General features: G+C 46.9%; 1 protein-coding gene across 1 annotated transcript; it reads left to right on the forward strand.

The window, feature by feature from the left end:
* The first annotated feature begins 4,547 nt into the window (after window positions 1-4,547).
* On the forward strand, window positions 4,548-46,869 carry Efnb2 (ephrin B2). The gene is made up of 5 exons (XM_048456155.3): window positions 4,548-5,304; window positions 26,860-27,143; window positions 41,057-41,149; window positions 41,868-41,981; window positions 43,318-46,869. The coding sequence occupies exons 1-5, from the start codon at window positions 5,180-5,182 to the stop codon at window positions 43,704-43,706; spliced, it is 1,005 nt and encodes a 334-aa protein (XP_048312112.1). The 5' UTR covers window positions 4,548-5,179; the 3' UTR covers window positions 43,707-46,869.
* The last annotated feature ends 24,859 nt before the right edge of the window (window positions 46,870-71,728 follow it).

The following is a 71,728-nucleotide window of genomic DNA, read 5'->3' on the forward strand; positions in this document are numbered from 1 at the left end:
CCAAGGTTTGGAAGTGCTCGTCAAAAGTTGCTTCTGCTCTGCTAGTGTTCTAGGCGCTGTATCTAAAGAGGAGCCTGGGCCTCAAATACTTGATCAGCCTTTCTGTGCCTTTTATTCCGTCATTAAGTTTTGTTCTGCTCCCACAGTTGCTAAATGACACATTTCAGTGTGTGCTGCTGGAGACTCCTAGGTATTGAATTGTTCCTGTGCTTGGTAACTGATTGCTGCTGTCCGCCAGGCTGCAGGAAAGAGGATGTCATTGTTAATGATATGCACCCACCTTTGACTGTGCTACAACAATGTAGTAAATTGTTTTCTTCATTTGTTCCACTGCTTTTGTGTACATATTATAAAAGCTAAGACTTTTTTCACAATCTATTAGCAGTTCAAATGTTCCCTAATTTACTAAATATGCCTTTAATTCCCAGTTTTGTTTTCTTGAGTTATTTGAATTTTTTGATGCATTACAGAATTAACTATTGACTGTTTATTTTTACTATAGTATTTAACATTTGTAGTTAATGCCATTAATATTGTGGAGTTTGCAGAATTCTTGACTGTATAAACTAAACCTTTAAATTAGCCTGGTGTGAGGACTCTTCAATGCTTCAAGTAGGGGATGGGAACCTTAGGCAAGGACTATAGTTTCCCTTAGAATGTAGCAAATGAGCCTGTTGCTGTTCTGAATAACGATTTGGTCACCTAATTATAATAGTGTATGTTCCTAGCGTGTGGATGTGTGTGTGTCTCTGTGTGCATGCACATGTGCTGTCCTGCCTGTGTCTGTGTGGCCACCTTTCCTAGATAAGTAGGATGCTCAGTTTGTCACTTAATGAACGTTTTCCATGCTGCTGATACCTTGAGCTTCCGGTACTCAGTGGTCTCCAGTTGTGTTGTTCTCTACCAGACCCATGTGTGCATTTCGCATTACTGGCCATGAGACACTGATGGAGTCATCACCTGCTCCAGCGGGCATGCAAATACTTGATCAAGTGTTGCTGAGGGGCAAAGACGGAGAGGGGGGGCATAGGTGTTCTCCCGCAGAAGATAACTCATCTTTCCATTTGTTTGGCTGCCGTCCAACTGGTCTTTGTGTCCCTTGCGTCTGGGAGGTGTGTTGATGGTTTAGAGGTGAGTTGTGAGTGACCCTGGCACCCTAATGTTGGCTGCCTTGACTAATGCACAGCACCATGTGTTCTGTAGCTAGTCGCCACTTGCTTGGCATGATTGGGATGCTCTTCCTCTTGTGTGGTGTATAATGAGGTTATGGTTACTAGAGGAGGTGATTTGTGAACCAGCACCAGCTGGGCAGAGAACAGAGGATTCAAGGTATGATGAGAGCACTCCCCCCACCCTGCCCCATTCTTTTTTAAACACCAGTGTGTGTTTTTTGTGTATTAGAGTGCTCTGCAAATTAGAGACATACATTTTATACTCCAGTCATTGTTGGATTGATACAGTTTGAAAAGAGCATTGTTCTTTCCCCGGTCCTCAGATCGGTGATTGGAGGATGTGGGAATGATGGTATTTTTCATACTTAAAAAACTTGAGTGAAACCAGCAAATTAGAGAGCAGTGCATGTTGATGACAAGTTTCACACAGCCAGGTTAAACGTGTTAGTGCCTGCCATGTTAGAACGAGAGTCCTCACTGCACATGTATGAGTGGTCATGGTTCTCATTTCTTAGCCCATTAATGGCCCTTTGCTTTGGTTAATTGACAGGACTGAAGAAGTATGGAACTGGTTTGTCATAGTTTCTCTTATTGGGCCTTTTGTAAGAAGGGCAGAAGGGTTTGTGAGCTCAAAGTAGAGGCTCCCTTTATTTCCTTGCTACTTGCCTCAATGAGTCCAGACTTGTAATTACAAACAGTGACACTTGGCTTCATGTTCTTAACCAAATATAATGATCAGTTCACAAAGTAGAGACCTTGTATAGAGTAAGACCAGCTATGTATTTCTTTGTCCACCATAATACCTGACACAGTTTGATTGATGAACTGTCGATGGGCCTTCAGACCACTCAGTTCACCTTAGGAAACAGGATTCATTTCAGCATCTGCAGGTTGTGTTATTTCCTCTCCAAAAAAAGAGGCAGTGATTAAGAGCCTTCATTGTGGTCAAAACAGTTTAGCATTGGGTGTAAGGCCTAACTAATGTAAGGTGTATTTTTGCTGGCTTATAGATTGGCCTTTCAGAAACTCAGTGTTGCTGCCTCCAAGAAATCATTTATATTCATTTTTATAATAGATTGTCTTAAGAAACTTCCTTAGCTACAGAAATCAGTAACTTCCTCTGCTGAAGTACTTGTCCTTTGGCATAGAGTTGTGTCCTGTTTTCAAAACAAACCCAGAATTTATTTGTAATGAGGTTCCAGGCAGGGGCATTAATTACACGGATTGGTATGGCCATGCTTTACAATTTCTATAATTATCTTTTGTACATAACCCCATCACATTTTTTGTCTGGGATTATGATAGGTGTACCAATAGATAAGAATGGCTTGAGGTTACATTTTAATTTTCAAAGTGACTGGATAAACAGTTGAGGACCAGAATGTTAAGTTTGCGATTACTGCCTTTGTGATCACAGGTGTCTGCTCATTGAAGGTAACGGTGGGAAGTCACACTAGGAATATTTCTCTGCGATTTTTTAAAAGTATATTTACATTGTTCTCAAGGTGAAAAGCTTCTGGGTGTCAATATCTGGCTTACTGAAAATGGTATTTTTGGAAACTGGGATATTTTCAGACATTACAAATTTCCTTTCTTTAGTTTACCAGAGAGGATGTAAGGGGAGCTAAGAGGTCACAACTTAAATTTCATAACACATACTGAACATTCCTTCAAACCATGACTTAAAACGTTAACTTCACATTAGATTTCTATGAATTCCTTAAGTAAAATCTTTTAAAATAGGTGCTTTTTTGTTTTTTTTTTTCCCTGTAAAGTTCAAGTAGCCTTGCTGCCAGTTTTTTGGGAATCATCATGAAGTTAAAAAACAATTATTCCCAGGGCTGGCTGTGTGTGTGTGTGTGTGTGTGTGTGTCCCTTGACAGTGGGAGTGTGTGTGTCTCTCTAGACAGCAGGAGTTGGGGGGGGCGGGTGTGCGCGCGCGATTTGCCTATCTGGAGTCCCTCCGTTCAGACTTCAATACCTCACCCTCAGTCACAACTTTGCAGGCTTACATAAAAATAGTAACTACTAAAAAGGCTTTCTTAAAACTGGGGGAGTGAGCCCATTCCATAGTGAGTGCTCTAGTGTTTTGGTCTTAAGATTTTAGTTTTTTCAAACCAACTCTAGTACACATTAAATTAAGACTTGAAAGTCAGCACCTTTTAAAAAATTCCGAATTTGTTACAAAGAATGATGAAGGGGGGTTGCTAGACAGTAACAAAACCATGTTTACTTTTTTTAATATTTAACTGGGAATTCTGTTAAAATAGGTGTGAAGGCTGCCTGGTTCCGTTTGAACAGACAGCATTTAAGAGCACGCGGTTGATTTTTGTCGAACAGGGGACTGTCCATGGGACTGTGTGCCTTTTGCCCACCTTGCTGTCCCTGTGGTGGGGCGCGTTAAGCAAGTGTTTTTGAGTTGGGACTATCTCATCCATTTCTTAGATTCTGGCCGAGTAGTGGGTAGGCTTGTTCTTAAATACATAGGGGCAAAAGTGAGCGCTAGTGGGCGCTGTGGATCCATGGAAGTCACAGACAGGTTTTTCAAACCGGTCTTGGGCAAGCACGGCTCAAAGAACTGCCACCACTTCTGCTCTGACTGATAGTCATCCGGGTCACCCCTAACTTCCCGGCCACTGTGGGGTCGAGGGGTCTCTCGGGACCTAGTGAAGGAAAACCCACTCAGATGTCAGCAATGGAGCTTTGGGTGGCGGGAAGCGGGGAGCATCCAGGAGAGAGGGCCGGAAATGGGGAGCGGGCCAACGCAGACAGGCGCGGGACGCAAAGAGTGGAGCGCGGGGTCGAGGTGGGCGGCTGACGGCTAGCACTGCCTAACCTAGCCGGTGGGCCGCGAAGGTTCGCGCTGCCTCGCCACAGTCAGTTTGAACTTGTGTCGAGCCGGGCCGATGACTTGGTGCCTGAATCAGAGGAGGCCCTCAATTTGAGGCTGCGAAGGCATCCGCGAAGGGCCTCGGCACCGCACCCGGGGGCAGTGCCGCTCGCAGGACCCTCGCTCTACCTAAGCTAGAGCAGTAAGACTCCCGACGCTCGTCAGCCCCGGCGGCTGCGGGCCAAGGCGACCCCGGGGGCGCGGGCACTAGTGGCTCGGAGGCGGCTGACCCTGCGCCCTGAGCCGCACGGGGCCACTCGTGCGCGGTCCTCGGCGCCCAGCGCGACTCATCCCGGAGGCGGGGCTCACCTGTCAGCGGCGCCCCACCTCGCGGTGCACAGGGTCGGGTGGGCGGCGGACGGACGGGCGTGCTGTCCAATCAGTGCGCGCTCGCGGAGCGGCAGGCCAATGGGTTGCGTGCGACTGGGCGGGGCCCCGCGTTTATAGTGCTCTGACAGCGCGCCCGGCGCGCTGACTCTCCGCGGCGGGGACGGCGGCGCCGGTCGGATCGCGGAGCTGCGCGCATAGCGGGTCCCGGCGCCCTCCCCGCACACAAAGGCCCGCGCGCGTCCGGCGCCCGCGGGGGTCCCAGTGTCCTCCTTGCCTGCTCGGCGGGCCTCGACCTGCGAGGATTCAGGAGGCGCCCTCTCTCTTTCTCCTCTCTCTGCGCTCCGGGATATGGAACCGCGCCGACGCGGCGCCCACTTGCCCGGGCCGCTGCCCGCTGCCCTGGATCTATAGTCAAGCGGCCCCTCTCAGGGAGCAGCACCCGCCACCCAACGCCGACTCGCCTCTCCGCTGCGGGCCTTTGTCCCAGCCCAGCGCCCCCGCCGCGCCCGCTCTCCGCGGCTGGCCCGGCACCCTGGAGCCGCACGGGAGCCGGCCGTCCCAGCTGCGTCCGGCGCGGCGCCCCGGAGCCCCGAGTCCGCCGAGCCGCCGCGCCCCGCGCGTTCGACCCCACCCCGCGCGCTGAGGACCGCGCAGGGCAAGCGCACCTGGCCTCGGCGACCGCTGGAGCGGCGCGGCGCGTCCGCCCCGGAGGATTGGGGGTCGCGGCCCGTGGCCGGTCCCATCGCGACTCGGAGTGCACAGAACTGGGAGCTGTTTGGCCGTGGCCATGGCCCGGTCCCGGAGGGACTCTGTGTGGAAGTACTGTTGGGGACTTTTGATGGTTTTATGCAGAACTGCGATCTCCAGATCGATAGTTTTAGAGCCTATCTACTGGAATTCCTCGAACTCCAAGTAAGTGGCGTCCACAATCCTTTCCTCTTCCCCGACCCCCCGGGCCGGTACCCGGGGGGGACTCCGTATGGTCCGGGTGGGAGGAGGCCTCGGAGCCTGTTTCTAGAACCTGAGGCTCCTGTCCCCCAGCCCCCACCTCTCCACATTTCTCTAGGTAGGGACCGGTTGGACTTGGTGAGCGCCGGCTCCAAGGGCCTCTTCCTGGGGCTCCAACCTCAAGTGCTCGAGGGAGGCCAAAGCCCTGGCGACTCGGGTGGCACGTCGGGAAAGGTGTCTGATGGCGCTACCCGACCCTCCCTTCTTTTTGGAGAACGGAGGACGTCGCCACTCAAAGGGCTACAGACGCGCAGCGACTGGCGGGCTCCGGAGCCAGGCAGAGATGCTGCGCTCTGGAGAAGCGCGGGAGCCACCGGCCGGGGCCTCGCGGGAAGGCGACGGAAATCGGGGTCTGGGGCAGTGGAACGTCCCTTTGGGGAGGGGACCCTGAGCCCACAGCGCCTGGGAGCCGGCGTGGCTCGGAGTCTGCTCGCTAGTACTCGGGTTGCCAGCCCTCCGCACGTCCGCCTCTCCCTTTGCGTCGGAACCGGTGGCATAGCCCCGGCGCGGTCCGGGTAGCTGGCTCAATTTTAACTACGTCTTTTGGAAAAACTCAGGGCCCTACCTAGTCAACGCTGCAGTCTTCGCATTTGGGGAGCCGAGAGTCCCTTGGACTTGGCTTTTAGCAAAGCGCACTGCCGGAGGAAAACCAGGCCTGAGACTAACTTTCAGGTCTGGGCTCCCAGGGTGTGCTCGGGATTTAGAAAATACTAGCCATCCTTTCTTTGGTATGGTCCCGGTAACCGCACCTTAGAGCTGCCTATTACCTCATCTTCCAACTTAGGGCGAGAAAGTGCTGTGAGGGATTCTGGACTCAGCCCTGGAAGAGTGTGGAGACGCTGGCTGGCTCCTGGGAAGCAGACCTTTGAGATTAGAAGCAAAATCAATGGCCTAATTGGAGTTGAGCGTATGGATGGTGGCTGGCTTCAGAGTAGAGATGAACGAATTGATTTAGAAATTACCCCATAAGCAAAGAATTGTATCTGTTCTCTTAGATGCCAGTGGTAAATTTCGAATTCACCAACATAAGTGACCAAACACATTCCCGTTCGAAAGGGCAAAAAAAAAAAAAAAAAATTCTACAGCTGTAAATGACCCGAAGCAGGCATTTTTGCGTGTTGCCAGGAGGCCCTTGTTTTAAAGTTACTGCCGGCCGTCTTTGATGTAGTCTGATCTGGTATAGAAATTTTTGTTTTGTTTTGTTTTTTTTTTTTGAATGTAAGGTGTTGTATTTGCTCTCCTGGCGTGTCATCTTTGTAGCCACACGGGATCTACAGGCACCTACTGGTGCCGGAAGGCGCCTGGCTGGGACCTGAGCGTCGTCGCCGCTCGGGCTGGGGTCCTGGTGGTGGCTGCTGCTGACGCTCGTTCGCAGTGCCTACAGAGGTCACCCTTCCCTGCCGAATGCTCGCTGTGGGCGCGCCCCTCCCCCTCCCCGGGCTGTCTGCCTTGCTCCACTTTGCCCTTTCCACTCACAGTCTCTTGTCTTCTTCTCCCCCCCATCCCACCCCTTCTGGTATGGATTTAATATTTATATTTCAAACTAGCTTAAAGAAATTCCCACGAAATCCTTCTGAGCAACAGAGCGACATAAGTATTTTTTTATGTTCACAGTGACCACTCTGCTTGGGTGTGCAGCAGGGAAGAATTAGAAATGCTGACTTGTTTGGGGTGGCGGGGGAAGCCCGATTACGCGTGCCTAGCATGTGGAGAATCGTGTCTTCTGTTTGCTACGTATTAGGGAAGGAATGATGACTACTTTGATCTTTAATAGTATAGTTTTCCGAGCCACGGATGAAGAGAGGGTTGCTAAGGGCCTGCGTTTCCGAGGAGTAGGCCTCCCCGCCTGGCTGTTGGTGTGACTGCTCCCTGGCCTCCCCAGTAAAATGCCGTACAGTTTTCCCGAGGATGGCTCGAAGCCTTTGGAAAGCATGGGGCCAAAAAAGCTATCTGTGAGATCAGAAAGATCTTTTCCTGAGGACTACAAAAGAGCCTTTTAGATGTTTAGTGCCTGCGACTGCCTCCCTTGTTCACATTTCCAAAGGAAAGTTTCTCTCGGTGAGATGTAGCAGGCAGGTAACCAGAGGCCTGCAAGTTTCACTTCCCTCTGCGGGAAATGTGGGACCAGTTCCTTGTCCTGAAACAGGCATCAGTAATTAGATTTGTTTCATTCAGGGGTCAGCCTTTTTAGCAGGTGGTCCACACAGAGAGCATGCAGCTGCTGTGTGTGCACAGGGCCCAGAAATCCTTTGTAAACTGGGATCTCCATAACTACTTTAATCACATTGCCTGCCATCCCATCCTGAAGAGTTTATGTAATAATCAGAAGTTCTGTGTACTCAGAGATTAGTGGCTGCCCTGTTAGATTAGCCACATTGTATCTGTAGATGCTGGTACTGTTTAGGTCATTTCTCAATTATTTTTAAGTTCTGGAAAGAACAGCAAAGCACATCATTTCTAATTAACACTTCAGTAGAACCCCTCTCTCCAGCATAGAGTTTTTGCCAAAAAAAGTGACGGCTGTTTTTTTTTTTTTTTTGGTTGTGGCCGCTTGTTTTGATGAATAATAGTTTCACTTTAGGATTAACAAAGCTACACTGACATAGTATTCAAGGATAAATTGCACCTTCGAAAATTTCGTTCTAGTATTAATTTATGTCTGGGGGTTTTATTCTGTAAGTATTGCATACTAGTTACTTTACAAAGCATTGTGCTTTTCCCATGTAATTCCCTCCCCCATATAATGCTGAATTCCTGAAATTGATTGGCTTGATACAAAAGAATGGCTGGATAATAAGCAGATAACCTGAAACACACGGGCCTAACCCCCCCCCCCTCCAGGTCAGACCCTGAATAAATACAGGCCTGTCAAATTGATAAACTAAACTACAATGGACAGAACTGTTTAAAAAGCTGTTCAAAAACACATATGCACCAGCCTACCTTCTATTGTGTCTGGGATTCTTATTTTTGTAGATAAACAAATGCCGACCCAACCTTGAATGATTATCACCTTGAACAGTGCCTGCCTACGCTCCACCATTTGCTTGGGTTAATCTTGTCGGTTTTAACAGAGAGAGGAGAAGCAGGGAGCACTGGGGTGGGATGGGTACTGTCTCCGTCCACATTCCTCACATTTTGTCAGGATGATAAACTGTAGGTAGTGGGTTTCCCTGTTCCACAGCTGAGCCAGTCAGGACACAAAGACTAACCTGGCAGCCTCTTCAGATGAGGCTCTGAGTGTCCCAGGACTGCACTTCTTAACCTCAGCAATTACAGCTTCCAGCCCCAGAAAAGAGGGCCAAGGTTAGGATGATTTACTGGGCACTTGGTTCCCAACCCTTCACAAAGCTTAGCTGTTGACACTTGTCCTACCAAGGCAAAGAAATGCAAATGACCCCCAGATTCCACTAAGTCCTGACTCTGTAGCTGGAGTTTGAAGACAGGTGAATTAGCCACCCCTAGGGACTACCTAGAAACCACGTGTTGGAATGGTTTCCCTAGTCTGCTGGAGAACTGGTGGGTTTAATTAGCTTTCCTAGAACCTCTTCACACTTACTCAAATGAATCCTGTTGGTGGATCCACATGATAACCTCCTTCAACCAGCCTGGGCACTAAATCCTTCCTGTCTAACTGTCAGCTAAACAGTCTGGGTTGCTCCCAGGAACTTAATGTGTCACCTAACTTGGATCCAAATTTCAGAGTACTTTCACAGAATGGGAGACTATTTCCCCATCCCTGCCTGACTGCGGGGCAGCGTCACAGACGTGGGAGTGGCAGAGAACTGGAAATAGAGGATGTAGACCCTGGGAAAAGATTCATTTCAAAGAACATTATTTCCTGACATTCCAATGAAAACTTTATTCTTCAACTATCTAATTACAAACTGGACACTAAGACGCCTCCTTCTCTGAATGATGATGAAACTGTCTCTGCCCGCCTTTGCGGCCGCCGACGTGAAGAACCTGTTTTTCAGGTCACTTAAACATCTGCATAGATTTGCTCGTGAGATCACCCTTTGTTAAAGAGAAGTGTTGGGCTATTTGAAATATTTTGATTAAAATATGCAGATTCTGTGGAACTCCCGAGCTTCTAGAGAGGGGGTAGCTCTCTCTAGGTAGGACCCCTCCCCCCATTAAAGGGGAGGATTAGAAGGGGGCCCAGTGAGGAATAAGAACAGCCGAAAAAGAAGGATAGCAAATGAGACGTGTTCCGAACAGCTTGGAAAAACTCCTGTGGCTTCATTGTCTCCATAAAGCCGAAGAATACAAAAGCAAGCAGTCAGCCCTTCCCGTGATGGGAGATGTGAACCGTTGACACGGCTCCCCTGTTTAACTTGTTTAATTCTCATTTTAAATTCAGCACTATACCAGCCGTGTGAACTCTGAGGATTTCTTTAGTAATCCATTTTGTAGTTCGGAATCAAAAACAAAGTGAAAGGGTCTGACACAATTTGCTTTTATTTTTAGGCAAATCAACCCTGGTCATAGTTAATAAGGGGATTACAACCCAGACTACGTCTTTACAGATGTAAAGTAAATCAAGAGTAGAGCATAAAGAAACTGATCCCTTTTGATTGAAGTACGGTAGAAAAGGCATAGAGAAGCTGGCAGCGGTAATCTGATTGTATGGCAATAAAACCACCATTTTCTGTCTTTCAGATAAAAAAAAAATGTGGTAAATCCATGCAGTTCATAAGATGTAAAGGCAGATAAAGGGGAAGCCTTGGCAACGTATAGATTAGCTTGATGTCAGAAATGACACGTCCCTGAAAAGGGTGTGGGGCGAAGGCCTTGCTCCAGGCTGTTGGGTATTATGTGAGAGCCGGGCAGACTTGGGAACTCGGATTAAGACCCATGAAAGCGCTACTTGTGGTCTGGGATGGCTGGAGCCGCGAAGGGAAGCTGTACAGTTCTTGCTCATTGGTGGAAGATAATATGGCCAAGGTAGCTTTCATCGACGGCCTTTTTTATAGACCCGGGATGGAGGCTGATTAAAACCCACAGCTCGCCGCAGTCCTTAGGGCCCTGGAAGCTTTTCCTGCTTAACTCTTGGCCTGACAGAGGCAGCCATTCTGTAGGATTAACTGCCCTACAACCGCCTTCGCCTTCATCTGTTTGGACTTGGGGCAGAGACCTGCTGGGCAGCAAAGGAGACCAGAGGGAGATAGGTAGGGCCTGAATTATCTGAAAAGAAAAGAGGCCTTTTGATTTCAGGCTTACCCCAGCACCCTTTACACCTCCCCTCTGCACGTAGAAGAGGCAAAGGAAAGCTTGGCCCTTACCTGGGGCCTCTAGCTCCTCTGTGAGGTTGGTCTTTCCTTCCTTGGGGAAATCTAAGAAGGAAAAAAAAAGAAAGAAAACAGGTAACAATATTGAAAAGGGAGGAAATTTAGTTTACTTCAAATGATCCATCCAATAATATGTCAATACCGGTGAATCTAGAGACACCTGGCTTCCCAACTACTGTGATTGGCCATCTTCGAGTTAGATGGGTTGGGCTTCCTGGTGAAGTTTTGGGGCTCTAAAATGGTAGTAATGGCACACACTAAAGGCAAACACAAAACTCTTGGCATTGTTGACTGGTACCACCCTCTGCCCCCTACTCCCCTGCCCCCACTCCTGCGTGAGGGAGCTGGGCCTTCCATTTCAGCCATTAAACAAAGTGAACCATTGACTGCTTGCTGGGTTGGGTGCCGACTGATAGCCACAATTGATTTAAGCCACCAGAAAGGAAATATTTGGTTTATTGTCGTCTTTTGGCCTTTAAGGCAAGTCTGACCATTTCTTCAGGACAAGGGGTTTTCTTCTTCATGGAGTGGGACTTGGTTGTGAACTTACACACGGGGTCTGGGAGCTGTTTTATAGGCGCGTTTCCAGACTCTACCACTTCCTCCCTAAACCTTAGGCATTCTCTTTAGACCCCTGTTGTTGACTTTCTTCCCAGTGCTCACGCTGAATCATAGTTTGGGGCTACAGATAAGTTGCTTCAGTGATCTGTGTTTGGTTTTGCTTTCTTCCCCCTCACCACCGTTAGAATGAGGATAGACGTGACGGTTGCACACCCTTCCCGCGCCCAAACACCTGCCACTTTGTGCCTTCCTTCCCATCTCTGTTCTGAATCTATACCAAAATATCCATTTCACTTGTCGAGCTTCATCAAAGAGGAGGGATACTCTCTCATTTACAAGCCGGTCACATCCTGGCACCTTTCATTCTCCATTTGACAATGATTGCTAATGGCCCATTCAGCTAAAGTATTTGCTTGTTAACTGGGAACAGCGAATGATAAATGTCCAGCAAGCTTGCCGCCTCCTTCGGCTTTTCACACACAGACTGGCGCATATTTATGGCAGGCACAACGACAAAAGGAGGAGCCGAATCGCCTTGGCCTCCGGCTTTCCGTTGGGAACAGGGTTAAAGTGATTAAAGAGCTGTAGAGAAAGCCCTGCCTGCGTTTACTGACATCCAGGAGTGAGCTCTTCTTCACTGTTTTTCTGAACCCTCCCTTCTACGGAGCTTATCTGTGGGATGTATTTTAGAAATAACCTCTAAGGATGGAGGGCCAAGAAAAAGGAGTGAGGAGCTGGTAATGGGTTCCCAGTGTTCCTAAGGCAGCAGCATTCCAAGTAGACCTGCTTCTGGGGTTGCCACATGGAATCAGCAGTAGCTCATTCAAACAGTGCCCTTCCGTATACAAATTCCAATACGTCGTTCTAGAGCAGAGCATCCTGGGACTGTGATACATTCTTGCTGACTTCAAGTGTTAAAACCATAGTAGAAAAAGGCTCTCTTAAAGAATGCAGGTTCTTTCTGCCCAGAGGAGTTCTCTAAACAGAACAGGAAGGGCAACTGGGTTCCAGTGAAGAAGGGAGCTTCTTCACTGCTTCATAGCTTCCCTCTTCCACAGTAGGAGTGGGAACTCCCCTGGGGAGCGTTTTCCAAAGTCTGTGGACGGGCCATGGGTGAGCTCTACACTCAGAAGACGTTCTGTTCATTAGGATTGTAAATAGGTTCTATACAGGATCATTAAACAATCCAGATCCTCTGTAAATTCAGTTGTGTCTAATTTTAATTACAGTATTTATAGCTCCTCTCTAGTACCGAAGTCCCTATCACCATCAAGACATTCACCTGTGCTTTTTGTGAATGCTCATCTTTGGTCTCCCTAGAATACATGTGAATGCTCTTCCTAGGTTCAGTGTATCTGTGTTGGAAGGGAGTGATTTTGCTTAGGCCTCGTCTTGACTGAAGTATGCTTCTTCATATGTTCAAATGCCTGGCTGTTTCCTTACCTATGTGTACTTTATGGGGTTTCTGCCCTTCAAAAGCAGAGATGTCTTTGAGATGACCTCTTCCATCCACTGAAGGGGTAGCAGCAGATCAGCCTGAGGCACAGCATGGTTGGTCACACCACCTGACAAAATCCCTTCAGTCCTTGCCTCCCCCTCCCACACCGTGTTACCTTACCGTATCCTTAGAACACTCATCCTCAGTCAGAATTGCCTACAGGAAACAGATCATTGAGAAAGACCCTAGATGCATTCTCTTCTGTATGATGGAGATATCTGTCTAGTTTTCCTTTGCAACCCTACAGGCCTGGCATTTAACCCTAGGTCTCTAGGTGTAGGGCCGCTTCCAGGCATGCCCAGAATCCCTGGTCTCTAGGTGCAGGGCCACTTGCAGGCATTCTCAGGTGTTTGCCTTATGGGCAAAACAAGGCTTGGACACTGCCTTATTTCTCCCAACAGTTCCCTCACTTCTGACTCTTGTGGACATCCAGTATTTGTGGGACATGATGCACAACCCAGATTAATGCTGTTGGCTGCCTGTGTTCTTATCACTTGCTGTCAGAGATCCAAGATCTACCCTACTGATCCAAGGCTCATGAACTGAAGGGTCCCAAAGTCACCTACTGGGATTGTGAAGACTACCAAACCCACCCCAAAGTTTCTGATTTCTGGAGGCTGAGGTGGGGCTGGGAGATACACACTTTTGCAAACTCCCAAGATGTCACCAGCTAGCTGCTGGTGGAAACCATTCTTGGAGAACTGTGACCATGAGTCAGCCTCTTGCGGAATAGAATTTAGCAGTCTAACTACTTTCTAAGGCTGCTTAGGGCCCTGGAGGAAATCTGGCCTTTACCCTGGCCCCTGTTGTTGCTTTTAGAGATCACAAGGGCCTAAGAAAACTGGCTGTTGTAACTTGATTAATTCATTCAATAAGTGTTTAGTAATGGCCAAGTCCATTTCTCTGAGAATAAAGTCAAGGTAGGAAAACCTCTTTCCTTGAGATTTACTTGCCAAATAGAACCTGGAACATTCCGTGCTGGAGTGCCATGGCATTGTATGTAGAGGGAAAAGACAGAAGGTGGCCAGTCCTGGGTGGGCATGTAGTCCAGGTGAGAAGAAACTTGAGTTTTCAAAGAAAGTACTTTCTCTGAGCAAAGTCATGGTAGATTGCTGAAATACAGAAGTACGCAAGCCAGAAGAGTCTTATTTCAGCCTAGGGTGATGTCTATAAAGTGTTCTGTGCCTCTGAATGGCCATGGCACAAAGTCAAATCCTAGAGTGGAACAAGCAGACCCTCTGAGATGGCACCTCATCGATTTCAGCAGCCTTTCTGATGTGGGGATGACCAGTGCCCACTGTTTTGAAAGCGAGTGTCATCGTGGTCAGGTCAGGCCATTGATTTCACAAGGACGGTGGCTCGGTTTGGTCAGGAGCACAGGCTTTGGCGTTCACCTGTGTGAGCCAATCGCTGCGTAGCCATTTGCTCTCTGTGCAATTTGGAACAGCACCCTTTGTCCAGCCTTAAATTACAGACGATCACGTAGTAGTCTCGAGTGAGAAAGTAATAAAACGGGCGGTCAGGATTAAATTCATTTAAAGGCCCAGCTCTGAGCTCGGCACAACAAGCCAGTAAACGTCAGCCGTTAATAAAATTCATTGGCTATCTACCGAATACTGTGCCCATACAAAGAAAAACAATGAAATCACATTGTTAAAGACTAACACTAATATTTCAAGCTCTCTGATGTTATTTTGCTTTGCTTGCTTGTCATTCCTACCGATATAAGACTCTCTGGCCCACGAAGCACCTTTTAATCCGCCCCATCTACCGTCAGCCTAGACCTTCTTCCTCTGCCTACCCGTAGCAGGGCTTTCTTAGAACACAGGTGTGTGAACAAGTTCTGACATTCTTGTTAAATGGTTCAGCTGTGCACTATTGGTAGGTACTTTGGCCAGACCCATTCTGTGTACCCTAGTAAAAGATGTTTGTCCTTGAGTGGATTCGTGAATCCACCTGGGGTTCGGAGACGGGCAGTATGGTGGTTTTTGCATGTGGAACCCTCACTTCCTGTTGGACCCTGTTTTATATAAGGACAGCAGTTGTATACAGCACTTTGCCACATACCAGCTGCTGCTCCAACTGCTGGATACATATTCATTAAACTTTCTTTCTATACTTTATGTATTTTTATCTTATGTGCATCGGTGTTTTGCCTGCGTCTATCTCTGTGTGAGAGCATCAGATCTTGGAGTTACAGACGGTTGTGAGCTGCCATGTAAGTGGTGGGAATTGAACCTGGGTCCTCTAGAAGAGCAGTCAGTGCTCTTAGCTGCTGAGCCATGTCTCCAACCCCCCAGTCCCGCCATCATTCAATCTTTTTGCAGCCACCATGGGAATATTTTTATTATCCTCTTAATACTAGTGGAGAAATTGGGCCAAATTGGTTAACTAAGTTAACCAAGGTCTTGGAAACTTAAATGTAGATGTGAAGTAAGGTGTTATGGTTTCACTGTCTGGCTGTCTGATTCTCTGCCCCATTTTTTGATGCTGTCACAAGCAGCGATTGTCTGTGAGTAAGTTAAGTGTGTATTGGCTCAGAGCAGTCTACACCAGGTAAAGAGAAGTGTTGAATGTTGGCACAATGGAAGATCGTACATTAAGCAACTCTTAAGGTATCCTTTGAACCTCAAATCTGACGAGGTCATACCCACTGGAAGCAGAGTCATCGTTGGGCCGTCTGAAGGATGACTAGGCAGTTTTTTATAGTATGTAATACTAATTCATTTACTGTGTGGGACTCCTTTGACTATCAACATTTTCCTTTTAAGAATTTAAGTGATTGGTCCGTCCCCCCTGGGAGAAAGTCAGGCTCCCAGAGTCACCTCCAGTGTGCTGCTGAGTGTGTGTCAAGCTAAGGAGATAGTATGACATCTTTTTTAGAGTCTAGTCACAATTAAATGCCATTTTATTTTGGATTTTGGGAACTGTGCCAGCCTCTAGCTTGTCAGAGCTGAGAAGACTCAAATCAAGTCCAGGCCTATTTCTACAGCAAACAGGGAGTCTGGCTTCTTGCCTGTGGATTCATTCAGTTCAGCCCATCTGGCTTTTGATGTTCTGCAAGTTTGGAGCAGTTTGCTTAAGGAAGTCCAGGCGGTGAATATTGGTGGGCCTGGGGTTCTCCGGACTGTGGCATCTCTGGATTTGTGTCCTCTCTACTCCCGCATCTGCCTACCTGCAGGACAGACAGACTGCCAGAGAAGGCAGTGGCGTCGTCATCTCCCTTGGAACTGAGGTTTTGAAAGCACCACAGCACGGCATCCTCTCAGCTCCTCCCTGCGTGGCTGTCTCTGGTTCAAGGTCAGCCTGCTGGAGGAGCTATGGGGCCCCCACTCTGAACTGTTCTGTGGTTCAGCCAGGGAAGAGAGACACAGGGCACTGTTCGTTCGTAGTGCCATCTTGTGATGCGGTTCTGGGTGATGCGGATCAATCAGGAGCCAATCTCACTCATTTCTGATCGTGGCAGTTTTGTTACCCACGGGGCTTCTCTGCTACCTCTTCTTCCCTTGCTCCACTGGCTGCCACAGGAGGAAGATAGCTTCTACCACACCCACCACAGGGACCTGTGCCTGACCCCTCCCCTGGAGCCTGGGAAGGAGGAAGTGCTGGGAAGCTGCATTTTAGGGCCTTGTAAAGCCATTGCACACAGCCTTGTAAACTGTTTGCGGGGCTTATTAAGCTTGCCTGTCAAGGAGACTCCCTTCTTGGACCCAGAGAGCTGAGTGTCATGGTCCCTTCTGTCTATTGTGAACTTACTCCTACTTCCATTTCAGAAACCCCCACCCCTGTTTGAGTGCAGATCTGTGCTGGGGGCGGGGTGTCAGGCATGTGGTGGGGGAATGGGGTTCTGTTTGTTAGACACCTCCCCGAAGGGAAAGGCAGAACACTTTGACATGAAGTGAATGGCGGTGGGGATGAAGGGGATGGCGGGCTGAAGGGACTGCTCCTGGATGCCTTGTCTTGGGGTGAGGAGGAGGCAGGACCGCTCACTCACTCCTGGTTAAATTTACATGTGATCTTCATCCCTGCGACTTCACACCTCAGATAAAGGAGCAAATGGCCCTGAAGCAACAGAGAACTAGCTAGAGGCGCCCTTTGGACCCTTTCTCTGTGAGAGCCATCTCTCTCTCTAGGGCCTGAGCCTATAAATAACGTGGGTTCCACCTTCCTTTATAGACTCTTGCTCACAACACGGCTGGGAACATGACCGTACAGGTGCTAACAAATTACAGTTGGGAAAGAAGGCTGCAGTGTCTCTTGTCGCTGGGGTTATGAAACCCGGTTTCCATCAGGGAGCCTGCCTGGTCGACTTGGCAGCAGGGCAGTCTGGCATGCTCCCTCGCTCTTCCTGCTCGTTCACTGCTCACCCCCAGCGCTCCAGCATCATGCTCCGGTCTTTGGATCTTGCCTTGGCTGGCCACAGAATCTGTGTTGACTTTTTTTTCCTTTTTCTAATTGAAGGACAGGGTAGAATGGGCAGAGAATGTTCTTCGGTCAATTACATAAATGAAGACCTAGTTTTGGTCTTAATTCCATAGCAGATTTAAATAGTGCTTGTTAACTTGTGAAAAAATAAAAACAACAACAACTCTGGTGTCTGCGTCACACAGCTGAAGTCTGACTTGGGGGTGGTAAATAGAAAATACATTTTCAACCTTAGCCTGTGACAGGTGTGGGCCCTTTTGTGAAGTGAAGGTGTTGAGACAGTAAAAACAATTACATGGATAGAATTGAAGTAAATACCTGGGCTATTTTCTCTGGAGGAGGAAAAAAGCTGTTTAAACTCTCAGAATACTATTTTTGAGCATTTCAAAATGAAATCTACTTTAGTTACCAGTGGTGTTTTTTTTTTAAAGCATCGTATCTCAAACAAACAAAAAATAAGACTAACGTCAAAAGGCGTCCATTTTCACGCAGCTGTACAGCAATGTAAGGTGTGAAATTTAATGTCCTTTTGAGTCATTGGTGATTGTAGGAAGGCAGAGGAAAATGATAAGTCTGGAGAAATGTATTCCCCATGATGTGACTGTGGAACGCAAGCTGGGCCTTGAGGCCAGAGGCCCTCCACCATCATGGTAGTGCTTGCTGAGCAGAGCGACCTTTAGGCTGGAGATCAGGCCTTTCCTTTGGTGCCCAGGTCAGCTCCTCACCTGGTGGAGTTGCTGAACTGGTTCCTGGGACTGTGTACTCTCCGGGCGCTTGGATTTCTGCTCTTCTCATCTTTCGGCTCTTGAAAAGGTTTGGCTTGTGGTTGGTGTGAAGTTTGAAATGCACACCCCCCCACCCCCTCGCTGTCTCGCATTGAGAATGCTTTAATGGTCCCCAATTGTACAGCCTGCTTTTAGGCCCCTTTTCTTATCCTTGAATAAATCGGGTTCAAGTTGCACAGAGTATTTGTTTTAGAGAAACCCAAAGAAAGGGGCACCTGTGAAAACAGGCCACTGTTCCAACACACATACACACTCGAATTAAAGCCGAACACGTCAGTGAGAGCCTCCAATTACTCCCTACTTCTTGGAGGTTGGAAGCCACCGAGAAGACAGTGATGTGCTTGCTGGAAGTTTCAGGCTAATTACTTGTTACTCTAAGCATGGTATCTGGTAACCTAGTTCTGTGTGAACCTGACACCCTATAGCTACTACACCCCACTGTTTCTCCGGTTTCAAAATAAGTCTGTGTAGAAACTTGTTCTGATGCTCCAGCGCCAAAGGGGGCAGTGCAGCGCTATCCACTAAAAGGGGGGAAAAGTGTTTACCAAGTATTTCTTCTGGAAGCTATTGCCTTATCTGTCCTGGGTGCTACCCCTTTCCTTATTCATTTCCTAACAGACGCTCCTGTGCGGGGCACTCACTCCTAGGGCAGCTAATGAATGAAGCTCCTACAGCACTCTAGCAGTCAACCGAGGTAACCCAAGACTGCGTGTTCTGCCTGTTCATATGAAGTTCACACACCCATAGTGCGAAGCCTTTCCTGGTGGAACATTCCTACTCCCAACTGCATGGAACATTCCAGAAAGGAATCTTCATTGGATGTGTGATGCTAGCTTAGCTGCATATAGACATCAGAGGCACTGCAGACGTGAGGGCCAGAGAGAGACTGGCCTGATCCCTAGGGTCCACACACAGTGGAGGATGAACCAACTCATACACTGCAGTTCCCTCTTCCCAGTGGACTTTACCACTGAGTCAAAGTAGCACTATAAGCACTGGAGGGAAAACTATGTTTCCCAAATGTTGCAAGTTTCAAGTATCCTTGATTTACAATGCTGGCTCAGAAATATTCTAGTGTCTTAATGTCATCCTTCTAGGATGACCCAGTTTGTAAACCTCATTCCTTAAAAATGTCAGCCCACTTCCTGATCTGCTCAGTGATGAAATCTAATTCTAATGATCTTACTTTTCATTTGTTTGGATAAATATCCACTCTACATTTGTAGACTGGAGGGTTGTTTACTGCATAGACCGCCCTGTGCATTCTAAGGCACCGCATCAGAAAATTAAAATACCTGTAAGCCTTCAACATTTAAAATGCTTTCAAAATTAAAGCTATGAAAACTAGTTCAAAAAGCTACATCAGGTGTTTTTTTGTCTATTTATTGTTAACTTTTGGAGTCCTGGGGGTTGAACTTAGCTGCACACATGGCAGGCAGGTGCTCTGACACTATCTCTTCACTTCTTTCTCTGCTTTTTATTTTGAGGCATGAGCTCACTGAGCTGCCCAATCTGGCCTCGAAGTCACTCTATAGTGCCGGCAGGCCTCAGGACCATGTTCCTCTTGCCCTAGCTCCTGAGTAACTGGGGTTACAGATCTGGGCCTCCAGACCCAGGGAGTTTGGAAGCTGTATGTTAAAAAGTAATGTCCAACCTGCTTCACAGAAATTGCTGCTTACTAAAGAGAACTTTGAAACCCGCAGACAGTTAGAAATCACTGTAGCCCAAATGTCACCAGTGACTCCCCATCAGTGGTGCAGTGTCTGTGCGTGTCAGTCTCTGTGGTCAGCTCAGTACAAGCCACGTTTTCACAGATGTTATCTATTTCCAGCTCGAGTCTCTTATCCATGTGCAGTGGTCATACACAGGCCTGGGTTGCCTAACAGTGGGGCAGCTTCAGAGAATTTGTCCTTAGCTGGGTCTGATCTCTATGAACAGCTCAGTGTTTACGCACCCAGATGAAGAGAGTTGTGGCATGAACCTTACAGGACCACCTTTCTCCGTGCAGTCTGTGGTGGACCAAAGTGATGTTGTGAAGTGTCTGACTGCACTTGGTGTCATTTTAAATGAAAGGAAGGCTAGGATTTGTTGTAGGATGTGCTGTCTCCTTCCCATCTTCCTCTTCAGTTTTCTGTGGCTGCATCATCTTCTCGGTGAGTTCTGGGGCCACACATCATGGATGCTTCGTACCTGACCTCATGGTGCAGAAATAGGGAACAGTGAAATCGATTTTTGTGTGTGAATCGTGTTAGGTAGCAGCTGACATTTTGTCGTTAGAAGCTACTGCTCAGCATTTCTAAGACGGGCTGCCCTTGTGTCTGGGAAGTGCTCTACCTGGCCCAGTTCACCAGACGTGGAAGCTGGTCACTCCAACGTGTTATTAACTTCACCTGTGCAGCCACAGACAGCATCAGCATCGAGGAGCTGTGTGGTCATTTCTAAGCTAGCCTTTGCGCGTTGCCGCCGTGAGGAAAACACGTATGAAGTCGTGAGGTGTCTGCACTGAGGTCTGGTGAGAGACAGGTGTTGGAGGGGAACGTTGGGCCCACAGCTTAGTCGTCCCCAAAGTATCTCATCTCCCATGGCACAGGGTAAAGGTCAGAGGTGGATCTGGCAACAGGTACCTCTCTCTGCTCCCAGGTTCCTGGTGACATGGTCTGTTGTGCCGCTCCATCCGCTGATTGGCTTCCACGCGTTATTCCAGCATTTTTAACCGGCCTGGGTTCACACACAGGCTTGGGTTTTCTCCTCTACTTCTCATTAATTCTGCTATGTTCTCAGCTACGAACATTAAAGTCGTGTGATGTTAATTGAGGTTTTTACAATAAGTATGAGGTTGAGGTGTCTAATTTAAATTATTAGAGATCTAATTTGAATTACTAAATATTAACGTCTAATGGAGATCGTTAGAATTACTCAAAGTATTCTATGTGGAGCCCTTCATTGGCATCTAGTTTGGCAAACAACTTTTTCCAGCCCGAGTTAAATCAATAGGCAACCCATAGGTAAAAATAGATTTCTGGCATCAAAACATTTTACACCAGGCCTCTGGCTTGGGAAACCCTACTTCAGAGTTGCCTTTTTAAAATCCCAGTTCCATTCTCTCTCTGAGTCAAGGTCATGGAATCTATTGTCTGCGTGGAAATGATTCACTGGGGAAAACCAGAGGAGTGGCCTCTTTCTGCATAGTATTCTACAAGATCCCCCTGGAGCTCCCCAGGGAAAGTGGATGGATCTGGGAGGCAGAGCTCAGACCGCTACGGGGTGGCGCATGCTCCGTGCAGGCGGAGAGCAGAATGGGGTGGCGCATGCTCTGTGCAGGCGGAGAGCTGAATGCCGATAGTCAGTAGCCAACATGGAGAGGGAACGTGTGACTCTGTTCTAGCTAGGCCAGGAACGTTGTCCCAGTCCTTGAACACCCTACACCTCTGTACCAATGGTGAGAGTGGTGACTGGTTTTGGTTACAAGATGATCCTTACCTAAATAGGCCGAAGCAAGTCAGAACGCAGCTCCCAGCGTGGGTCGCTACCAGTAATTTAACATCAGCAGGTGGTTGTCACCGTAACTTATTTATTTGTTTGGTTGGTTGGTTGGTTTTTCAAGACAGGGTATCTCTGTAGCTTTGGAACCTGTCCTGGAACTAGCTCTTGTACACCAGGCTGGTCTCGAACTCACAGAGATCCGCCTGCCTCTGCCTCCCAAGCGTTGGGATTAAAGGCATGTGTGCCATCACCGTCCAGCGTCACCAAAACTTTTAAAACCCTTTCTCATGGTCACCCCTTGTCAGTGGATTGCTGTTGAGTGCTGCCCAGTGTACATGTGTGTGAGGTCTGACTAATGTATGAGCCTCTTTCAAGGAAAACAAGTCCAAATCCATAGCTTCAAAAGTAGCTCTGTTTACTGACTTGATTATATGTAACAGACTTCATGACCTTGTGTTCAAAAGGCCACTGAGAAGCAGTCCATTTGCCGTTGACACTGTCTGCCTGAGTATTTGGAGTTCATCTGAAACTTTACATCTAATTTGTATCTAAAATACAAATTCTAGGCGGTTGGCCCACTTCCTTCTCGCCTTTTGGTTCTTGGCCTCCTAGAGCAAGGGATGGATGCCAGGTGGCCACCTAGGAAGGCTCTGTTTGGCGCAGCCATCGAACACAGGGCAGGCAGCTAGATTTCCACAGCTCTCTGTGGGAGTCTTGCAAGCCTGAGTGTATATTGACTTTCTTTCCCTTCCCCTTAACTTCATAGTTTATCTATGAAAAACTCGATTTAGAAAAACATGTGTTTCACAAAACCAGGTTTAGATCCTAATGCCCTAGATGCAGTGGTAACTGAGAAGGGCAGGGAAAGGCTTTTCCTGCCGAGTTTCATCACTGTCCCCGGGGACTGTCTTCTACAGTGGGTACCTATGTGGCTCACACTCTGGGGTGAGAGGGGAGGGGAGCAAGGCTCAGCCCTGCGTCAGCCTGGTCGTGGTTTTATGGTTAGCAGCCCTGGATGAGCGTGCGCTCAAGCTGCCTTGTGCTTTAAACAAGAGCGGACGGGGTATCAGAGGCTGTGGAGACCCACAGAGTCAGGGTCTGAATCTGCCTGACAACAGTCCGCGGAATGACACCTCGGCCTGGTTCCTCGGTATATTTGTCCCAGTGAAGTGGCCTGTCCTCAAAGTCCCAATCTTACCTGTGATCTGCCGTCAGTTTGGGGCACTTAACCTGACGTCAGCACGTACCTGACGTCAGCACGTGTCACCCGCCATTAGCTTCTGTTCGCTTACTTGGTTTTTCCACCAGGACACAATTATTGAGCGCTATCGTACGACAACCATATGGGCGCCTGCTGCGGAATCACACACACGTGGGAGCAGCCCATCTTCAGACCTGAAGACCCAGTCCTCATCCGTTAATGTCTCTCAGAGCATCTAGAACAGGGTGCAGCTTGCTAGGCGTATTGGTGCACATTTGTAATCCCAGTGGTTGGGCAGTGGAGGCAGGAGGATCAACAATTTAGGCTAACCTCACACCTCATGTACAGAGTTAAGTTCCCCCATCCAGCCTGGGATAGAAGAAACTGTGCTGTGGGAACTGCTTTCTTGGGAAGATATAAGCAAACGCCTCCTCTCTTGGCACAGGATACCAACAACAAACCAAAGGATGGCCCCATCAAAGTCCAACTTGGGGATCCAATGAATTTTGGGGACTCCTTTACAGAGCAGGGTGAGGGACTGCCTTCAGAGCATGGGTGCGTGACCCTAGAGGAACCATGCCACTGCCTAGTTTCACCCCAGCATGGGTAGTGATGTCCCTGTAGCTGCATCGGTGGAATGTGCCTTCAGCTACCTTTTACTGTGTCTAAATGCTACCACCTCTAGAGAATACAAGACTACGGGACAGAATTACATACAGCTAGCAGGCAGGTGAAGGAGGGAGCATCCAGAGTCCGGTGGTGCAGTGATCCTCCCCGCTCCTTTCCATGAGGGGATGTCAACAGGCAGCAGGCCCATCCAGGGACTCTTGCAAGTGGTCACAGCTGTCCTGATGAAGACGATGGTTGTACCTGAAGGACAGCCCTCTGCAGCACCCTGTCCCTGTCTCACAGCAAAACCCCAGTCTGGTCATTGTGTTGTATCACTCTGGTCTGGGAAGGTGAGGGCTCTGCAGAGGTCTGCTGTGGGAGATGTGCTCAGCCTCCCTCGATGTCTCACCAACTGTTGTGATGGTGTGCTGACTCTCCACAGATGGACTCAAATACAACCTAGCACTTCAGTACTGGGCCCCCCCCCCCCGCCTCTCTCTCTCTCTCTCTTTTTCTCATGAACACTTGGAACACCAACTTTTTGCAGGCAGAAGATCAAATTCCTGTTTTATTTTTACCATCTTTATCTTCCTTGAAGCTTTAGAAACGGTAGTTTTGGCCCGAACTCTGTCCTATACATGTACAGAAACTTAAGATCCCACCCCTCCAGCTGTGTATTCACAGGTTACCATGCTGCTCCACCATCAAACTGCACACACCGAATTAAAACTAAACATCAAGGCTGATTTACACGATGGATCGAAAGCTCATTTAATTACTTATGTGATTTGTTCCTCCTGAAAAAAATATCATAAAAAACACAGCAGTTCTTGAAGCCACACCAGCTGATAGCCCCGTGCGTCTGACCTCGGCCAGCGTTGGGGTTGGGGCCTGGTGACCTGGTGATAGAAGAGATTGCTGGGATGTGACTTATCTGAGTAGGCAGAACCACCCGTGACGCCTGAGTTAACCAGTGAGAGAAGAACCCTCAGTGAGACCTTGGGAAATGGAGAGAGAGCTTAATGTGCTAGACTGCAGACATGAGGGGTGCTGTGACATGGGTGGGAGGGTGGGTACCTGGGAGTGTGGGTGATTATCCCAAAGACTCGCACGGATACACCGGTCAGGTGGGCATGGTGCATCACCCTTAAAGAACTGAATGGGTCGATGAGACCACACGCCTCAGTTAGAAAGACTCCTGATTGTGGAGGCCAGGAAACCACCTCCTCCCACTGCACGATGGTGAAGGGACTGACTTGAAGGACAGAGACTTTTGGTTTTTGTGAAGAAGATAGCTGCCAAGGCTAGCTAGCACGCTCCATAGGGTCCCACTGTGCCAGTAACACCAGCTACAGAAGAAACAGATTAGGGAGAGGGAAAGCCTCCGGTAGGAATTGACCCTGTGTTTGCTGTTGCTTTGTACAGGCCCTAAGGATTTCCATTAAAGGTTGAAGAAGAAGCATGAGGGCGAGCAGCTCCACGTTTCTGGAATTTAGTGCAGTACCAATTGACCCCATCTTTCCCTGCCAAGGCTGCGGGACACTTAAGAATCACCGGGGGGTGGGGGAGGAAGAGAGGGTGACTTTTGGGTCTCGTGGAACTTTGTTGAGCTTTATCCAACAAGAAGAACCTACCTAGAGAGGAGTTGTAGGGAAGCCCTTTAGTCCCCAGGGTTGTATTTTTACAAAGTCTCCTGAGAATTGTTGAAAATGCCAGAGTGGCATTTGTTACAAGTTATAGAGAATTCTCCAGCCATAGACACATGGATGTTTTTAATTTACCACAATTTTACAAATTCATTTTGAGTTCTGTTTTATAGAAATATTTTATTATAAATGGATCCCGTTCGCCATTAAAAAAATAATCATTCATGTTTCCAGGGGAGGGTTAGAGAAAGTGACTATGCTCTACAAGACAGAGACTGGCTTGGAGGACTCCTCTTCCAGCATGTGGGTCCCTGGGACTGAACTGAGGTCTGCAGGCTTGGCTGCACCTTTACCCATGGAGCCCTCTTGCCTGTTCTGTTTTGTTTTTAAGTGAGTGAAGAGTAAATATCATATGTTTTTGTTAAAGGGACTAATTAATTAAATAGACAACAATAAAATACTGATGTCAGTGGACCACTCTCTTGAGGTTCTACAAGAACACTCAAGGAAGTCACAAGCAACCCTGTGCGTGTGTGTGTGTGTGTGTGTGTGTGTGTGTGCGCGCGCGCGCGTGCGCGCACGTGCCTAAAAAGTTTTGGCAAGTTATTTTATCTTTTTAAGACATGAAGCTGTGAAAGGAACAAATGTTTTGTGGGTTGGGGGCAGTGGGACCTGGAGGGAAGGAGTAGGGCGTGGATAGGACCAAGATACTTTGTATGCATGTCCAACATTTTTCTAAAAATTAAAATATCAGTTTTGAATGTGAATCTAAACTGTAAGTCCTGCTTTCTGCTACTTTGTAACCACATTATGCACTGGCTGAGAACTGGCCACTGGTTATGTAAATCACAACAGTTGGTGTGGATTTGGACTTTGGGAGCCCCTTCATCCTTTCCCTACCTGTTGCTGCATCCTGGCTCCAAGGGTCATCAAGGCTGGTGGGCCTAAATAATGCCAGAGTCCTGGCTGGAAGGATTGGGAGGCCATGCTTTGTTCTGGAGCTTTAATATTTTAATGAGCCTGCAGGCTTGGCTGCTCCCTCTGAGTGTGTTGTTAGTGTTAGCACTTGCAGAAGGATGTTCATTAGGAAGCTCTTGTTTCAGCTTCTCAGAGAAACTCCCCATTAGGGCAGATCTTTCAGCAACGCGGCCCTGCAAGAAAGGAAAGGAGGAGAGCCTTGCATCGGGAGCATGCAAGGGATTTGGTATCAGTAGTCTTAGTTCTAAAGATTTGCTTCGAAGAATTAATTGGAACAAATACATCTCAAGGGGGGGTGGGGCAGGGGAGGGAAGATTGTAGACCAAGGAGGTACTTGTTGTCTTCACAAGGAGAGGGCTCTTCATCTTGCAGCTGAATCAATACGACACTAATTATTTCTGGTTATCTTTTATGGGTTTGTAAGACATTTCTTTTGTTCTGTGTCATTAAAAAAAAAAGCCCATTGTTTGATCAGTGAGTGACTAATTATGATAAGTAATTTGAAACATTCTTGATGAAACTTGTCTGTTAATTAACATCAACAGCACATGGAAACCACCAGGACAACAAAGGTTCCGTGCATGCCCTGTTCCTGGAATGGATGAGATCTCCCTGGCATGCCCAATAAACCGTGATGCCCATGGTTAAAAAAAAATAACAAACAGGTGGGAAGGTCTGACTCACTGCAGGGGAAGAGTTGTGAAGCTGCACAAAAGAGTATTGGAATATCACAAGGGCGGGGGTGAGAACCGAGTGTCAAAGCAGGCTGCGGGGCCTGATGGCTCAAAGGAGGGAGGGTTCGACCTTTTGTTTTCTGAGGTAAATTCCCCAAAGCCTCTGTCCCCTGGAGACCCCACTGGTGAATCCGAGTGCAGCGCTGATGTCGTGGTTGGGGGTGATTGGTAGCATCTGGCTCATTGGTGTCTGCATTTAAGGATGTTCACGTTTATCAACTCAGTGGTTTTTCTTTTATGCTTTTTAGATTTCTACCCGGACAAGGCCTGGTACTATACCCACAGATAGGAGACAAATTGGATATTATTTGCCCCAAAGTGGACTCTAAAACTGTTGGCCAGTATGAATATTATAAAGTTTATATGGTTGATAAAGACCAAGCAGACAAATGCACTATTAAGAAGGAGAATACCCCCCTGCTCAACTGTGCCAGACCAGACCAAGATGTGAAATTCACCATCAAGTTTCAAGAATTCAGCCCTAACCTCTGGGGTCTAGAATTTCAGAAGAACAAAGATTACTACATTATATGTAAGTATAGCTCTCTCTCTTTATTTTGTAGGAATTAGAAGCTAACTAGGTTTGTATTGATTTCTGTTTTCTTTAACTTAGCATGGCAAATTATTTGTTGAGAAGCTTTGATCATTTTTTTATAAATTAATTGAAATTTGGGACCCTGTTGTAACAGTATTAATTTAATATAAATACTCAGCAGGGGCGAACCTGCCAGGATTCTTACGGTGTTGAAATAAGTAAATTATGTGAAGGGACTCAACATCTCTACTAACAAAACCATCTTTAAGGACCTTTGGTGAGGTGTTGATAGGTAAATCTGTGTGATGCCTTCTCTTCACCCATCCATCTGTCCATCCATCATCCACCCACTCATTCATTTAGTGTGCATTCTGTTCCGAAAACTGTGTTTCAAAGCTAGGACTCAGTAGACCAAGGTGTAATGGTGGTACAGTTTGCCACGATGCCATCACTGCAGACAGGCAGAGCTCAGAGTTTAGAAGCGTGGGGCTGATAGACAAGTGCCAGTAGAGGTGGCTAAGTCCTGATTATAAAGCAAAGCGTAGGTGTGATGCCTGAATGACACCCCCAAATCTGTCATAATGGCATGGCGTTATTTCGGGAGGAGAGGGTAGATGTCCGCTGGGGTATATCTGAAGTGCATCCGTGAGCTGAGCCCGTTGACATGCGTGCCGTGCACCGCAGCGAGCGCCGACCAGGCCTGTTCTCAGTGTCATGGGTACAGTGAAATCTGTTACTCGGGCAGCTGCTCATGTGGTTCAGACAATGAGATTCTGGTTCACTTTTTTGCTTTCAAAGCATACTCTTTGTGGGCTTTCTGTAGTGGTTTTTTTAGTGGCAGTGTTTAGATGAAACTCCTGATTCACGCAGGCGAGTACTTGACCACTGAGCTCCACCCCAGCCCTGAGTTGCACTCTCTACCTCTGGCTTGGCTCCCTTACCTCTGTACCTTGAGACTGGAACTCTGATTTCTCTAGTGGCGACCTACCCTTTCCATGACAGAAGCAGCCATTCGCTGTATTCACCTAGTGTTCCTCGGTGTGTAGTTTTTACATCAGTAATTAAAGCAAAGGTGGTCTCAGGCCGTAATCATCTTGTCTGTGGCTTCAAATGCCACAGAGACAAAGAACCGATTTTTGAAGCTTACGTAATATATAGGAGATAGATTTCTAAGAATAACCAAAAAAAAAGGAGAAAGTGGCAAGTTAGATATTTAATGAAATAATTACCATAAACTGAAAAATAAGAGCATTGTAAGATGAAGCAAGGTAAATGGGAGGGTCAGAAAAGAGGGCTGTCTCCAAAGACATAATAAAGTAGTCACAACGTAAAATAAATGGAGGTTAAGATTTTGGAAACACACACGCATATGAATAAAGACTTAATGGTTGCCATGATCTAGCATGACTTTGGGAGAAAATGAAACTGACCCCAGATTAGTTCCTTTTGAAAGGTTACTGCTCCAGTTGAGTGGAGAAAGGAGGGCGAGCATGTGCCTGAAGGGGTCAGCTGTTCGCAAGTCAAGAACATACCTGATCCTGAAAATGCTGTCAAGGAAAATCTTAGGGTTCCTACATTGAGGGGGATGAGCGGAAGGGGGGTACCAGCAAGCCTGCATAATTTCCTCCTCCATCTTAAGCTTAGATTTCAAAATGATGGCATCGAAAATCCCAGCTTCCTGCGAGGGGCAAGTGGAAGCTTGGTGAACAATAAAGATTTAACTTTTCGTTTCAAATAATATATACGAAATGTAGCTAAATGATGGGTTTACCAGCATCTCTCTCTGCGACATAGTGAGCCTGTCCCAACTGCTCTTCATCAACGTGTGGGAGCTTTGCTTTGGACTCGCCCATACAGTTTAATCTGTAGTTAAAGTAGCAGCAGTCTACCCAATAACAGCACCTGTTCATTTGGAGAACCCATTAGGCCACATTAACAGATTTATGGTATGTTTCTCACGACTCTGACCCCCAGGACTGTCCTTAGAGGTAGGATTTACCATGTCACAGCATGGGACGGCTTTCTGTAAGTCAGGGAGCCGAAGCAAGAGGATCTCAAGCTGAAAGCCAGGCTGCTACACACAAGGCTCTTCTGTGCATTCAAGAGCTAGAAAGCTTCTGAAAAACAGAGCCTTGGCTGTCAAGCAATGAGGCACTGTGAGAATGTTGCTTCTAACAAGACGTTCCCAGGCCTGTGAGTGGCTCCGGACTTTACCAGGAAGCCCTGTGCTTGCTTGCAGCAAGGTTAAAAGGCTTCCCCTACGTCACAGGCAGAAGAGAGTCCTTAGCGACGTGGAGAAGCCAGTTTCTCACACACTCCGTAGCAGCGTCCGCCGCTGTACAAGTTCCCTTGAAAAGAGGGAAGTGATAAGATCAAATTTTAAAATAGCACCAAAAACAGTCTGAAAAGGTAACCAATTGTCCTATCAAACAGATATATGCAGGATGCACACGCGTGCGCATACACACACACACACACCACACACACACACAGGCCTGTTCTTTTCTCAGAAGAAAAGTATGTACAGGCAATAATCTTTATACCAGTACATTCATGACGATGGCTGGATAGCACAACAGGAAGAGCTCAGATTCGCAAACACATTTTTGTACTGCCCGGCATTGATCCACTTTGAGGCTTCTATAGATGGCATGTGTGTCTGCTGACGCCGAGGCTGAGCAGCTGGCTGCTGGGCACTTTCACCCCGGGCAGTGTCAGGAGCGTCACGTGCTAGTCCCGTCCTGGGGGCAAAGGAGCAGCTGTAGTGTGGAGAAGTGCTTGGCGTGCCCCATGGGGACGTACACAAGGCTACTCTGTTCCCCCAGGGGTCCTACGCCTTATGTCTCACTTATGCTGCCCGAGCTTCTTGAGGAAGTCACTTTAATTTCTTCCTCTAGAACATCATTTTCTCACTGTTGTCCAGACGGTGATGGCCAGACACACAGAGCCACCGCTGCGTCAATGATATTTCCCAGTTAAAGCCAGCAGGATCTGGCCCTGATTTATTTAATTTTTTTTTTTGACAAGGATTTTTCATTTGACTTGTAATGTTACCCAACGTACAGTCACTGCATCTTTGGGTTTTATAGTAAACATTAATGTGTAATTGGAACTGTGTTTATACCCCTCCATATCCCCAGAGTTCTCTTAAGGGACACTGTAGAACGATAGGCCTCTTCATTAATCCTCCTCCACAATGATCCTTTGCTTCGACATGTGGCAGAATGATATATATGGGGTTTCTTCGTGTTTCGAATGGACTTTTCAAGCGACCTAGTTCGGTCATTAGCCTTGGGCTTAATTTGCATAACTAATAAACTCCCCTAATCGTGAATGATCCGGAGATGTGTGGTCTGAGAACTCCCTGCTCTTCGTTACATTCAGATCTTTAATGGTCTTAACATCAGAACTGGCTTTTTATCTAGTCTGTAGTTGTTGTTTTTTTTATTGTGTCTTTCATTGAATTGTTTATGAAATAACGGCATCTTCTGATATTATCCATTTGCAATAGAAGCTCGCTGTTGGATATAGTAGTATAAAAAGCCATCCAGTTTGAACTGGGAAGGCACCCATCCTCTGAGCGCCCAGCCTTCAGCACTGAAGTTTTTTTAGAGAAACTGTCCTTGCTTCTTCAGGGCTGAGTCAGCAAGCTCCTTGTGTTGGCCTCTCGGCTCTATCCAGAGGTGGGTGCTGTGGGCTGATACCCACCCTGAGCTGAAACCTTGCGAAGTCAACACAAAGTGATCTCAGGGGCGGGGGTGGAAGCGAGTGTCTCGTGTTCTTACACTGTGGGTGAGCGAGGGGTCCCCCACGGGGCGTAGGCAGACTTCACGCTACACTTGCCTTTTGTTTCATGTGGTTTCTGTATTGTTTTACTGTGTGCCCCCAGGCAGGTCATAATCTTCTAGCATCATCTAGAAGACGCCATTTTCTGAATCACTGAGTGTCTTCTTGGAGACAGTTCTCCATGTCCAGCCTGCCTTGCTGAGTCTGGGGGAGCCTCCGTTTCTTAAGCCTCCTTAATAAGAGTGTGCAAAAGTGGCAGGTTCCACAGATAGTGTTGAAATTGTTTTTAAAGCGTACACTCCACTTCAGAGCAGAACTCACAAAAAAAGAGAAATATTTGCACAAATAAATCCAAATAACAATATTAATGAGCCAAAAACAATGGTTTGTTCCTTATTTGGTTGAACATATGTTGCTTTTTTTTTTTTTCCTGGCTTTGATTTGCTCTTTTTGGGTGATGAGTGTGGTAAGTCGCACTAACTAGACTAAGTGCCCTGTCACATCTCTTTGGAAAAGCACTAAATCCCAGAGCGGCTCTCAGATGCCCTTTGGCATGAAGATAGCTGTTAGAACATGAAAGAACGCATGACAGTCCTAGAGCGATTGCGACGTTTATTCGGTGGGTTATCTATGTACAAGTGTAGCAGCAGCCACACTCCCTTCATTGCGTACCAGAGAGCTTAGCGATGCAGAAACCGCGTCCTGCCTTCCTGCTCCCTGTCTTAGTGGTGAGATTTGCGTTTGATGCCTTCACTGCACGCCGTTGAGTTTTGAGGCGGGTAAGCACATTTCTAGCCCTATCTGTAGCTGTTCTCTTTGTGATGGTTCTTGCCAGAGACCACGTGGTCGAAGGCACAGAGGGTGGATGGGTGCAAACCACATGTAGCAACACAAGTTGGCATAGGGGCTATGAGTCCACGTCTGGTCACCGTGGGCCTTATGTGCCAATAGATAAGTAACTCAAGCTAATTTCCTGCTACAGTCTTCTCATCTTTAAAATGGCATCACGGGAACACTTGGTCATGAGGAAGAATATGTCAGATAGCTTGTGGTCATCTCTGTGGTCACCAGCCAAGCACATGTTAACACTGGAACAGGGAGGAAGTAAGAGGCTGGAGGCTGAAGGCAAAACTGGGCTTCATTGTGAGATAGAGCTCCTGGGTCAGGATGGGTACAGAAAGCTTTCCTTGGGTTACAGTCTGGGCATCAACCAAGCCACAGAGAAGTTGCCCAGCCTCAGTCACTCTGGGCCGCTCCACCCATTAGATCTTCCCACTTTTGTCTTCTTTGACTGCCGGTACAGTGCTTTTGTCCCTTGACCGAGAAGCACACATTTATGTGTGGGATTGCCTCAGTTTGCCAGCAGGTTCCTTGACAGACACCGAAGACTCAGACAGGGAGGAATCTTGACACACTCACAGTCGGGGTTCTTACTTCCCAGTTCAGCAACCTCTCTCCTGCTGTGGTTCCCCAGGACCCAGAAAACTCCATCGGTCATCACGCCAGGGTTGCCTCATGGGCTCCATCTGTAGGAAGCCTCCCCCAGGGTAGATCAGGAGGATCTGTGTTGAAGTTAATGTAAAGAAAGCTCAGCCTCACTTCTGCCGATCTTGGGACGCACCGAGACACTCAGGTTTCCTGAGTCTAGTGGCGCTGTGGCCACCTGGATACCAAGCCTGGGTGGTGCAGAGAACAGAGGGTGAGATTACCATCCATAGAGACTCTGTTCACGCTCCTTGGCGTCTCCTGGGAAACAGAACAGCGGATCTCATGTAAACCACACAGATGTGGGCCTGCCATTGCCACTCCCTGCTCTGAAAGCAACCAATGATGTGATGAGACGATAGAGTTCCAGAAGGAGCAACAAAGATTGAAGGAGAATAGATAATAATTCATAATGCAAAATAAGTAAGATGAGAAATAAAGGACTTAACAGAACCAAAAAGTTATTCTGGAATGATTCAGAATAAAACTGTCTTCATAATTTCATAAAACTCATTTTTATATCTCTACCCTTGCATTTATAGCTTGCTAATGTTCACACAGATTTATAAATAATTGAACAATACTAGAGACCTTGTGGATAAAAGAGGACACGTTTCTTTCTTAACAGCCCTTAAATATTCATCACAAAGATAAAATTTTAAAGCAAAATAAAACACTTAAAAAAATAGCCAAGAGGCATAGACAGACATTTGGAGGGAGAAAAAAAAAAGATTATGTTGAGAAGATCTACTTTATATACTTGTTAAGATGCACACGTTTATCTCTAAAGCTCTAACTCGGAGTCTGGGTGTGTTTGATCCTTGGGGAAACGCTGTGGCCTTCACACTCGACTTACTTTCAAGTCTAGCAACACAGGGAATAGAACAGTTTTTACCGTTGTGAGGAAACCCAGTGTGGCTTAGAACACTTTACACACCATGATATGTCGGTGCAAAGCCCAATGCAGGATCTCCAGACCCTTAACCACCATTGTAAGTGTGTAACTGTGACTCCTGGGCCTTGCAGAGATGCATGGTGTATGTGCAAGGGTAGCAAAGAGAGCATACATAGAAAATAGTTGTGACTATAATGTACAAATATGCAAAGCACACACATGACAGTGCAGAGGGCCAGACACACTGGAGCAGGCATGCATGCATACATACATATATAGGAAGGGTAAGGACAGGAGGCAGGCACAATGCGTCCATGTTTCATGCTGAGTTCATGCGATACAAATAACAAAATGTTTCTGTCAAACATGTTTGTAGTAATGCCCTTTCATACATTATATAACATATAACTGCTTTATCAAAAAACCCCAAAGCTTAGCTCCTTCTAGGGTATGGGTAAGCCGGGTACCATGGTGTGCTAGTCCTGGCTACCCAGAAGATCAGTTGCGGGAGTTGAATGCTAACCTGGACAACATAGGAATACCTACAGGGTAGAAAGACAGGAGCATTGCCCTTGCTAGTACTTCAGGTCTAAAATCTGTTCCTTTTTTCAATAAGGTTATACTAGAATTGTTTCATGGCATTAGCAAGTACTTTGAGCCCATCAACAGAACGTTGCTAAATAGTAATGTAAGTAAAATAAAGTTAATTCAGTATAGACACAGACATTAAGAGATCTTAACTTTACTTAGCTAAGTACGTGTGCTCCAGGTGAGTGGATGGGGGTGTGTGTGTATGGATGGCGGCTGTGCATAAGAAGACAGGTGGACGGGAGGTGGTAGATGGGTGGATAGGTGGATGGTGGGTATATGGCTGGCTGGCTAGTGGATAGCAGGATAAAGACTGATAGATCACTCCAGCCTTGGGCAAGAGCCGAATTTATCTCACTGTAGACGAACTAGGCTATGTGTTGCTGAATGACAGCCCTGTTTGAAAGTTGCTTTGCATGCATGAGTTAAAACCCAGTCTGCTGTTCCTACTAGTAAACTACAGGATGAAGTTATTCTTTTATCCATATGGACATGTGGGAAATTGGCCCTGGAGTCTTTGAATAAAGAACTTGTGTCTTTCATGGAGTAAGGATCACACGTAGGGCGGATTCCAGCGGGGGTATTTTATCGGGGTTACCGCTGGTCTCTCGGTGGTCAAGGCCAATAGCTTCATGACCGTCTCAACTGTTGTCCCACAAGAGTAACGCTGCCTCTTCTGCGGAGTTCCGTCCTGAGCTGTCAGCAGACATCAGCTCAACCACTGCAGGAGTTGCTGCCACCTAGCCATGAACTCTACTCGGATGGATGTTTTCCACTTCGCTGCGGCTCTTTCTGTAATTACTGGGTCATTAATATCATTGCCCGCAATTAGTGACAGTTGGGTAAGCAAGAGTATTGTGGGATGTCCTTCCCTAGCCCCACTGCCCGTGAACTTCTACTCTGACCCTTTGCTAGTTAGATATGTCTGTATGGCCACTGAGATATTTAAAAAAAAAAAAGTGCTACAAATAATCCACTCAACTGTATATGGCTCTTAATTTGGGGTATTTTCATGAGATGGTATCACTGTCTTGAACAGGAAGTTTGTATTTTAAAAATCTGGGGTTTTAAGTTAAGCTAATAGACAATAGAGAATTATGTTTTGTCTTTAGAACTATTATAGCATTTTTTGTTTTTACTGTGAGTTCAGTCATTACTATTGAAATGGTCATCTGGCGACCTATTTTTAAAACACAGTTCTCATAGCAGTTATAGCTCATGCAAATGGTGACGCCTTTGTCAACTGTTGACTCTGTCTACTGTTGACTATGCTGTCCTGAATAGTCTCTGAATCTTTGTAGCAACACCAAAACACTTGGACGTGTCTAAATAAGAAAAGGCCATTTTAAGAAATTATGTTAAAAAATTATTACTCATGCATATCTCTGTAGACATGAGATTTTGAAATACAGTAACAGGAGCACGGTTTTAACAGGAGGGATTGTTCCTGTGAGCAGGGCCTGTGCTCCCTTGGATGAGAAGCGCACGTACCCTCTATCCCTGCTGGTTTATGATGTTTAAGAGTGGACAGACCTCTACCTTTCAAGAAAGTTGATCAAATGTGAGTGGTGGCCCAGCCGGGAGCCACACTGGGCTGTTTTCTTGTTGTGTGTGTGTTTTATGTTCTGTTGAATGAATGTTTCTCTTTGAAAAAGCTTTGTCTCCTCGTGAGACAGTTTGTGCCGTGGTGTGTCTGCTCAGTGACCAGGCATGCTCGGCCTTATGGAATGAGATGGTGTGGGAGTGTGGGGGTGGGGGGGTGGGGAGATGCATTCCACTCTGTCCCTGAGAAGCCACGCTCTTCCCTGTGCTTTGAACTGATACTGATGTTTGTTTCAGACATTTTCTCATTGTCCTCTTTAAAGGCGGGCATTGAGTTCTGGCTTTTCCTGGGCGTTATTATTTCAGTGTTGAGGACTTGGCTCCTTCTGCGTCAGCTGTCTTCGAGAAGGACCCTGCTAACCAAAGCATGAAAACACAGGTGGAGTTAAATCCATCTCTGTGGTCCGTACTCGGAATCCCTATTGTGTTTTTGGAATTTAAACTGATACCAAGCTAAGCAGAAAGATTTTAGCTCCCCAGCTTGGATATTGACATTAAATAACTTCACCTTATGTCTCAACTGGCATACATCACTTTTTATTTTGTTGGTGCTCAGAGGTGCAGCACCCGTGAGAGGACACAGCGGCCTGGTTCTCGGAGTTGGGGTGACTTTAACGTCATGTCTCTCTGGATGATGCTTCTTGAGTTTGCCAGTTAGGCTGCTGGTGGTAGATCAGATGCCTGTGCTGAGCTTGGTGGAAGGGTGTCTAGGAAATCTCATAAGAGAGCAGAGTTGGCGCGGCCAGTGTGTGATACAGGCTGGGCCAGCACAGCATAGACAGATTTGGTGGTGGCAGGGAATTCTCAGAGAATGGTGGCTATTTGCTAATCAAAGGTGAGCCATCAAGGTCAGCCCTGTCTAAGGCCAGAGCTTCTGTGGTTTTCCTGACCCCGTACACTTATCGTGCGTCTCTTTGGTGAACTCGTTCTCGTTAATTATTATATTTACTTTCAAATGTCATGGCCCTCATAAGCCACTTAGAATAGTTTGACCCATCCTCTGTGGTGTGACTAGGCATTCATACACAATCCTGCCATAAGACCCCAAGCTGTGTCCTTTGCGGGATGGTACCGAGCTGCAGAATGTTTGGCTCCTCCCTTGCCCAGTCTCTTTGGGAAAAAGGCCTCTACGTGGGCTACTTCACCCTCCATCTGATGAGCCCACTCTTACCCCCTGGGCTCGATCCAGCTGCAGCTGCAGCTTGGCCTTCTGGGAGCAGAGCAGAACACATGGCGTTCCTCTCTCCATCGGGAATATTCTGTCTCTGTCGTCTGCTTTTCCAGCCCCCACCTCTGTAGCTCTGTCTGTGTTCATCTCGCCAGGATCACCGCCCGGTAAGAGCTGCAGGCCGTCGGGAACGCGGGCATCTCAAACTCTGAACGTTTGTTTTGCTTTTGTTTTAAGAGCCTGCGTTGCCTGCGCTGACCTCAAACCCTCGGCCCTCACCTCTTAGTCTTCCGAGCGCTAGGATTGCAGGCATGGACGCCACGCCCAGTCAGGGTGCTTTTCTGTTGAGCACTAACTTTGCTCACTCTAGAGAGGATTATGGAGAAGACAGGGTAGTGTAGTGGTGTTGCCCGTGCCCTCTGAGTTAGAACCAAGGTGCAAAAGCTTTTAAAACCCAGTCGTAAGGTGCCATGTGTCTTTATTAAGCCTACCTCCCAAATGGATAGAGAAACTTAAAGTAATTTTTAATTTTATAAAGTATATTTCACCCCCAATGAGGCCAAGGGAGAGAAACGTCTGGACATTACATAGAAGCCTAGGTTATTTTTCCTGTCTCTCTGTGACTGTATGCAGCCTTACCCATTGGGTGATACAATGATCGTGGCCACATTGGGTAATGCTGGTGGGGTTGATACAGAGGGAAGCTAAGCATAGTGAGGTAACGTTTATTTTTATTCTTTAAGTTAAAAATTCCCCGGGGCGTTCACATGAATGATACAGTTACAAAACTACCTAATGAAATGGAAATAGACTTTATGCCTATGTGTTAGCAATTTTCTTGTTATGTCTCAAAATCAGTGCTGAGCTTTCTGAAGCTTCTAGGTCCCCAGTTGATGGGGGAATATTGGAATATTGGTGTATTTCAGTAGTTCGTAGCCAGGAAGGAAAGGCAATCAGGACAGAACATGGGGCCATTCTTCTGGCCGGGGCAGGTCCTCTAGAGTAAAAATTACTCTACCTGTTGAAGATATGTAGAAAATCGAATTTACATCAGATCTATGGTCCGTATCTCATAAGGCTTCTCTCTACCGTGTTGCACTCCTAAAGATTATAACCTTCTGAAGTTCCTGTTGGCGCAGACATCTGAAAATGGGTTTTCCATGATACCACATTCCTAGCCGTATCCAGTTCTGTTGCTGTGGCAAAGGCAGGTCAGATGAGGAGGGGTTGCTCTTGGCTTGCAGTTTACGGGGATACAGGCTATGGTGGTGGCAGACAGTCACATGCCACCACACATGAAAGGGCCTGACCTCGGCATGCTCCCCCACCAGTCCAATGTGTCAGGGACCCCAGCCCCAGGCCCTGGATGGTGCCCCCAACATGTAGCACAGATCCGACCACCTCAGTCGTCTCTGTCTGGGAAGAGTGCTGACATGTTCAAAGACATCTGTGTCACAAGTGCCCTACAAGTTTCCTGATCCACCCTTCCTTGTGGGCATCACCTTTCAGGGTGGCCCTTGCAACAGTATCATACAGTTTGCCATTTCTAACAAACAACAGGTAGAAATGAGTTCTTTCCAGGTTCTTCCACTGACTTTTGAAAACTGTCATTGTACAGAATACTGTGCTTGCTCCAGACTTTCTATTCTTCCCACCAAACTGATACAGTGATACGGTACTCCTTCCCCCACCTCCTCCCTTTCTCTCTTTCTCTTTCTTTCTTTCTTCCTTCCTTCCTTTCTTTCTTTCTTTCTTTCTCTCTCTCCCCCTCCCCTCCCTCCCGTCTCCTTCCTTCTTTTCTTTCCTTTCTCTCTCTCCTTCTCCCTCTCTCTCCTCTCTTTCTCTCCTTCCTCTCTCTCTCCTTCCTCTCTCTCTCCTCTCTTCTTTCTCTTCTCTCTCTCCTCTCTCTACTCTTTCTCTCCTCTTTCTCTCTCTCCCTCTTCCCTCCCTCCTCCTCCTTTCCTTCCTTTCTTTCTTGGGTCAGTCAAGGGGGGAACATTTCAGATTTTAAAGCTGTGAAGTGGTTTCTATTTTACGCAGCCCTGTCTCCCTCCCACAGTTCTATGGTCTCTGGGTGCTAAAACACAGACTGAAATTTAATTTGAATTCCTTTAGCAATCTTTACATCTGGGGGGGGGGGGGTTGAACATCCTTTGGGGCAACTGGGGAGCTTAGAAGCAGCACTGGCCTACAAATTAAAATATATATAAATATAATGTGTGGTGTGCGTGCGTGTATGTGTGTGTGTGTGTGTGTGTTCCCCTCCAGTGCCTGCTATGTGGAGTGGAATTCAACAGGGCCCTGCAGATACTGGGGCTTGCAGGTAGTGGTGCTTCCTGACCTGCCTTCCTTTTGGTATTCTTTTTAGTTTGAATCTGATTTTTCCCTCAGAGGTCACACCAAAGAGATCTGTAGTCTCCCCGCCCCTTGCTCAGCTTCAGCTATCACTGTCCTTTGTCAGATGAGGGTTCAAACTTTTAGCAAGAAAAGAAAAGTTGTTTACTAGCTTTCAATAGGATGCACTTTAGCAGGAAGTGCTTTATGAGATCCCGAGTCTAAACTTGGTGTCCTCTTCAAGTTCAGGAAGCTAGACGTTTGACCAGCAGTTCCTTGAACCAGGTCACTTTTCTGCGTTTTTCTGTGTGGGGACATATCCTGATTCCTGAGAAATGAAGGGAGAAAACTCTAAGCAATAACTGAAGATTCAGCAGTGCCCTGGGTCCTCCAGAAATAGTTCTCAGAGGACCCCCATGCTGTGAGAAGCCTTAGGAGACAGGCTCTGAGACGGAGCCACTTTTATTGCAGAAGGGGAAGGAAGATGGGGGAAATGGTAACAATAGCAGCAAAGGCCCTTTTTTAGATTCTCAGCAACACACCATCTCTCTAGACGGTTCCTCTGACTTATCTGACGAGCATTTTCTCCAGTCTGTGACTGAGTACTGTTTAACCTACTGCGACACTCCAAAAAAATTATTATGGCAACTCTCACCTATTTTCCCAGGAAAACTGAAAGTGTCAGCAAGAGCTGAGGAAAGAGATGCAGTTGTGAGATGCTCTCAGATAAGGGGTGAGATATTTATATGCACAAGAGGCGCCCTTTGTTTTTAGAACAGTGAGAGAGGAAGTTGGTAACCCAGCGCGCAGAAGCGAATTCTTGTCTAGTTTCTCAGTTAGAAACTTCTACTCACTCTGAAGGCGTTTGGAGCTGTTTGCAGATGCCATGCTTGGAAAACAAAACAGCCAGGTTGAAAGAAGTGGCCAGAACACCTGCCCCTTTTCCATTCTCTTCCGAGTGTAGCGCTGGTGGACAGGACTTTGATAGTCCAAGTGGAAGGTGATTGAAGTTCCAGGCATGCATATGAAACACTTCTGTTCCTTGCCCCTTGAACTCAAGGGGAAGCAGTGTCCAGCGTGTTCCACCCTCTCCTCCTGCTCAAACTTGAACTGTAATGGAAAGCCTGCTCCTCATTACGGAGCCTGACAGCCCATCTCTTTGCAGCTTGAGTTACGAAGCCATTTAGAGAAATCACTGGCCTAAGGACAAACAGCAGGGTGTGTAGATACAACACAGCAGCCTCGGAAAGCAGGAAGACATTGGCAGAAGGGATGTTATGGAAAGGGAATCCAGTTGGCCAGCGTGGGGCGAGGTGGTTGCCCCCACCTGTGTCGTATCGAAGTTGTCACAAGGCCCAGACAGGGGAAGGGGTGTGCTGAAATCTGTCCTGCTCGAGTTTTCCCCTGCGGGAAACTTGGCTGGAGCAGCCGATGGGGGGGGTTGATAAAAACACATGCTTGCAGGGGCTTCCATGGTGATGCGAAGGCGGGCTCCGAAGACCCGAGTTCTGTGTGCTGCTTCAGCACATTTCTGGCTGGAGAAGGGAGCAAGGGGTGTCAGAAGGCTCCCCTGCTAGTGTTTACAGGACTTGGATCCTTGACAAGGAGAGCATCAAGTTAATTGTTCTTGAAGCAGGAAGTCTGGAGTGGAGGAAGCAGGTGTTGGGAGCTGATTACCCAGTTTTGAAATGACTGTGTTCGCTCTTCTGCACTTTCTGGACACCCTAGGAGTCCGTGGGTATTTTGGATGGCATTGTCCCTTTTACCTGTAGAGTAATACTAGATCATACGTGTACGGGAGGGCATGTTTAAGCGCATTTGGGAGCAGACAGCCTACATGTAGCGGCAATGTTTCTAGGATCCATTTCTCTTTGTTTATTTTTCTGTTTCTTTTCGGCTTTCAACATCCCATACATTCAGAAAACTTGTGACAAAGAGTGAATTCTTATTTTTCAAGTTGTTTTCAGACATTTCATGTTCATGTAATCTTGGCCTATTGATTTCCTGATTTTTTCTTTATTTTTTTGTTTTGTCCATTTTATTTTTAATCAGCTACATCAAATGGGTCTTTGGAGGGCCTGGATAACCAGGAGGGAGGGGTGTGCCAGACAAGAGCCATGAAGATCCTCATGAAGGTTGGACAAGGTAAAAGATCATCTGCTGCTTTGTGAAAGCCACCGTGACCAGGTGTAGCCCCCAGCTAGCGTGGCACCCAGGGTGACGGTGAGCACCACCATCACCCCTCGTTTTAGTTTTGAAGGCAGCCCCTTCTCTGCACTTTGAACCACTGGCAGAGTCCCCCACTTCCCCCAAGGCGATATGCTCAGTTTTTCTTATTGGAGACCTCTCCAAAAGTTTAGGTCAGTGAGACAGATGTTGCCACAAATAGGTGTGTTTCTCTTTCACAATGCAGAACGCCTCTTTGATTGGAAAATCAAAGTGTCCAGTATTTAAACCCTGGCTCTGCAGCGTTGCTTTATTTTCAGATCTGGACAGCCCAAGAGCGGCGTTGTCATGTAGAATAACCTATTGTGCAGAAAGGAAGAATTATTCTTCTAATTAGAGACCGGTATGGCCGTCAGTCAACTCGCTCAGTTAAATTGAAATGTCATCTGCAGTACTTCAACTGCCAAATGCGAGAATCCCTCTAGTTTCCACAGATGGCCTCCTAATCTAAACCTCCGCAATAGCTAGGATAACCGTTCTGATTAAAAAGGAAGGTTATATTCCTGTATTTCACAGTGCTTTGCATAAAGAGTCTTATGTTCATTGCTAGTCGTGCCTCTTGAGATATCTGTGCAGCTCCTGAGCTTTGCTCTCGTCAGGTGTTGGTGCCATGACTAATCGCTTGTTCTTCACGTAGATGCGAGCTCTGCTGGATCAACCAGGAGAAACGATCCCACAAGACGTCCGGAGCTAGACGCTGGTACCAACGGGAGAAGTTCAACCACAAGTCCCTTTGTGAAGCCAAACCCAGGTACAGCAGTGTGGTGTCGATGTGTATCTGTGGGCTGTGTTTTCGTAGAACCCCAAGAGGCAGACAAGCCTCATCATCCTTCCAAACCAGGGGGATTCATTCGTGGGCAGAGATGCCTGGAATCTTCACTCAGAGCGAGTCAGTATTAACCCTGCCACTAAAACCAACTAATTCATTCCCATCAAAGTCTTACGGTCACGATAACAGCGCTCACCAGTCACCAGTGATGTTCCGCCAGACGGGTTCCCATTGGCTGACACCGTATCCTGCTCACTGTTGACGCCATCCCAAAGCTGATGCTAATGTATATATAATTCGGGCCCTAATCCCTGTCTAATTACATCTAATCCACAAAGAGCCTCGCCGATCCTTTTCTGAATCTTAGAAAGTGTTGCCTAATGGCATACTTTCCAGGTGGCTATCCTTAATGCTTTCCACATTCTCTGTGTGAAATAAAATATTACCGGGCCCACTGACCGAAGCACGCCCTAGGAAATGGGCTCATTTTCTCGACAGTCGTGGTTCACGGTGCTGTGCTATTTCACAAAATGTGGCACACACGTCAGTACCTTTGTACTAAGGATCTTCGTGCTGGTTTCAGAGGTGGCAGGAATTCGGATCTACCATAATATTATGCCTCTTTCCAAGACTCAAGGAAGTTTTTCCCCCCCCAACTTTCAATGACAAGATGTGTCAAATTCTTGTGACAAACTGATAAATGGATAGGATAACGGTGCCAGGCAATTCTTTAGTGCTAACATTTGGGTTAGCAGCCTGTTCCGTGCCAGAGCGTCTGCTGCCTTCCAAATATATTTTAAGTGTAAATCAAATAATACAACCGAGTTTTGAATTGAACCCTTTCCCAGGCCCCATTGCCCCTTCCTTTCTGGCACATGTCTGCTAGTAGGCAGGGCTGTCTACGGAAGGCAGGGCTGTCCGCGGCAGGCAGGCGTTTTAAGATGCACATGACACACCAACGGCTCCTAGAGCGAGGGAAGACCAGGCCAGGGCAAGGATGCACCATGCTCTGCCATGGCGGCAGCAGGCACCTTTCTTTCTGCTGGGTCCGGTGCGCGATGAAGTGCCCAGGCTATGGAAGCCCGGGGCTGGCTGTCTCACTCTTCTGCTGCAAAAGACACAGACAAGGAAGCCACTGGGGATAGTATATGAGTGAGTGTTAGACCTTTTGAGCCCCGTCACCTCATCTGTTGATCTCTGTCAAGCTCTCCCTGTGCGTTGAGTGTTGACCACGCTTAATTGTTGCATTTCAAGGGTCCTGCAAGCCACAGCGCAGTCGCAGGACCACAGTAACGGGCTCTTCTTGCTCCTTGTGCAGGTTCCAGCACGGACGGCAACAGCGCGGGGCATTCCGGGAACAATCTCCTGGGTTCCGAAGTGGCCTTATTCGCAGGGATCGCATCAGGGTGCATCATCTTCATCGTCATCATCATCACCTTGGTAGTACTGCTGCTCAAGTACCGCAGGAGGCACCGCAAACACTCTCCGCAGCACACGACCACGCTGTCACTCAGCACACTGGCCACACCCAAGCGAGGTGGCAACAATAACGGCTCGGAACCCAGTGACGTTATCATACCGCTAAGGACTGCAGACAGCGTCTTCTGCCCGCACTACGAGAAGGTCAGCGGGGACTATGGGCACCCAGTGTACATCGTGCAGGAGATGCCCCCACAGAGTCCTGCCAACATTTACTACAAGGTCTGAGGCCTGGGACCTGCGCCTCCCAAGGGAACTCGCGCCTTGTTGTGGGCGCAGGTACTGCCTGAGCCTGGCTGTGGGGGCGGGATGCCTCCTGGAAGAGCCTGGAGCTGGACAGTTTTGTAGTCTGTAGCTTTTCGGCCATGGGGAAACCACAGACCCTCCCCGGAAGCTGGAAGACTGCTAGGAGATTCCCACTTGGACTACCGCGTTCCCTCGCGGACCTCCAAGCCATGCACCCAGCCACTCAGGCATCTGCAGAGCCCGGGGAGGACACGGTGGGCTATGGAAGGCGCAGCAGCATCTTAGGAGAAGGCCGAGCACCAGGCCGGCCTCTGCCTCCATGTTTCCTGCCGTGCACGCTGGACTTGTCACTCGGACCTCGGGCTCAGTAAGGTTTTCAAAGATCTCTAGCGTTTAGTCCTTACTCACTCCTTCTGTTGCCAGGGCTCCGCGACACCTCCCCAGACCCCTCACCACATCCTGCATCATTAAGGGACCCTCACCGCAGAGTCCCGGCTCCACCCTTTACACCAAGATCAAATTAGATGGGTATTAGGTACAGAGTCCTGCTTTCCTGGAGTCTGGGTCAGCCGGGAAGCCTGGGAGGTGTGGAGACGTGGGAAGGGTGCCGGCTTCCACCGGCTTCCAGCCACTGCAGGTCAAGGCTGCTGCCTCTGGAGCATAGTGGGGAAGCCAGAAGGAAACAATAGATGGGGCTTTGGTTTTACTGAAAGAGGCAGGCGGGAGACCACAGACTGTGGTAAGTGGTGCCCAACTCACCGTCACAGGGCTAGGCAGCAGGGAATCAAAAATTCCTCTCCCGCTGTGGAACAGAGGGGTCATTTGTTGTGATAGGACCAGCCAGAGCACAGAGGGAGAGGACAAGCCTCTGGCGAAGTCCTGGGGCAGGACTGTTGAGGTACTGGCAATAAAAATAAATAAATAAATAAATAAATAAATAAAGCGCAGCCCTGGAGCTGCGGGAGAGTCCGTCTGCTTTGGGAGATGGTCTAAGCAGACTCAGCTGCTATATTACCCCATTTTATTAAACACAGGGAAAGCATCTAGGAGATTAGCAGAGAGCCAAATCTGACCTACAAGTTGAAAAGCCAAAGGTCAAACAGGCTGTAAGTCCATCACCACTGAGGTTATTGGGGAATTCTCATTAGGAAAGGTAGGTCAGATCCCCCCCTCCCCAGTCCCCATAAGTGCCCCTCCCCCTCCCCGATTGAGCCTTACACTTTAGTTTTTGGTTTATGGCCAGCCGTGCTGTCCGGGCTGTGAGGCTGTACCCGGGCTCCGTGTCAAAGCAAAGCAAAGCACACATGGCCCACGTCTAAGAGTCCTTAAGATGGAAGTAAGTTATGATGTCGAGGGGAAGGAGGGAGATAGGACATATTTATATTAGGTGTATAGAACACAAGGGATATAAAATGAAAGATTTTTTTTACTAATATATATTTTAAGATTACACACAGTGCACACCAGGAGATGTGGGATTTTGTGAGCCGTGGCGATTAAAGCGATCCCAGCCCTTAGTGCTTTACAGAGTAAACGATTGGATAGCTACTTCTAAGAGAAGCTGTGTCGCCCCCAAAAAGTTATCAGTAATAAGAGCAGAAGACAAAAATAACAAAGTCCCGCAGACTTCTCCCAGAACTGTAGACGAGGAATGCCAGCCCCCAAACACCAGGCAATCGGTGTACTGTGCCCTGTGTTAGACAAGGGGGCTGGCCTTCACTGTCTGTGTTGGGTTTTCCCTTGCCCTATGGGCTGAAGTGTTCTCTGGAATCCAGCAGGTCACACTGAGGGAGTTACAGTTGAAAGTTTAGCTGTAGGTCCCTCCTCTCCTGTTCCTATCCCTGCCCTTCCAGAAGAATAAACAGGAAGCAGGAAGCCTACTTTTTTTTTATGTGCTATGCAAAATAGACATCTTTAACAGAGTCCTGTTACTATGGTAACATTTTGCTTTCTGAATTGGGAGGAGAAAAAAAAATTGTAATGACAGCGTTTAAAGGTTCTCAGACCTCCAGTGAGTACCTGTAACAATGAGTTGTCGCAGAAATTAATTCCCTACTTCCCAAACCTGAAAATGATGTTGGTTCAATGTATGTGTATGTGTGAGTGGGTGTGTGGTACACGTGTGTACATATATGTATAATATATATCTCCAGTATATATTATATATATCTATATCATATTTCTGTGGAGGGTTGCCATGGCGACCGGCCACAGTACATATGTAATTCTTTCCGTCACTCCAGCCTCTCCTGTGCATTCACGCAAGATTTTCTGGTAAGCCATCAAAAGTCGTAGGAACTGGGGGGAGAGGGACGAGGAGGGGAGACATGGGAAGCCGTCTGATTTTAATGAAATCAAATGTCTGTGTCATCAGTTGGCTACATTTTTTGGTCCTATGCTAAACTGTGAAAAATCAGATGAATTGATGAAGAGTTACCCTGTGCGTCTGTTTTGTGTCTGGTGCAGAAGATGACAATCTACCAACTGTCCCCTTATTTGGAGTTGGTTCAGCTTTGGAAAAGTTACTGTAAATGCCTTGCTTGTATTCCCGTCCCGAGTCACCTGACTTGGGAGCTTGCACCATCCTGTTGAAGAGAAGATGCTGTAAATAGGTAGGTCCAGATCTTACCGTCTATGGATTCGGGGTGTTACAGTAGCCTTACTCACCTTTTTAATAAAAATACACATGAAAACAAGACAGAAATGGCTTTTCTTACCCAGATTGTGTACATAGAGCAATGTTGGTTTTTTATAAAGTCTAAGCAAGATGTTTTGTATAAAATCTGAATTTTGCAATGTATTTAGCTACAGCTTGTTTAACGGCAGTGCCACCCCCCTTTGCACTGTAATGAGGAAAAAAATGGTTTAAAAGGTTGCCAAATTGCTGCATATTTGTGCCGTAATTATGTACCATGAATATTTATTTAATTTCGTTGTCCAATTTGTAAGTAACACAGTATTATGCTTGAGTTATAAATATTTTTTTCTTTGTTTTATTTTAATAGCCTGTCATAGGTTTCAAATCTGCTTTTAGTTCCACATGACAGTTAGCCCCAGAAAATGAGATCCGAGCAGTCACATTCCACGTCTGTTTCAAACTGAATTTGTTCTTAAAAAAATAAAATATTTTTTTCCTATGGAAAAAGCGCCTTCACAGTATTTTCTTTTCCTTTTTATTATTTTTCTTTTCTTTTCATTTTCTTTCCTTTTCTGTTTATTTTGATTTTCTCCTTTTTATGCCCACTTCTCAAGACAAGTCATGTGTGTATTACAAATAAAGTTTGGTTAAAGCCCTGACAGCCCACGCAGGAAAAGCCTGCCCTTGCACCTGTGTTCCACAGTGGGAATGGTCAGCCAGGCAGTGAACCCTCGAAGAAAGGAGGAAATAATAGATTCCGCTGCTTAATCGCAGGTGGATTACATGTCTGTGTCGGCCGAGCGCTTTGGTAGGGTGACCCCACGATAAAGGCAGATGTCAAATGTTCTTCATAAAGTTATACCTTGAGGAAAGTGTGTTATAAAATTGCTTTAAGCCAAGCCAGAGACCAGCGATGAGATTAAAAATTCAAGGCTGGGAAGATGCTTCAGTCAATAACCTGCCGTGCAAACATGCGATCTGGTGACCTGAACCATAGCACACCCTGCGTCAAAACTGAGTGTGTTGGCCTGTAGCTCCTCCCGCCCCACCCCCCAAACCTGGAGAAAGACTATGCAATAGTTTCATGGACTAAATGAGCTTCAGGTCCAGCAAGAGACTCTATCTCATAAAACAAAGGTGGATAGCCGTCCTTGGAGGACAGCTGATGTCAGCCTCCAAGGGCAATGAACACATACACAGAGAACATATGCACACAGCTACACTTATAAGTATACATATAACACGGATTTTTTAAAAATGAAACACATCTCTAATGTGCTCCTTCAACTACCCTGAGGTTTGGGAGTATTTTCCATGCTTATTGTGGGCTTTGGGGTCTCGATCTTTGCACTGCCTGGAACCTTTGTAAGCAGCGAGAGTCTCACTCACAGGGGGTTAGCGCTATTGGTAAAATCAGTTGACATCCACCTCACTTGAGTTACTCCTTAGCCCAAGGAATGATATAGGTTAGGTAAGGGGTGTGTGTGAAGGTCCTCTCCCCTGAGGCCAGTGTTCTGAAGCAGACAGGATTTCCCAGACCTGACTTGCTATGTTCAAGATCACAGCCCCAGCAGGTGGGAAAAGTCCAGGGTGTGAAAATGACAAGCTCCTTATACACACACACACACACACACACAGAGACAGGGATGGAAACTCAGTGTGGAGATCTGTGGAGCTTCAGGCTAGCCCTCCTGCACTGGCAGGAGTGAATGTTTGGTGAGTAAATGCTTTACATGGCTACAGACCCGCAGAAAGCCCTCTGAAGCAGTCTTAGTCGATTCTTGAGTTTTATCTCCAGCGTTTTTTCCTCTGGCTCCTGAGTTTGACTGACAAGTTTCGTGACTTGTGATTCAGGGCCAAGTCACTAAACCGGCCTCTCAGTCCTGCATACAAGATTGGTTTGACTTCATGGGGGCAAATGGTAGCAACGAGAGGTGCCTCTTTCCCAACTCTGTGGACTCTGTGGCTTGCGTGCTCAAGTAAAGTCCCCACAGACGTGATAGCGTCACTTCCCACCTTTCCTTCGGGGACCGTTCTCCACGCTGAGTTAGGCAGGGTCAGTGAAGAAAGAACTAAGATGTGCCAATGTGGTTTTCCATTGGGGAGAAAGACTTGCACTGACAGAAGCGTCTTGCAGAGTGACAGAAGGTGTTCTTGTCTAAATGATATTAGCTTGCTAAGGAAAATCCCAACTCCTTCAGCCACCTCCCAGCCTGCAGCTGCTTTCAGAGTGGCTCTCGCCATTATCCTCTCTCTCTCTCTCTCTCTCTCTCTCTCTCTCTCTCTCTCTCTCCTGAGAGAGTCTCATTCATGCACTGGTAGAGGTTTGCAATGGAACAGGGACAGGTTTCTGAAAGAATGCTACCCACTTAGGAAGGGCTTAGCCAGCCCTGTCAGACTCCAGAGCCAGCTGAGCGAGGAGTAAGCGACTGAAAAACAACAATAATAATAAAATAACAACATTCAGAATGGTCAACTTCAACTGTGTGTAAAGATTAACAGCTGCCTTCCTTTCTGCTTCGGTTCAGTCTTCAGGTGGCTCACAAAAGAACCTCCCCTGTGGACAGGACACCTGAGAACTGCGGCCGGTTTGGGAAATGCTCTACCACTGAGCCACGTCGCCATCCCGCAGCATACTCTTAGGCCCGCTTGTTGGGGGAGAGTTCTTTGTGGCCAGGCCTTGAAGCCTGGTGGTGGGCTCACTTCCACCAGCTCCCGTGACCCACCTCCCCTTGCCCTCTCTGCAGACTTGGGCCTAATCCGCTGTGTTTCGTCTCTTGGATGGTATCGGAAATGTACCCTTTACCTCCTTTGTGAGTTAGACCCTTGTCTGGGTCACCAGTCTGCCGCAGAAAACTATGTCAGTGAAAAGTTAGCTGATGATGGAGCTATTACTGTCTGACAAAGTACCATTTATTTCTAATAAAGAGATTTAAAAAGGCCTGAATATGTGTGTGCTGTTATTATTAGAGGCATAAGAACTTTTTTGAGTCCAGGAATAGTGGAGGAGATAAATGTCTTCAAAGAAAATTGCTTCAAACCAACTGGGATCTTTAAACTCTACCAAATGCCTCTTCGTGTCATGCCGTTTTTTGTGCTGTGGCGTCATGAAGACACCATTAAAGGAAATAAAAAAGGAAAATTCATATGTAACTCTAGGATACACGGAGTGAAGAAAGGGGGACTGAGGGAAGGGAGGGCTTCTAGTTCCGGACGTCTGCATTCTATCTGGGCCCCCAGGTACAATGCTTGGTCTCTTCCGTGTTCGACTCTTAACTGTGTGTTCATTCAAGGTGTGAGAGAGATGAGGTGACCCAGCGAGTAAAGGCGCTCACCAGGAGTGGGGACCTAAGTGTGATCCCCAGACCCCCCTTGGTGGAAAAAGAGAACTGACTTTCTACGAGTAATCTTCTGACATCTGCATACATATGCAAAGTGCTATGTGTACCTACATATGCACACACACATATACACATGCGCACACACACGCACGCACACACATGTATGCACACACACATGCCCATACTCATGCACATACACACATGTATGCACACACACATGCCTATACTCATGCACATACACATATGTATGCACAAACACACACATGCACACACAAATCATCATCATGTTTTTAAAAAGACATGAGATGTCTACGGCCATAACCCCAAATTTCTCTGATGTGCAGAGGTAGTCCTTGGATGGAGTCTCTTACACGCTCTTGTACCCACACTGGGACTCCCTGCAGAGTCTCTGATTTGAGGCATAGTTGATAAAACAACAAAGTCAAAGCAGCATTTCTAGCTCTGGCAGAGAGACCTTCACAGGTTATATTCATGTTAGAGAGAGCACGGGCTTTGGCCATCCTCCCATGAGTCCTAGTTAATGAGTACTAGTTAATGACTACCAGTTAGACTGGCCCAAGATGCTGGAAATTAACCTACATGTGTAAGTGAACTTTGGCTTACCTTTAAGTCTAGAAGTCTCTGATATGATGATCTCTCTCTCTCTCTCTCTCTCTCTCTCTCTCTCTCTCTCTCTCTCGCACACACACACACACACACCAATCTGCTCACCTTTACAACATGTATTCATTATCTTTTATTATATGCTAGGCAGTGTGCAAAATACTGGCTACTGCAAAATGAAAGACAGGCATCCTCCTATTAGGCAATTCTGCGTTCAGTCAACAACTCCATGAATAACAAGCAGGCATCTCAGATGCTGGTAAGAAAGGAAGTGGGAAGGCTGGTAACCACCGTGTCTCTTTTCCTTCAGCACCTTTTAAAAATGTATTTGTCTGTTAGGTTTTCTCTTGTCATCCCTCTCTGCCTCCTCTGTCTGGGGCTGGATTTCTTTCTTTTTAAATCTTTCATTACATAGATGCCAACTGGCTGTTAGGATGCTAAATTTAGTCCAACCGTTCTGCTCTTTCAAACGCCTTAGGAGTATGCCTTAAGAGCCTGCCTCTGAAATGAGAAAAGATTGTTTTAGAAAAATAAATTAATAAATCATATCAATAAAAAAAAAGAGAGCCTGCCTCTGGCCTTAAAGAGCAAGTAAGAGAGTTTGCGTTCGTTTTCTGGCCCACGTTAAATGTGGAGATGTATTTGAAAGGATGTTTCTTGGCTACGCTTGGTGTGCTTGGTTCTGAGGAAAGAGCTGCAGAGAGTGTCTACTACCAAGAGTTAGTGCCAAGCTCGAGGGTTGGGGGGAGGGGTGGGAGGAGGAAGAGAGAAGAGAGGGGAAGAGAGAGAGAGAGGACAGGGAGGAAAGGAAGAAGGGAGGGAGAAGAATGAATAGAAGGATGATAGATAGATGATAGATAGATAGATAGATACATACATACATACATACATACATACATACATACATGGATAGATAGATAGATAGATAGATAGATAGATAGATAGATAGATAGATAGACAGATACATAGATGGATAGATAGACGGATAGATAGATAGATAGATAGATGATAGATACATAGATGGATAGATAGACAGATGGATAGATAGATAGATACATACATACATAGATACATAGATGGATAGATAGGTAGATAGATAGACAGACAGACAGATACATAGATACATAGATGGATAGATAGACAGATAGATAGATAGATAGATAGATAGATAGATAGATAGATAGATAGATAGATAGATAGATGATAGATACATAGATGGATAGATAGATAGATAGATAGATACATAGATGGATAGATAGGTAGATAGATAGATAGATAGACAGACAGACAGATACATAGATACATAGATAGATAGATGGATAGATGATAGATACATAGATGGATAGATGGATAGATAGACAGATAGATAGATAGATAGATGATAGATACATAGATACATAGATGGATAGATGGATAGATAGACAGATGGATAGATGATAGATACATAGATACGTAGATGGATAGATAGACAGATGGATAGACAGACAGACAGACAGATAGATAGATAGATAGATAGATAGATGGATGGATGGACGGACGGACGGACGGACAGACAGACAGACAGACAGACAGATAGATCTGGGTTGTATTATGTGCCAGTGACCACCCCACCATCTTAGTACCACCCCAGTCTTTCAGCTAGGTGCCTCCTACTGAGCCCCACCCTGTACTGGTAAAGAGGGCTACAAAGACCAGGGTTTCTTGCCAATTCCCGAGAGAGAGAGAGAGAGAGAGAGAGAGAGAGAGAGAGAGAGAGAGAGAGAACCGATAAAATAATGGCTGTGTCCATCACATCTTCCCTCAGACACTGCTGGGTGGGTGTGAGAAAGAGACAAGGACACCCTGCTTTCCAGGGGCCACACAACCACACAGTCAGGGAGGCGGGCTGCTTGTTAGTGTGTGCACTTGCACAGGATGTCTCCTGGATGGAGAGGATCCCTTACCACCACCCCCAAAGAGAAAGGCACAGACCCTGCAAGACACAGCAGCTTGATGCTCAGTTTCACGCATCTCTTGCACCATGCTCCAGGGCCGGTCTCACTGCAGGGCTGGCTGGAAGAGTGGGAGACAGTAAACAGTTTGTGGACAGTTCAGCACACGGGTTCATAAACCTCCAGTCCTGATCTTATCAAATGGGAGTGAGCACTGTTCCCTGGAGGGTCTCTGAGAGAGCAACAGGCAGAAGCATGCTTTGACCCTGAATCATTCACCTCCCTAAGAGCACAGAGAGAGTGGATAAGTCACGTGGCTTTTCACCGCCATGCTTTATGTTATCTCTGAGCACAGATTCTGGCAAAATAAATGTTTGAAACACCGCACTAGTTTGTTTAAGTGGCACCACCAGCAACGCTGATACGGTGATGATGGGGGTGGCGGAGCCGTGGAGGAAGCCTGGCCCACGTAATCAGGCCTCCCATCCTTCGTTCACGCTCACCTTTTTATGAGTTCTCTGAGAATTGCACACAGTGTGTTTTGAGTCCCTTCCCCCTCCATGCTAGGAGGTTAACTTGGCTTCACCTTGTACAGGTCTTGTGTCGGCAACCACACCTGCTCCCAGCTCCTGAGTTCCGTGGTTCTGTCATATCCAGAAGACGTCGGTCAACTCCAATCCTCCCTGATCTCTGTCTCTTTTTTTTAAATTTTTTTAATGATTTATTTATCTTTTTATTTTTTTTTATGTGCATTGGTGTGAAGGTGTCAGATCCCCTGGAACTGGATTTTCAGACAGTTGTGAGCTGCCATGTGGGTGCTGGGAATTGAACCCGGGTCCTCTGGAAGAGTAGTCAGTGCTCTTAACCTCTGAGCCATTTCTACAGCCCCATCTCTGTCTCTTGTCATCTTTTCCCTGAAGGTGCTTGAGACTCGCGGAGGGTGTGATACACCCATTTGTGACTGAGGTGACAATTATTCTCCACACTTTAATCTGTTGTATCTTCCAACTCCTTAAAGCAAAGAGCAGACAGACACCTTCCTCCAAGATGTCTCCAACAGTACGGGCACCAGGGTATGTTAGGGTATCTCTGGGTTTCAGATGTGGGAGTCTGCAGGCTGACTTTAGGTGAGCTGTGTTTGAACGTCCCCCCCACAACACAGCAGAAGGCTCTCTCTGTGTCCCTGTTCTGTGATGTTTATCTTTTATTTCTGTAGCCTTTTATTTTGAGAAGTTTCAAATAAAACAAAAGTTGAAAAACATCTAGATCCCAACTCACTGTGTCAGCAATGTTTTAAGGACAAACGCCTAGCCTGTATTCTAACATACTTATACAGGCATGCATGTGCACAATTACATGTTTTACATGCAAACTGTCTCTTTCCTCATCCTAGTATCTCAGAAGAGGGAATCTTCCCATGAGCATAATGTCACTTACACCTGGCGGACATCCAATTTCATAATATGACCAACTTATGAAATTCATCTTTGTACTTAAAAAAAAGGTTTATTTTTTTTCCAGTAAAAATCTGCTGTGAAATTGTGTTTCCTAGAAATGACTGGGAAGCCATGCTCATGATACCTCATCAATATGACTGCCTAAACAAGACCTGAACAACAGCATCAACAGATTTGTTAACATGGAAAGTGTATCTCACTGGGCCCTACCCCTAGAGAAGGAATTATACACACACGTGCTGCAGAGAGAGGGACAAACAGATTTTCTCCGGGATGCGCCCCTAATGTAACATCCATTATCAAATGGCCAGTCTTGAATTTCTATATATACAAACAATGTTAAACAGACTCAACAGGGTGTGTGTGTGTGTGTGTGTGTGTGTGTGTGTGTGTGTGTGCTGCAATAATAATAAAAAGGAGACCAGGAATTTAAGTGGGAATGAGATGGGGGCCATGGAAGGTGTTGGAGTGAATAAAGGAAAGGGGGAAATGATGTAATTATATTTTAATTAAAATTATAAAAATAAAATAAAATGATGCTATTTAATGTTTAATGCTACTTAATGAGTCTATTCAATGTTGCTTGTATGTATAGGATTTCAGGACTGACCATTTGATATCGGATGCTACATTAGGGGCTTATCCTGGGAAAGTCTGGTGTTATTTGTATTTGCAAAACAAATGTGTTTCCTCGCACATATCTCTCAAATTCCCCATCATAAGTTACCTTGCCAATCCATTTAGAAGCGTGTGTACACACCCGTGCCTATAAATGGATGTCCTTTTTACAAACTGGTCACGCTAAGGATCACAGGGCACCCCTTGTTTTATGCTTCTAGTATTTAATACTAGAAAAGTATAGTATTTCTAAATACAACGTTTAGATCTCATTTCTCATCAGCATTTTTCAGAACCATTCATTGAAATCAGCAACCACACCACATCTCACAGATACACCTTAGGTCTGTGGGGTACCGCGGGATTGGGTGGCCACGGTATTTCCCACTTTACCCTGCTTACAGTAAGGCTGGAGGAGGGGTCATAGCCGCGATGAGGAGGGAAGCAGGAGCGAACAGACATGGGTTCTGTACATTCCCTAGCGCTTTGTTGTACTGAGTGAGGCTGTCACTCGCATGGGAGGGTGCAGATCCAAGATAGAGGCTCGGACAAGCTGGTCCCTGGGTGTCTGTGGGGACAGAGGCTCTCAGAAACTGGAGACAGTGAGCTCGAAAGTAGTAAACAGGGTAAGCGGAACTAGTAGGAGATGGGGGCCTCTCTCGTAAAAGCTTGCCGAGGTACCCCTGTGAGCAACGCCCCACGTGAACGCCTGTGGTGGAACCGCCGCTTCGGGGCTTTGCAGAGGCTCTGCTGGGCTGCCTTCTAATTTCCTCCCTTTGGCTTCTCAGGTTTGACTATTCAACACTCATTCTACTACAGTGCCTTCCTTCTGCATCTCGCTTACCATGTCAACTCTGAATGTCCACTACAAATCTACAGGAAGCAAATAGAATACAAAAGAGGTGCTGTTTGTGACGTGCTGTGTCTGAAGCTCTTTCTCTCTCTCCTTTCTTTCCTTATTACATTTATTTATAGAGCACATGTGTGTATGTACACACACACATGTGCACACACACAATGGGTACCCATGTACATGAGGGTAGAGCTCCAAGAACAACCTAACAGCAGTCATTTCTCCCCACCCGCCTTGTGGAGCCTGGAGCTTGAACTCAGGTGTTGGTAAACTATTCTGACCTCATGGACCAGTAAAAAGAGGTTAGCAGCTAGACACGTTAGATTAGAGGAACACACGTGGTCATATGGTTCTACCGTGTTTCTATTGGCTGTGTCTCCATCAATTAGGCACTGTGGGGTCTTAGAGCGAGTCTCGGGGAACCCACAAGACAGAGGTTCAATGCAAGCAGGAATCATGCTATATAACATGTGGGGATTTTTTTTTCTAAAAGGAACATGCATCTAAAGAACATATTTTGTTATTGGGCTTTTAGAGATAGCGCCTGTGTCATGCTGAAGCCCAGGATGACTTAGAACTTACTGTGTAGCCCAGGGTGGCTTGAACTTGTGCAATCCTCCTGCCTCAGCCTGAGTACTGGGATTATAGGTGCAAGCCTTCTTACCCAGCAATAAATTTTCTTTATTAGGAAAATTTAAATTTTAGGAAAATAAAGCCACTGCTTGAGAATTATAACTGTTTATAAAAGCAGTTCTATGAGAGAGAGAGAGAGAGAGAGAGAGAGAGAGAGAGAGAGAGAGAGAGAGAGAGAGAGACCCCTGTGTGCTGGTTCAGTAGGATTAGATATGACACAGCGCTTTCTTTCCCAGCAAGCATAGAAGGCTGTTGGCATATAAACCACCCATAACAGCTTGGAGATTATTTTTTCCCATGAGAATAGTTTCCTTTTTAATAAGGCTCAATCTCTTTAATTAAAGGATTTAAGAGCTAACATAATTTCACTTAGCAGCTAGGAGGAACAGGGCTAAGGACACACGTGTTTGTGTCTTCCTTCGCTGTCTTCCCAAGTAGTTCAGATCTGAGTCTGAGCGTGGATTTTATCCTCCTGGAACAGGGCTCGGCATGCACCTGCCCACTTTGACTGAACTAATATCTACAAAAACAACCAGTCTATGCCTCTTCACTGCCTTCCTGGACTGGGCTGGTCCATTCAGACTTCAAATGGCTTGAGAAGTGGGATCAAGCTGTAAAGAAGACTTCAGCGGACAGACTGGCGGAGGATCCGCTCGAAGAAGTCAGAAGTCGGTCCCCTTCCTCCCCGCCTCAGCAGCTTTCCCAGGGTGCTAAGCGGCTGGGAACGTCAGCTCCTCCCACCTTGACCCCCATCACCACACCACGTTAAACTTTGGAGCGGAGTACGTCCCCTGAGTTTCCTAGTTGGAATCTCAGGCCTTTCATATCCGAACTGAAACTGTCTAATAGGTGGACGGCCTGCCAAGGTGACTCTGGAAACTCGTGGCTCACTGGAGTCCAACGCCCCATTTTTCATTTTCTTTCCTACGCTGCTGCAGCACATAGAAAATCAGTACAGAAATAAGCCTTTTGGCCAGGAAAACATCTGTAACTTTTGAGCTCTGGGTCGTCTGCATCCAGATGTTGGACTGGCTTTGTCCAAGACTTCCGAGGACAGAAAGCAGGAGCAAATTTTCTTTTCTTCTTTTTCACACAATGAGCCTTCTCCTTTTTCTTTCTTTCTTCCTTCCTTTCTTTCTTTCTTTCTTTCTTTCTTTCTTTCTTTCTTTCTTTCTTTCTTTCTTTCTTTCCTTCCCTTCCCTTCCCCTTCCTTCCTTCCTTCCTTCCTTCCTTCCTTCCTTCCTTCCTTCCTTCTTTCTTTCTTTCTTTCTTTCTTTCTTTCTTTCTTTCTCCTTATAGGAATTGAGAAAGTTGGTACAGTTTTTGATGATTTCGGCAAATACAGGTAGGTCATCAACAGCTAGTGATAAAGGAGGAGCGATGCGTGCGTGTTGTCTGTTTACTCTCAGATTCTCTTCCTTTCTTGCCTGCTAGTTTCCATCAGTGGGGAGAGAGCTCCCAGGGCTGGTTCTAGGCTGTGTGAGCTGCGGGAGGCTCGCACAGCGTGCGGCTTCCACATCGTGCTGTGCAAACACATTAAGGGAACATCCTGTGGTGAGGAGGAGTAGCCCTGGCCAGCCCACACCATCTCCCTCTGCGTTAGGCATCCAGAGGCCTGCAGCTTCCTGAGGGGCTGCAGTCCCCACCCGTCTCAGGCATTCCTCACTGAACAACCCAGTCTGCAGTGAGACTCTTCTCCAAGCCAGGGCGTCTGATATTGGGAGGGCTTCTTTAAAGAATGCAGCCCTACCCTGGGCCAACTTTCATGACATGTACCCAAGATGATTGGTGTGTATCTTTGTATGTGTGTGTGTGTGTGCGCATGCATGTGCTGTGGTGCATACGTGTGTGTGTTCATGTGTGTCTTTAGGTGTGTCTGTATATGTGTGAGGAGGCCTTGGTCCTCCACACAGTGATTTCCTGTGTTGCACATCTTCCATTGCTCTTTCTTTTTTTGAGTCAGGAGCTCTCACTAAATCTGGAGCTCACTGACTGGCTAGGCTGGACTGCCAATAAGCTTCAGGAATCCACCTGTCTTAGTCTCTGCAGTACTGGGATTGCAGGTACATGCCACCACATGGGTCCTGGGCGTCTAAACTCGAGGCTTCATGCTTATACAACAGTCACATTGCCCACAGAGCCATCACCTTAGTCCTCCAGGGTGGTTTTCCGTGGGTGAAGATTCAGGGAGAAGTCCTGGTCTGCTGTTTACCATCTATAATTTCTCAAGAAAGCCATTTTGCCTGTTGGAACTTCGCTTTGTTCATGAAGGAAATTAGGTCTATCAAGACTGCCCTGAAGAGCTCTTGCGTGGTCTGGATAAACAGCCAGAGCAGATGTGTCTGCAAGGCAGTAAATGCTCCATGAGGACCTCTGACCAGAGTTCGCACTTCCTGTAGCTCACCCCAAGGTCAGGCTTTATGAAGGACCTTACTCCTGGCCACCAGCTGCTGTCAATAGATTCTTTCAGCTGCCGTCTCTAGTGGGTGTGCAGACATTAATGATAACATTGTGATTTCCACGCAGAATCTTCCGATATCTCTAAACGACAAGGAAACCACTCTCACTTTCCCAGCGTAGAAAGGGCAAGTGTTCTATATTCCTGATGCCAATACACCCTTCACACTAAATGCCTCTGACTCACACCCAAGCTAAGATCTGGTTTTTCCTGGTTTGTACAATAAAGCAATAGTTACAGTAGCTATGACAATGTGAAAACATACAAAGAATGCAGCTCTGTGGAATACAACAGCCAGGTCAGCAGTTGCAAGACAGCAGGATGTTCCCTAGGTGGCTAAGGGTAGGGGCTTGAGTGTCCACCAACAGGCACTTGCTTCCGGTCTTAAATGTTAATACATCTCTTCTGGCTACAGTCCTGACAGGTGACCGTCACGGAATGTTCAACGAGCATGCAAATTGCCCTGTATCCAAAGTATGGGCTGGATTGTGTATTCTCAAATTCAGATATTCAAATCTGGACCCTGGGTGTTTTCAGAATGTTTACAAAGAAACGGAGGTGAAAATGAAGCTTCCAGAGTAGACCCTAATTTAGTCCGAATGAGTTAGCACACAGGAAGGCGGTCAGGAAGTGGGACGTGGTGGCTTCTGCCTGTAATTCTAACACTATAGTAAGGGGCGCCAACCTTTTAGCTTCTCTTTCATATGAAATGAAAGAGAATTGTCTTGGGCCACATGTAGAGACCAAGGCAGGAGGATTGCTGCAAAACTGAGGTCTTTCTGGAGCTATCTACAGAGTTCCAAGCTAGCTTAACTTGCAGAGTAAGATCTTGTCTAAAACAAGAACAATACCAAAAATGAAACACACATAAACACGTCAGATAGCAGTCTTCTATAACCCAGGGAGAGAGCACCCAGTTCTATCTAAAGACACATTGGCCTTGGATCTTTGTCCTCCAGAACTGCGCCCTGTGAGGGAGCAAATCCTAGTTGGGAAGCCACTCTGCTAGCTCAGCCCTTGCAAGCTTGTACTCCCAGCATTCCCTTCCCTTACTTTTCTCAGAAGTGTGCTCTGTGCCTGTTTGCCAAGCTCACAAAACACCAAACCATTTTCCTGCTACAAAGAGAACTTTATGATGAAAGAAAACAGAGATCTTCATCAAGGGTCAGGTAGGACCCAGGTCAAGCTTTGTGGGACACCGGTTCCTAGTGATCACTCTGCTTGGTGCCACCAATGGCGGGGGGACAAAGAGGGCTGACAAAGGCTACAAGAAAATGGTATGGAGCAGAGTCATACGCTTTCCAGGCAGAGACTCGGAGGCCACAGACCCTCATCTTCCAGGTTTGTTTGACTGAGAATTCTAGGAACTACAGACTACGGACAGCAAATGCCTGAAGATGGCACTGAGCTTTGTCTGGGGGAGGCGTCCCTGTGACTTTCCTCACATTGTGGATAAAGCACTTTCATTTCTATAATTCCTAGCATAAAAAAAGTCAGTCTGGCCTCCATTGTCTCTCATTATTATTTATTTATTTGGAGACAGGGTCTCGGGATGAAGCCCAGGCTGACCTCAAGCTCTCAGCAATCCTCCTGCTTCAGTCTCCTGAGTGCTGGGATTGCAGGCACATACCTGGTTGCATCTTTCTTTAAATGGGCTGCTGCATTTAACTAGTTCCCTCACTGAAGAGTTAAGTAAAACGGGAGGTGTAGCTCAGGGCTAGAGCCCTGGCTTAGGTTGCACATGAGGCTCTTGGTTTGCTCTCCAGCACCCCAAACTGAGTAAATTCTATAGCATGAGATCATTTTCTCATTGATTTGAGAGTCACAGTTCACCTTGTTCGAGGGAATTATCCTTTAGTACCATGCAAAAAAAAACAACACCGGGAGCTGAATAAAATGGCAGCTACAGTGTCTGTCGTAGAAAAGCACGAGAAGCCCGCTTGGGGGGCAGGGAAAAGCCTGCTCTCAAGTGGGTTAGGCAGACAATGTCTTCGCTCTGTACTCCTGGGTGACCCTACAGCTTAGAAAAGCCAGGGTAGCTCAGAGATGAAGGGTAAGGTCTCAGATCAGTTTTTGGTTTGCATTTCTGACCTGACCACCCTGTTTCATGACTTCTTCCTCCTCAATATTGTTCTGTGCAAAGTGGGGTTGGTGGTGGCTTCAGCCCCCCGAGAGAGAAGTCACTGACATCAGTGCCTGTGGATGTGCCACGGGGCTCCCTCTCTCACAGAACACCAGCTGATTCAATGTGAAGGCAAGAAGGAAAGCAGAGATTTGGGGAGGGGGAGGGATTCTGCAAAGACAAGATTGTCCCTCCTTTTACAACATCCAGCTTCCTTGAAGGTTTTGTGCCAATGATTGGTATTTCCAAGCTGTATGACAAATAAGTAGTGAAACCACACAGTCATAAAGCTATTTGCACAGAGGGTTGGTGCCAGGGCTCAGTCGTCAAGCACCTGCTGGGTGCAGCATGGCCTGAGAAGATTCTGGATCTGGAGAAAGTGTCAGGGTCATATTGCAAGGTGAGGCTGAGAGAGGAGGCTTGGATAGGCAGGCGTCTCTTCCTCAGGAGAGCTTTTCTGTTCACTGGGTGCTAAAGCACACATCCGGTATCGACTTTGGGTACATTTCTCTGAGGAAACAGTGACAGCATTTTGTTCTATACAGTTATATTCAAAGTGTGTTTCATTCAAGACACCCCTGGTATGTTTAGCATTAACAGAACACAACGTGTGCCTGTGTCTAGCCATCTGAACCTTGTGACACCTCATACACATGTACAATTTTGACTCCTTTTTTGTATCACTCAAAAATATATTTATATAAAACACGATGCATGTCAAAACATCTGTTCACACCGAAAACAGGGTCCCTCCAGTGTCACAAATGTTTAGTGATCTGCACCTGGTCATGAAGAATACAAAGAGGGAGAGATGGGTGACCCCCCACAACTGTCAGAATTCTATCCCAGCAGAGGGAGAGGGAGGGCATGCGTCCACCAGCCTATGCCTCCTGGACAGGTTAGTGTAAGCCACCCCAGGCCAGATGCTTGTGACTCCAAGGAGGCTGCCCTCCTCCTTCCTGTTGATTGTGGGAGTGAGATCTCCACGTCTTCTTTGTGTGCTTTAGTCCAGCCAGGAAGATAACACGGCATTATGGGGGGGGGGAGCCTGACTGAGGGCTGTCATTGTGCCCAAAAGCCAGGTGATAAGATTTATTCTAGATAAGGTTAAGGGATCATTTCCGCATTCTCTGGTGGGGTCAGCTAGCTCAAGCCCAAAGACATGCAGCCCTGCCCAGTTGGGGTGGGGAGGTGTTTGGAGAATTCTTATGATTACAACCCAACTATATATTATGATTATAACCCAATTTTGTGTTACACAGTGCATGCGCACTTACACACTCACACACACACACACACACACACACACCACATGCGTGTTAAGTAATTTATTGCATTTATTTCACGATACTCTTCGACTTTCAACCCCACACTCTGAAATCCTGCAGAGCAGCTGTAGGAGTCTCAATCCAAGCAGAGATCGGATATCACATGACAGCAGAAAGCATATTTGGTGACATATTTTAAGATGGCCTAGTACTCATTATGGGGCAAAGAATAACTTTGAACTCGTGGCAATCCTGCTGCCTCAGTCTCTCAAGTGCTGAGATTACAGGTGTATGCCACCATGCCTCACTCCTATGAGGATTGTGGTTTTCAACTTAAAATGTTTTCTTTCCCTATTAAATTCAGAACTCATGGACAGTGAGATGTCTCAGCGGGGAAAAGGTGTTTGCCCCCAAGCCTGACGACCTGAATTTGATTCCCAGAGTCCATGTGGTGGAGGGAAGAGGATCGTTTCATAAATTGTCTTCATCCACACGTGCTATGGTACACATGTGTCCCCACATAACACACAGATAAACAAGTGGGACCTAACCTAACGTTTCTGGTCCTGTACCCCAGTACCCTCATCTGTTACCAATATCCCAGTCTCACAGGGTGGTCGCAATGACTCCCCGACAACCTGTGGTTAGCTTCTGTGTTTGCCATTGCTATAGCACTGAGTGGATAAACATAGAGCTTTGAAATATGATTATTTAAGGTTAAAACCAGCACCCGAGGATAAACACACCCTCTCACCTGCCATTTCTGTGTTCGATAAAGAATGACTGTTAAAACCCACAAGGGTTCATCATCAGCTCTTGTGGAGTTTCGCTCAGTTATCACCAAGTCACGGGGGACAATGCTTCTAGTTTGTTACCGCTGTAATCTGCCAAAGGAAAGAGTACAGGGAGCACCCTAGGCCAGCCTGGACAGCAACCACCCCACGGTCTCGAGTGGGGGACCAACTGGTCCTTTGACTCCTGAACATAGCAACCCGGACCACTGGACCTCAGGCCCCTATGGACAAGAAGAAACATGGCGACTGAGTCTTTTTGGTCCTGGATATGCTCTGCCCTGAGTGGGAATCTTAAGACAACCCTTTTGTCATTGCAACAGGAAGCTGTCGTTTGTAAACTGTATACTCAAGAACCCACCACACCATTTTATTTTTTTAAAAACATCAAAGACTATGATGATGTTTTAGGTAAGCCACACTGGGTGGACTGCCTTTGTATCTACCATTGGGCATATGAATTAGGGGTTGGATGAGCTTGGAAGGCAGGGCTCCTGGAAGAATTGTAAGAATCTATTTTGCCTGGGCCCAGTGTGCAGGCAAAGGGAGTGAGACTTTCCTCCCCTCTTCTCCACAGCAGCGACCTAGAATCTGACAGCTCCGTGGTTGTTTTACAGGTCTGTGAACTCAGATGAGAAACACAAGCAAACCCCAAAGCTGCCTCTTCGTCTGTCCGTACCCTCTCGCTCAGTCTCCCACCTTGGGCCACTGTGAATAGAAGCAAGGTTGCTCTCAGCTGCTTCCTATGAGTCGGCATTGAGTCCACCTGACTCAGGAAGGGCGTGTTTTCTGTCAAGATACTGGGAAGTGGGGAAACAAGTGGGCTTGGTCAACCAGGTGGCTCTATCAGAAGAGCCTGGGGCTGTGTGTGGTTACCCCAGGAAGCTGAGTCAGAGCAGGGATGAAAGTCCAGGGTGAGAGAGTGAGACAGGCCTGGAACCCACACAATGTACCAGATAAGCAGAGATGAGGGAACCTGGAGAGTGTAAAGTGGAGTCTACCTGCCTTGCCTGCTCCTTCTAGCTCCTGGGGCGGGAATGACTCAGAACTGGGCAGGGCTGCCTGCCTCATGAACCCAAGCTGCCCCAGGAACTTCTGATCCCCACCCTCAGCCTCAAGAGCAACTATCTCCACTCAGTGAGGCAACTCTCCTTCGGGAATTAGAAGCATTTGCTACTTCTATAAAGCATGTGCCATAGTAAAACTGTCAAGAAGGAACTCTTGATAAGGTTCGTGGTCAAGGTCCCTTTTCGCAGTTTGGGTAAGTCATGGAATCCCTCCTTTTCGATGATAATAGTTTAGAATCCATGAACTAAAGTACATAGCACATCACAAAGTCAACCAACGACATTGAAACTAGTCCCAAATATCCCAAAATCTGCTCATCAAATATTAGGTTGTGATAATGTAAGATGTTCGCCTCTTTCACACTACTTGAGTCTAGATACCCTTCAGCGTGGTCGCAATGAGCACAAAGGCCCATTTTTCTCTTTTATTGTTGTGACAGACACAGAATCCAGACACTGTGGACGCTAAGCGAGTGCTACATGACAGAGCTACAGCCCCGTCCTACGAGGACACTTCAAGATTCTGCCAAAAATCTTGATCTGTTATGACCAAGCGGGGTCTGTGTTACAAATGCAGTGTCTCTCATGAAACAGTCGGGAAATAGCACAGTGCTCACGGAGCTGGGATGGGAGAGAGGCTCACTACAAGGAAACACTCACTGATGCTGCTTGTGTACCCACAAAGGCTAAGCAGCCCGTTTTTCAAATAACTGCCATCCAGGATGAGGAAGCATGTTAAAATGATAGAATACATTGCTTTGGCCATGCGGTGATGAACGCATCCTTGCCCAGACCTGAGCAGAGCTAAGATCCTTTTCCTTTGTGGGCCTCCACTTCCTACACTGTCTGGACTGTACCTTCAGCACAAAAGGCTGTGTTCCAAGGCCTCTGTGAACCTCAGGCTGCACACCTGGAAGTTTTCACGAGTCCCTTTATGATGACTCAGAGGCTAGGCACACAGGGTAACGGAGCCAAGACTTAAGGGTTGTGACTGGCTTCTACATTTTTGTGTGGCTAGACCTGGTGGTGCCGACCTGTCATCTCAGCTGTCAGGGAGGACGGGATAGGATCCTTGGGTTACAAAAAAAAGTTTAATGCCAGTCTAGGTAACTTAGCAAAAAAAGTCTGTCTCATAACACAGAAAGAGGGCTGAGATACAGTTCAGTGATAGACTGCTTGCCTAGCATGTGTGAGGCCCTCTGTTCAGTTCCTAACACACACACACACACACACACACACACACACACATTAATAGATAATCAATTCCTGTATGAACCTTATGTAAATGGATATAACCACACTTAAAATGTGAAGAGAGAGAACAGGAGAACAGGGGCAGCAAGGTTCTTAGTAGGTGGGGAGACAGACCAGGGGTTTCCTTATTAAACCTCAGAGGACTGAGGGGCCACTTTTGCACCCAACCGTGGTGTGGTAGTCTGAATTTAATTGGCCCCCATAATCTCATAAGGAGTGGCACTGTTAGGAGGTGTGGCTTTGTTGGGGTGGGCGTGGCCTCGTTGGAGAAAATGTGTTGCGATAGAGGTGGGCTTTGAGGTTTCCTATGCTCAAAATTCCACCCAGTATTGCAGTCAACTTTTTCTTGCTCACAAGACATGGGACTCTCAGCAACGACTCCAGCACCATGTCTGCCTGCACGCTGCCATGGGTCCCATCATGATGATAATGGACTGAACCTCTGAAAACTGTAAGTGAGCCTCCCCAATTAATTGTTTCACTTTATATGAGCTGTTGTGGTCATGATGTCTCTTTCCAGCAATAGAAACCCCAATTAAGACACTGGGAACGCCACAGATAGTTCGGGGCAACACACAATAAAGTCAACCAGAGGAGATTTTGCAGCCCTTCTTGGCACCCAAAAGGAAAGGTTGTTCTCTGAGGATATTTTCTCTGGAAATAGGATCTTTGGTTCTTCACTTCAATAAACTCAAAACAAAAGGTGTTTGCCCCCAAGTGTCTTCAAAATAGATCAGATTAAAAATGGCTTGGTGCACACAGTGGGGACCCTGTGTTCAACGCTTTCCTGTGTGAGGTCTTTGAGGTTAACTCATTTAAAACCAGAAATGTGTTGGGAATGCACTCATGGGTCACCGGAAATGTTCTCACTTTTATTTTTTAAATTTTTTTTTGTGTGGTAGATAGATTTTTTTTTTTAAATGTAGCCCTGGGTGGCCTGAGAAATACTGTGTAGACCAGGCTGCTGAGCTCACAGAGGTTCACCTGCCTCTGCCTTCCAAGTTCAGGGAACAAAGGCCTGTGCCGCCATGCTGGCCTTAGATAGGATTTTTATCTGGACCAAACAAACCATCTAGCAGTAAGGACATATGGTCAAAATGCACCCTTAAAGACAGTAGTTACCGCAACCAGCATCCCACAGAATATTCCTTTTGAGGGTCTCCTGTGTCTCTCAGAATTCCACTGTGAAATGCTGGCGAGCCAGCCTCCACCTTGCAGAGACAGGGCTCTTCAATTCTGTTGTATTTCAATCTAGAGGCAAAATAGATTGATTCTCATCCATCATGACAGCAGAGCCCATACAGATCAGGGTCCAGTTATGCCCAGTTCTAACCCATCACCTCATCTGTGTCAACAGGGAGTTGGAGAGGCTTCGGAAGCTGCTTTAGATGTCCTCTCTGGGCCATGATGCTTTGTGTGAGTCAGCGACTATGATTTCTCCCATGTCCTGGCTGTGCCGATCCAGGGGTGGCACCCAGCGTTCAGCTCCTGCTTGTGGGTGGATCTCAGTGAAGCTGTCATCACTCATCACCAACAAGGACCAACCCCATCGTGTGGATCAGAGTCCTGGAGGCACCTGTGGTTGCCGCCTGCTCACCTGTGGGAAACGCTCTTCCTCTGGATGGAATCTGGAGCCTTTTTTCTTCATCGCAAGTACACGAACGGTGCCCAACATGCTTCCCACAGGTGGAGCCAGAAAATACAGAGTTGTGGCCTACATGTGAGGATAATTTTTTAAAAAGTTTTTAATGAGTCTATATTAATTACAGACACTAACAGGGTTCATTGTGGCATTTTCATATTTATAATGTATTTTGATTAGATTCACTCTCACCCCTTTCTTTTTTCTTTTCTTTTAAAAATTTTATTTCATGTCTACATATTTGTACACATATGTGGATATTCACATGTATATTTATGTGTATGTATAGCATATGTGCATGTGCATATATGTGTGTGTTCGTGTGTTTGTGCATATATGTGCATACATATATGCATGTATATATTTGTGCATGTGTGTTTGAATGTGTGTGTGTATATGTGTTGGTATATATGTGTGTGGATGTATATGTGTGTGTGTGATATGTATGTATGTGCATGCATGTGTATTTGTATATATGTGTGCATATGTGTGTATGTGTGTTGGTATGTGTATCTATGTGTGTATGAATGTGTATGTATATCTGTGTCTGTCTGTGTGTGTGTACATGCATGTACCTGCAGATGTGCATGTGCGGGTCAGAGGACATCTCATATTCTACCCTTTGAGGAAGGGTCTCTTGTTTACTATTAAGCAGCTTCTAGCCAATTCTCCTATCTTCACCTCAGGTCCAGTTTTTTATATGAGTTCTGGGCATCATGCTCAGACAGGCTGTAAAGGCCAGCACTTTCCTGTGCTGAACCGTCTCCTGCATCCCCCATAAACATCTCTTGACGCCCCCACTCTGCCCTGTGTGCAGCACCCAGTGAGTTTAGTGAGGTTTTCTCACAGGAAGACTGCATGAAGCATGAGATCCTTACTAGAGAGTGGTTCAACCACGGAAGCAAATGTCCTTCCCTCCCTTAGTAACCAGACACTGCCCACAGATTCCTGAGGAGGGCTTGGGTCTTGTGAGTTAGCCCACAGATATTAGGATAATTTTTATAAACTATTTGGGCATTTTTTTTAAAGCCAAAAATGTAGTTCATCTTGAGTTCCAAACTCTAAAGGTTTGTACACGGTTACTGGAGTCTAGACAGACATAGAAGCTCCGGGCACCTCATCTGAGGGTCAGACATGGCTCTCAGTCAGGACAGTCAGATCTGAACTTCTTCTCAGAGGTTTCTGCCGCATTCCACAAGTCCCCTGAGGCAGTAGTGTTGGGGATGGCTGGCCCCGCAGAATCCTCACCCAACCCGTCTCCCAGTTCCCTGATCTAATGTAGTTTTTGTACCTTGCCCAGGGGAGCTGCTCTTTTTCACCTAGTTGTCTTGGACACCCCAGCCGAGGCAGCTGATGGCAGTTTTCATGCATGCTTGCAAGGCCAGGCAGATTGGCAGATCACTGTGCACAGTGAAAGGCACCCTATCGCCCTCTGGCTCCTCTGCTTCCTTGGAGTAGAAGGATGGTGTTTCTAAAAATATTATCAGCCAAGGCTGCAGGCCCAGAACGGAGGAGGAGGGTTAGGAATGCCCATCTTCATATTGGCAAGGGAGGCCTGGCATTTGCTTTGAAGTTGGGAGATTGGCATGTGCCCATGGTCACTGAAAATTCATCTTTTCCCCTTGCCGTCCGCCGAGACTCGTTCCTCTGTCAAGTAAAACACTGGGACACTAAGCCGTCGAGTGAGGGAGGACTCTGAGTAGATCATTCAGCCGGACGTTAAAAGAAGTTCTCTGCGAAGCCCTTGTTGGCTTGCACTCGTGTTGGGACTTCTAAAAGAACAGCTCTCAAAGGCCCCTAAGGGAAGGGCTTAAGGTGGCCTCCCCCACAGTGGGGAGACGGCAACAAGGCAAAGGGCAGGTCAGAAGGGTGGCCGGAGATAATGCGATGTCACTCACACTGCTCAAGAGCTGTCAGGCCTCGACACGCTGCAGGGGAGACAGCCACAGCTCCTAACAATCCGATGTCCGAGGATAATGAAACGATGAGTCTATTTCGCACAAAAGGCCTGTTAAGAGAAAATAGTGGAAAGCCGTTCTTGCTGGTCTTCAAAGTGTCCGCTTCCAGGTGCTAAGTGGTAATTAAAGTCAGCAAGTCATAGTGGCGTTCAGTAAAATGAGATCGTGTCGGAGACAGCCAGAGACCCAGGACGAGCCTGGCTCCCAGGGATACAACATTCCAGCCTAGAAGATATAACTGGGCGGGGGGAGGGGGGGAGAACACATTACTCTCAAAGGGGAAATTCATTTTATAGTAAATCAAAATTCTCCCTTGGTAGAAGGATTCATTTATTTATCCTTCATATGCAAGAAAATAAAGTAAAAATAAAACAATAGTGCCTAGCTATAAAGATGCTTCCTCGCGAACCTTTCTTCTTAGCACTTCATAGCTGGTGTTTTTATTTGGCTGGGCAGAGAGGCCGTTTTTGCCTCGGAAATAAATGAGCTGACTTGTAGCTGGGGCAAAGCACATCCCCCTCTACTGTGGCTGCCTGGAGAGCCTCGGGAAAGTTTGTAGCAGAGCTGAAATCACTATAGTTTAATCTCTTTTGTTACTACCTTTTAAAGTTAGCATATAAAGTAACAGGTTTGATTATGACATTTTCACACATCTGTATCCCTTTGCCTTGGTCCTATCCTCTCTGTCCTTCCTACTCCTTCTCCTTCCTCTTGGTGCATCTTTTCCTTACCCCCAATCATGCTTGAATGCCACTCAGATAGATCCTTAAATATGGAGTTTACAATGCGGGAACGCAGGTGTTATTTTATCTGCAGTCCCCTCAGTATCCTCTCTTGTTCCCCTCCCTCCCTTTAGACGGTTCCCCTCCTCAATGGTCCTCTTTTTAAGAAATACCACCCTTCTCACCTTTCTCACTACTCTGTCTCTACTTTGTATCCACCATGTCACATGCTCTGGTGTTTGTCCCAACCACTTGCTTCAGAAGGGATATGCAAACTAAGCCAATAGACCAAACAAGCAGGGAAGCTGACAGAAGCCAACCCACCGCAACAGGGCAGCTGCAGCCGTTCCTTCTAGGTGGCCCCTCTGAGAACCTGGAGAAGGAGGGAAGGTCATGGGGCCAGCGGACAAGGCTAGGGCTGCCAGGAGGGTGTTTGTTTTATGAAAGAGCCTAAGAGGAGTGAGCGATGAAAGCCAGAGGCAGGCAGGGAGCTGAGGTCGGCTTCTAAGAGAGGTGACCTATGCATCAAGCTGGAGTGACAAGGGGAGGTGTAAACAGAGATTAAACTAGGAGTCCCGGTAGCAAGGGATGCAGAGGAAAAGGAGTGAGCACCCAGTGCAGGGCTAGGGAGGCTTGGCAGTTGGTGATACAATGTGGCAACTGTAAGCATTCAATGGGATTCATTGAAAGTGAACTATGGTTTCTCTCCTGGGTCTGGGGGGGGGAGGGGTGTAAGTTTCTTAGGGGAGCCTCACTGGGGCAGTAAGCATTTGCTTAACATCGTTATCATAACCAGTCTGAGACAAGGCTGCCCGAGGAATACGTTCAGGACTGGAGTGGCCACATGGTTTCCCATGAGTGGACAGAGCCTCTGTAGTCCCCTTGCTGAATCCATCAGTGAGGTGAAGCCTGCAGGTGCCTGAAGGAAGGAGCATTGGGGGGCCATAAGAAAGGGACGATTCTGACTAACTGTGCTTTTCTAAATTTCATGAAACAAGCAAACAGGAACAATAAACGCACAGACAAGACCAAAGTAAGTCTGTGCTCTGTGAACAGCGCCATCGACTACAAGTTTGTCCCCTCTGGAGTGGAGGGCAGGGTTGGCACAGTCCGCGTTCAAGACTGGTCTTGGCCACCTGCTGGTTGCTGGACCCTGGACAAGTGGATGTGGCCAGCCAGGACCTCCTCTCTCTCTTACTTCCTCTTTGCCGGCGCCACTCCTGCGGCTTCAGTTGGACCAGGAGGCACTTTTCCATAACTGGGGTACAGATTGCTCGGGGGCTTTCCGAGCTGGAGAGTCAAGCACTGAACTTTTCTGAGTGTCCCTTTCGTGTAATAGCATGGTTCCACGTTATATTAACAAATATCTATTGTTTGAGACGTCTGAGTGAGTTTCCACAGGGCCGGGCTATTCATCCTCATGGTTTTCCCCCCACTCTCGTGTACCAAGATACCTAATTGTGAACAAATGTAATTTCCCCATAGTTCCAATTCCTCGTCTTCTAATTAAGCTGTTTTCTTAAATAACTCCAAGCCATACGTCCTCATCATCCTTTATGTACTTTGCTGCTTTTTAAAAAGCATTTCCAGCTGTTTATTTAGTACCAAAATAACCAGCCCAAAATACCCCCACCATTACTATTTGTGTTATCTTATAAATAAGAGATGATTTAAAGCTAAACCTTAACAATGAGGACGACATGATATGATGAAAAGAATATTTTTTTTCAAAATTATACAACTAAAAAAATACAGTTGCAGTCACAGACGTCAAGAGTGCCCAAGTTGGACCATGTATCAAAAATAGCTCAGTTTCCAAACTTAACTCATAGAGAGATAGTGAGTTAAAGTTGAGGATCATAAAAGCTTAGCAGTTCCTTGAGTATCTTAGCCCTTCTTCGTTTAAAAACGTTTGAATCGGAGCACTGGACTGAGCCCCCCGAGGTCCAAATGAGGAGCAGAAGGAGGAAGAAAATGAAAAAGGAAATCAGGACCGCGAGGGGTGCGATCACCCACTGATACAAGGGGATTGATCTAATGAGAGTTTACCAAGGCCAGTTGGACTGGGACTGAACGAGGACGTGATCCAACCAGATTCTCTGAATGTGGCTGGCATGGGGTCTTTCTGAAAAGTCATTGACAATGACTCTGGGACTTGTTTCCTCTGCATATACTGGATTTTTGGGATCCAGTCTGTTTGGATACTCACCTTCCTGGACCTGGAGGGAGGGGGGAGGAACTTGAACTTCCCACAGGGCAGGAAACCCTGACTGCTCTTAGGGATGGAGAGGGAGGAGGAGAGGGAGTGGGGGGAGTGGGAGGGTGTTGGGAGCAGGGGTGGAAATGGAAATTTTTATAATTTAATAAACTTTGAAAAAAATAAAAAATAAAAACGTTTGAATCACACTTGTTTATGTGTGTGCGTGTGCATGAGCTCAGCTATGCAATGGTGAACATGCAGGGTCAGAGGACAGCTTAGGGTAGCTGATTCTTTCCTTTGACCCCATGGGCCCAGGGACTGAACTCAGGCCTTCAGCCTTGGCATCAAGCACTTTTACCCATGGAACCATTTCCTCTAATCTCTTAATCCTTTACCAAGTAATAGTAAATAAAAGTTAAATTATAAA

Source organism: Myodes glareolus, chromosome 23 (genome assembly GCF_982192425.1).
Source record: "Myodes glareolus chromosome 23, mMyoGla1.1, whole genome shotgun sequence".
Taxonomy (NCBI): Eukaryota; Metazoa; Chordata; class Mammalia; order Rodentia; family Cricetidae; genus Myodes; species Myodes glareolus.

Bases quoted from the DNA above. Each gene is read 5' to 3' on its own strand.
- Efnb2 (XM_048456155.3), top strand. From the start codon at position 5,180: ATGGCCCGGTCCCGGAGGGACTCTGTGTGGAAGTACTGTTGGGGACTT. The intron at 27,144-41,056 runs GTAAGTATAGCT...ATTTTTAATCAG, and splicing joins CAAAGATTACTACATTATAT to CTACATCAAATGGGTCTTTG. The intron at 41,150-41,867 runs GTAAAAGATCAT...TTCTTCACGTAG, and splicing joins CCTCATGAAGGTTGGACAAG to ATGCGAGCTCTGCTGGATCA.